The sequence below is a fragment of the Periplaneta americana genome, chromosome 13, assembly GCF_040183065.1.
Source record: "Periplaneta americana isolate PAMFEO1 chromosome 13, P.americana_PAMFEO1_priV1, whole genome shotgun sequence".
Taxonomy (NCBI): Eukaryota; Metazoa; Arthropoda; class Insecta; order Blattodea; family Blattidae; genus Periplaneta; species Periplaneta americana.
In genome coordinates, this window is record NC_091129.1 from 79,261,167 (window position 1) to 79,333,255 (window position 72,089).

The window sequence follows — 72,089 nt, forward strand, 5'->3', positions numbered from 1 at the left end:
ACTCCCCCCCTCCAACATTACCGTACCGGTACTTAAACCTATTCGAAAAAAAGCAAATCCCTGTAAAATCTAAAACAAATATGATTTTACTCAAAATAAGTGTATACCACAAAACTTCTACTGTACCGGTACCTGGAAGACATGAAATCGGAATATACAAACCTATTTTCCATTTCTCCTCGACTTCTTAGACTCGCCTTCCTTGCCGATATATTTTCCGAACATTTAAAACACTTTGGATAGTAGTTGGCATGACCAATATTAACAAAATAGGCAGAGATAAAATTGACGGATTGATAAAGACGTGATTTCTGGTCGACATCACTTGACAAAAAGAAATTTATTTAATTTCAGTTTATTAAAGAACGTATGGAAAATTTAGCTACGTAATGCATGCTACAACAAGCACTGTTTGTTTTTGAGGACATGCAGTAAAATTTGCACTATTTTAAAAAACAGATTTTTTTTTAGAATTTTCCGGAATAATTTCGAAACAATTACGACAGCAACAGAAGGATACTGTAACCGTTTTAGACAACTGCGTTCAACTGGCTGAAATTCCAAAGACTATTAAGGAAAGACTCATTGAAATATGTACAGCACCTATCTACTGTTGGAATCTTGAAATTAAAGTTTTTTTTTTCGTACATCGTACACCAGTTTTGAATCAAAAGAATGCAAAAATATCTCGAGCTTGCAAAAAAGCTTTCACATTTTTTATAGAATTTGCAGCCTCGTAATTTATGACAAATAAGCTTCTCGTCTATAACCGTCATAAAAACAAAAGCGAGAAATCTCCTTGAAATTAAAGAATCGTATCAGTGTATGTGTGTATGGGATACAGAGCTCACATTTGAGGGCCACTTTCTGAAAAACAGGCACAATATCTGAACTACTATTTTATTTTTATGTTCAACATTGTTTATGTTCACGTTTATGTTTTTAAATAGAAGATAATGTATGTTAATAAGACGTTTCTTATTTTATTTTGTAAATCATCTTGCGACCCTCTTAACACTTTACACGACTCCTACTTTGGGAATCTCTGTGTTAGACTAAGTCAAAGAGTTCTTTAAATTCGATAGCCATAATTACCTCAAGAAATGCACACTTTAAATTTTAATGCATTTGTACAGATGACTTGTTGACAATCCCTTTTATAATATTAGGGAATATCTAGATCAGCGGTCATCAGCACAGTGCACCCTCGGACTAGAGTCTCTTACCCGCAGATAAGAGATGCAATAGCATGTGCTGGTGTGTATGCTTTCTCCCTCTCCCTTCTGCACGACGCGCGACGGTGCATATTCCGATACATTCTTTACCCGTTACTCATTTTAGCGAGTGCTGACGATCACTGATCTAGATTGTAGTGTAAATATATTTAATTAAATTTATTAATGTATTTTGACTGTATTAACAATCTTACGCATATTATTTCATCTTATATTATTTTATTATTTTAATTATACACTACATTGTATTTTATTGTACTTTGACAATGTATATCGCATATGTTCATGCTCATGACAATAAAAACTGATTGATTGATTGATTGATTGATTGATTGATAAGATAAACAATCGACCATGCAAGTGGAAGCAAGATGAGTCCAATTATGCGAGGAAGATTGGATACTAAAAACTTAAAAAAGTCCATTATATGCCTATATGTGAAGATAGAAATGATAACTTTAAAAAGAGACGGTATTAATTTTGTTAGTCGCAAGCAGAATACATGTGCGCTTATCATAAGCGAAAAAGACAACAACTAATAATAATGTAAGTAAAAATGTTGAATTAGTAAAATCAAATGTGCCAGAAATAGTAGAAAAGAACGTATGAGGGAGTGTAGAGAACGCAAAAAGAAATTACAAACAATTTTACAAGTTGTAGTAGCTATATAATAATGCAACTACATCCACTGTCAATTATGATCAATGTTAAAGGAAGGCAACATATTAAAACCCTTTTACTTGCTTCGCATTTCAATTAACAATTTATTAATAATAAGTTTGGTTACTTTTGTAAAGTATGTGACAGGCTATGGTACGAATAATATCTAAAACCACAAGTGAAAGAATTTTATAAATTCCAAGTCACTTCTTTGTCATACATTCTGAATCTAATAACATGTCATTAAGAAGCGCGTAACGACACAAAAGTACATTCAAATAATGATGATGATGATAATAGTAATCATAATAGTAGTAGTAAAAATAATAATAGTAGTAGTAATAATAATAATAATAATAATAATAATAATAATAACAAACTCCCCCTAGCACCTTCAAATATTTTAATAAACATTTCATGAAGCAAAAGTGAAAATATTGTAAGTTACGTGTAAGGGATTCTGAATCGATCTAATATTATTTCTTGTTTCAACGTTGGCTGTTCTCTTCTACTTCATGGGAACACTTATTCAATATTTTTCACGCGCTACACGGATACATGCTTGACTAATGTACATGTGGTCAGCAGGGAGGTGGAGATTTACCTAAGTTAAGGCATTTCAAATTGACAGAAAGAAACGATTTCCTACACGTGATTCAACTATGACCTAGATTTAAAGCCACACAAAAGTTGTGGTCGGCCGCTTAACTTCATAGATGCATTAAAATAAGTTCCAACTTCCTTGTGAGATTTATTTTAATTCAGATTAGTAAATGGATGTGTTTGCCAATCCATGTTCATCAGGTCATCATTTGGGAAGTGACATAGATCCTATTATTCCTAATTCAATTGTGGCTCTCTCTCTGCCGCTATACACACAAAAAGTTACAAACATACACACACAAAAACACATACACAATTTGTAATGTGTTAAAAAACTGGACGTCAATTTTACGTGTCATGATTTTGAGTTCGCTTTCTAATCGCGCATTGAAATCTCCTTAATTGTCTGTCACTTTTGTGTTGTATTGGTTGCAAAATTTTCAGTCTTATAACTTTATCGTCGAGAATTACTTCATAAAATCACTCAGTTTTAGAAATTCATCATCTAAAAATACTTTCTCTTGCCGGTTTTTGTGTAAATATTACAGCTGTTTTAAGAGGGATTATGGGTGAACTTCCTATTATCTACATTTTTCAAGCTACGTTCTTGATTTTTTGTATACATAATCACAGTGTGATAGATAATGATGTGGTGAAGTTTCATTTCTATGAGTGAATTACTTTCCGAGTTATTAACAAAAATATTTCGAAAATTTGCGTATTTGAAAATGATATGTATCGCTCAATTTTTCAGTAAAATGTTTGAAATTTTTTTAAAAATACATCACGCATTAGTTTTCCTATATCTTTACTACAAAACAGGGGAGAATTCTTATACTGTAACCACTGCATATTTAAAAATAGAAATTGTTCATTACCACTACAAATATTTAATTTTTTATTTTAAAAGGTATTCATTTAATCATAAAAACCATGCGTTATTTTGTTAACCATAGTATATAGAACATGCAGTAAAAATTTCATGTTCCTGTGATCAAAATTGCAAGAGCCTTTATACTTCGAACCTGACGAAACCTGCTGAAAAATTAGTGTGAGGAAATGGCTTGTAAAATTAGCATGGAATTGAAGTTCAAGGGTGTAGTCCTTTATATATTGCGTAATTTTTATGTTTTCGAGCGTCGCAAAGCATTGAAACTTGCTCAAAATATAAATAAGACATTGCTGATTCATTTTTTACAAGAAAACGAAAATGCGATTTCTGAATGAAAATGACAAAAATTTGATCCGTCACGCCTCTTACAACTACACAAACTACTTCAGTCTTCAGAATCAGAAGTAATAAGTCGAAATATTACGTTCAATCTCAAATTTAGAACCAGCGACCGTGATGCCTTAAAATTAATACCTTGAACAGAGCGTTTTCTTCAAATTTGCTTCCCAGTTGTGACAAACTGTATGTTTAATATTTTACCAGTGACTGTACTTGCGTGTCTCTAGGTCTGCTTAGCTAAACATGTTACTTGCATTCCTTTGAATAATTTACGGGGCGTGTCAATTGTATTAACGTAATAACCACGCCTATGTATATAGAATTAAATGCCACCTTGTATAGCGCTCTAATACTCTATTGAACCTTCATTAGCCAGATATACAACGCAAAACTACTGGAGTTCGGAGTGAAAAAAATATGATATTTAAAGGAAATACAATTCTAAATTCAAAAATCATCACAACAGTTTCTCATATTTTGCATACTTAAAGCAGTTACGCACTGTGTCACGACGTTATTTTGTAGCAGCGGTTCCCAACCTTATTTCCGTATGTCGGTATCAAAAATGTTTAATGGTGAACCTAATTTTGGATTACGAGAGGGTTTTATATAACGCGTTTGGTATTATAAGCGTTTCGATCTAAATTAGGGACAAGATAATAGTATATTTTTCAGATATATGAGTTAAACTTTACCTTTGCTAATGAATAGGAACGAACTCCTAATTTCTTCAATAACTTACTTTTTCGAATCATGATCGTAGGAGTCGTATATATGAATTCTGTTCAACCTAAAAAACCTGAATCATTGTTGATAAGCATTATCCTGTATTTACTGCGTTATATATTGATTTTTTTTATTTTGAGAGAACTGTCAATACATTGAGAGGGAGGGGAGAGGGAGAGGGAGAGGGAGAGGGAGAGGGAGAGGGAGAGGGAGAGGGAAAGAGAAAGAGAGAGAGAATAGAAAAAACTTCTCAGTCGAAAATATTGAAAAGTATTTGGTCATATATTGCAACCAAGAACAGTACCAGTAAATAATGTTTTGTTTGTTTGTTTGTTTGTTACTTTTTAAAATCATTCTTGATCACGTTTGAATAAATGTAATTCAAAAGTTGTTTGTGTACTGTACCTTCTATCTATTGAAAATTTAAATACATTTAGTCATAGCAAAGCAAATTATATTAGATAAAATGTTGTTACAATAATTTATTAAAACTACAAATAATATGAAAGGGGAAGGAGCAAAAATGTCGAATCTTATAAATTTCGATAAACGGTTTGCTTCTTGAAAAAGTCAGTTTCGTGGTCCATGTTGCCTCAATAAATATATATTTATGTTTTAAGAATAACTGTAAGGATACATTTTTAACGATCGGGTAGTTTTTGCGACCCCTTTCACAGGTTGGACATAAAACCTAAAAAAACGTAATTCACCTATTCCAAAAACCTAAAATGATCTTTTTCAAAAACCTAAAAATCCGGTCCCTGCTAATGAATATGAATGCTTAGATCTATGCCGGTTGCATTAATTTCATCGTTGACAGTCTTCAAACGAAGGGCTCCAGTTAGCACTGCAGTCAAGACGTTGCGCTACAAGGCTGAAGGTCGCGGTTTCGATCCTTCATGCCGCATTATGGCCTTGGGGTTCATTCAGCTTCTAACAAATGAGTACTACTGTGTTCCTTTGAGGGCAACGGTGGCCAGTTAATAGAACTGATAAGCAATAGTGTGACGTATCTCGTCCACGTTGCTAAACAAGTGACGTCAGATTAGTTTGACATAATTCATTACGGTTGCTAAGCAATAGTGTGACATAACACCGTTTCTAAGCAAGTGATGTCGGAAGTTGAGCTTCCGTAACGTTTTATCCATTTAACCTCGACTGTAAACGTTTTAAAAAATACAAAAATTAAGACAGGTGCAATAAGCCAGTAAAGGCCGGTTCACAATAAACCGGGAACGGAAACGAGAACGAAAATATTGTTAAAATAAATGTGAGCATTCACAATTAATGAGAAGCTTCACGAAGCCCGGGAACGGGAACGTGAAATTTAATTGTGCTCACATTTAAATACCATTTAAGTACATTTATTTTAACAATATTTTCGTTCTCGTTCTCGTTGTCGTTTCCGTTTTTTTATGTTTATGTAGCCGCCGAAATAAAAGAGGGTTGTTTTTAATACAAAATAATATATATTTAATGAAATACTGTCACCATAGCTTTTGTATGAAAATATTAACGATTACCCAAAATGTTAATTACAAAAGATAGGATTTCCATTCAAATGCATGTTTTTATATAAGCTTGCTACACATCTCAAACTGTGTAAATGTCCCTCTTATGGCTTACAAGCAAAGATTCTGGGGGGAGGGGGTGGCAGATAAAAAAGTTATTTTTTTCTTCCATCATGTTAATAATGTCAAAACAAGTGTTTATACAAATTTTGACCACAAATTTTGAAAAACACATCACAGCTATAACACAATTACAAAACATTTCCACATATGCAGAACACATCACATACGAAGACATCAACACATACATGGAAATTCTACACATCCAACCAAAAAGCCAGAAACTAAATACACTAGAACAATACGAAATATGCAGATACATAAAAACACATCCAAATGAAATTCTCAAAACACGACTCAATTTCAGAACACACTCACACACTTTGACTCAACATTACACTACACAAAAACAACCCCATAGGAAACAAAACAAAAGGCGCCAAGACCAGCAACAACCAGTTCTGATGATGGCCAATAGCAGGCCGAAAAATGTTAACAATGTAATATAAAATTTAACACGTGAAAGACACATAATACGTTTTCCGAAGTGATATTTTTAGTGTTATTATCATTTATTGTGCATATTTTAAGACTTGATAGTACATGCAAATCCTGTCTACCAATTACATAAAAGGGAAAAGCAGTACACAGCTAGTCATTGAAGGTTAAAACTTGTCTTAAAACAGCGAAACGAATTACCGTCACTTTGGGTTACAAGGTTGCACACAACAAAATAAAAAGCTAGAAAATGCTCTCGGTGACAAAACCTATTTATCATTATGTATGACGTAAAAATGAGGCATAGCTGACACTGAATTTAAATACATAGTATTACTTGTAGCTTTTTATTTTATTTCAACAAGTCTTGCATGTCAGCACGCATTAACTCAGAAAGAACATCTACAACATATAAACCTTTTGCAAGACCCGAGTACCTGCTTCTGAAATCTAAAATATCATGTGTTAACCGCAAGAAACCTGATCTTTGAAGCTCGCCGCCACAAGGAGTGTATATTTTACTGTGAACAGTTATAACATGTGGCCGCAGCAGAGACATGACATCCCCAAAGTCAACATCCGCCCATCAAGTCAGGAACATGAATGCTCATTCTTCCCGGCTTAACGGTAATGTAGGGAGGTAATGTTTTGGTCTAACACGAAACCAGACTTTGCAGTATCGATTGCATCCCTCTGACTCAACATTCCTTGCGGTATATGAAACCTTCAAGGGTTCTTTCCCGAAGAATAACGTACTTTTTATATATGGAGGTTATTTAGGTTCCTATTTTTCCATGAGGTCTTATTTCCTAATGATGTACGGGAATTCTAGTTGAGTGCAAAAATATAAATATTAATGTTATCCGTCTTGAGTTATTTAGGCCTACAGCGAAATTTATTTTTCATTATCCAAAGTATAAAATGAAAGAATAATGTACTCCCGATTATCCGGATTAATGACAGGGAGAAGGGTAAGGATAATCCCAAAGCATGAATAACCAAAAAATTATGTTTTTACTATAGATATTTGCAAGGATCATGTTTCGATTTAAGACCCCCTGAAGTGCTTCCACAATACATAGGCCTACATATACAGGATGGATGGTAATCTCTGCACCAAAATGGAACTGGTAGTAGATCATGAGGAGAGATTTAAAAAATCTAAATAAGTTTTTTCTCTAACATCATCGTATTAGAGGTAATCGTTATGTTTCTATGAAGCATGTGGCAACATCGTAGCTACTGCAATAGCTCTACCATGCGCGGCCTGCGCTCCTTATCTTTCCCTCCCTCTCTGCTGTACTCGATGACGCACGACAGTGCGCTGCGTTGCAAGATTTATTTTAACGATTTTAAGAATTATTCAATTTAAATTCATGGCTAAACGGTTTATTATACAAAAAAAATATTCAAGACATTAACTGTTCAGATTATATTTACCTATCTCTTGTATATCAATCAGCCATTTCTCTCGGGCAATTACCGCAATAGAACGCTGCAAACGTTGGACAAAGACTATTTTCTTCCTGCTTAACGATACTTCATCGAAGAAAAAGTGTAAAAATTTAGTTATGTTTAACATGTAGAATTACCTCTTAAATTCTGGTGCATCGGTTCTCTTCCACCTTATATATATATATAAAATGTTCTGTCCTAGAGCAGGTTTTTCACTGTAAACCCAGCTTTCTCCAATATTTGCTATTTTATGCCTTCCTCTTTGTCTCCGCATATGATCCATACATCTTAATGTCGCCTATCATCTGATTTCTTCTGAACCGAACTCTCCTCCCGTTCATCATTCCTTCCAGTGCATCCTTCAGTAGGCAGTTTCTTCTCAGCCAGTGACCCTCTTCCTGATCAGTTTGAGCATCATTCTTTCTTCACCCACTCTTTTCAACACAGCTTAATTTCTTATTGCCTCTCCACTACACACGTTCCATTCTTCTAAAGAACATCTAAATCGAAACATATGCGAAGCTCAAAAGCTAACAAGCAAGTAAAAAGAAGAGTTCTTAAGGATGCAAATGATGGCACTTCAACAGAATTCCATCATTAGGCTATAGTTCGTCAAGACAGTTAAATTGAAGTTTCTACCAGTGTAACAGTCAAGGATATGTCTTTCGCCACCAGTTGAAAGACTCAACATTAAATATCATCTTTACAAACAATATTTTTAACCATACTTATAACAAATTTTACACAGTAGGCCTATCCCAATATACGTAGTATCGACAGCTACAGTATACTCATATTTATTAAGCATTGTTGCACATTGTTAAAGGCAGTCTTAAGTCTGCAAACTATGTAGGAAAATATTGTTTATATTCATACCATATCTCAAGTATTCTCGGGCCGCACCTGGATGATTACCTAAAGCTTCCCGGGCCGCACCTGGAATAGAAATCCGATTTTGGGTCGCACATGGGCACCCCAGGTTATTGAAAGCTACGTGTTTATGGCACTAGCTCTCGTATAAACAACTTTCGAAAGGGTTTCAGCTTCATCTGGACAGCGCTCTTGTAAGTATAATTCGCACCAACAACCTTAATTGCCACGAAACTTTTAAGCATGGTATACAGTTACTGAAAACATTAATAAAACAATTAGTAAATTAGAGACTCTACTTCTAAAGTTGTATGTGTGATTTATCGTTAACAAAAGGTACTGGTGTGTAGGATAGAGATGTAAGGTCATTAACGATCTGTTAATGGGAGAGAATAGTTCTCCTTGTTTTATGGCTTCTCGTTTTTTACACATTTCAGAATTTTATTGACGGTCTAAATCGCACGCCGCAGCGACCACCAGAACCACATTCCCACCGGCAGGGCAGGCCGCGGTAGCATCAGTTACCAAACAGCAACTTCACTGCAGATCGGAACAAGACACGACAATGTGTTCCAGATTCCGTTTCAAACAAAACAAAAGGACCTGTGATACCCGAAAAATCTATTTCTAGATTCCTACTAAACCGGCTACAGTAAACGAAGTAGTTTTTGCCTTTATGATTAAAGAATTAAGGAATTAGATTAAAGCAAATGCAGAAGTTTATTATATGCGGATTACCAAACTATTATGTGGAAGATAATCTACAAATGACAATTTATAAACTATATCAACTATAATAATTTTAAGTCTGAAACTTATTTAATATTTAGACATTTTAGAAATATTGCACTGATACTATCAGCTCTAAAATTATGATCCAATAATTTGACTTTAAACTAGTTTTTCCCCCTGTGATTGAGGATCTGACTGATATGTACATCTATTATTATGACTTATTAGGCAGTGCATCTCACTTGACGATATGTGTCAGAAGAAGAACAATAATTATTTGCATACATCTGAAATCCGATTAGTGTAATATGTTACACTAATCGGGCAGCCAACCACGTAGCGAATCCGGCAGCCAATCACGTTGCAATTCCACTACAGTTAAAATTGCGCGACTTGTCACTGGGAGCTGATGACGTTATGCATTTCCACTACTGCCATATTTAGTCGTCGTCATCATCATCATCGTCATCAACAAAATTAAATAAACTGGTCCATCCATCGCTTTAGGCCTCTCTCTCTCTCTACTCCCTTTAGTCTTGTATTGTACGACTTTTTTTTTGGGAATGTGGGAATCTGGCATCCGTGACACATGATCATAATAATTTTCTTGATATATTTTAATTTATTATTTAAATTAAATATTTGCAATTCTTTTCGTATTGCCTCATTATATTGTTCATCTGATCTTCTATATCCAGGAACTATATTAACTATGTTTAATAACCAAAAACTATATTAATTTCAACATAAATAGGAAAGTATTACACATTTAATATTTTTATAATTGACGTTTTACAATTTAATTGTGAAAAAATGCAGAGATATAGCTGTAAATATTGTGACGGCTACGTGAGATTCGATCTCACGACCGACGGAGGAAGGGCTAAGTCGGCCGTGTTTTGAGCGGGTTGCGCGCGCATCTGCTTCCTGGGGCATGTGCTATGGCGGAGAGAAGAGAGGGGAGAGAGCGACCGCGGAAGAAAGGAGAGAAATCCCGATCGTTCGAGAGTGCTATCTCTGGACACCCGTGGAACTTTCTCGCAACTATGGTGTGGTTATAAATTACGACACGCGGGTGAACTTGAGCAGTCAGTCAGTCAGTCAGTAAGCAGTAGTTTGTTATAGTCAGTGGACAGCAAGCCAGCCAGTCTTGTGTAGCAGTGAAGCCAGCTTCAAGACCGAAGTTCGACTTGAGTTGTGTCCGTAACTGTGGAGCCGGAAGTCCTGAGTTTGAGTGCAGTGGACCGCAGTTGGGGGACCTGAGTTCGAAGTTCAGCGGATTGTCTCTGAAGGTCTGTGGTTCGAGATACTGTGAACTCGAGTGACTGAGCTAAATGAACTAGCCAAGGCAAACGAACTGTGAACTGAGAACTGACAGTTCTGATTTGTAAATAGTGCTTTGTGAACATTAGTTAAAATTAACAGTTCATTGTTGTTCTCAATAATCCAAGTAAATTGTCATTGTCGTCTGTGGAGTGCAATAACGAATACTGTGTTACTGTGTGGAGTGGAAATCCCATTGCTGACGGGAGTAGAATTAAATTGTAGAAAGTGATTATTATTGTTGCTTTGAATAAAAGTTACATTGTTGAGTTGGAATAAATTTACAATATTAATTTAAAAATACAAAATCTGTCTCATCAATAAATAATACTGATCTCTCTATTCCCTGTACTCCAGAAATGCATAATTTATGTATATACTTTTTTATAAAGAACATTATTACTACTACTATTATTATTATTATTATTATTATTATTATCATTATCATCATCATCCTGTAATGCCTGACATATTAAATACTGTTCTTTTCCTCTCTTTAATGTACTCAATCGTACAACTGAACTACATAAATACAATGTATCCTGTTTTTTTAAACAAATACAATTGCACTGTATGAACATGCAGATGTTAATGCTATTTAACGAAATTTATTGTCGTATATATAAATAGAAGAATAGAACATATAATATAGAGTAATAGCCTACATCAGACTAAAGAATATAATTACAACAATAGAAATGGAAATAAAATAATACATCAATATAAACAAGATAATACAATAATATTAATATAATTTAAGGATCGAATGAGCAGCGCTCGTGTTCGGTCGCAGTTCAGGTAATTATATTATTAGTAGACTATGGGAGGAATACTGTATATAAATTAAATTAAATAGAAACTAAAAATAAAATTACAGCTACAATGAAATTACAGACTATAATATTAATATAGAAAAGAATAAGAGGGTAATTTATGAATATATATATATATATATATATATATATATATATATATATATATATATATATATATTCCGAAATTATTGAATATGGGCTAAATATACAGATAGTCTATAAATTTATTTAATCAAAATGAAGACATTAACAACGTTTCTAATTTTCTTGTTATAGGTTAGTGGGTTACAAGTTACAAGTTCTGGGTGTAATTTAGCTAAATAATTATACAACCGAGGGCCAAAATTAATGCTATGTTTCAGACCAGCAGATGTGAAACTTTCAGGTTCTACTAATGTTGAATTATTATTTCGTCTTTTGTCATGATTATGTGCTTGTAATATAAACTTATTACGATTTTTATGATAAAATTTTAACAGAGTATATTTATAAATTTGTTCAATATTAAATACATTAAATTCAGAATACATTAATTTAGTTGGATAATCAAAAGATTTCTTCAAACAAAATTTTAATTTTTCGTGTTTGTAATAAATTTAACGGACTAAGATTAATTTTTGTACTTCCACTCCAAACGATAATACCATATTGAGTAATAGACTGAAAAATGGCCAAATAAACATTTCGTAGAACTCTAATGGGTAAGAAGCATCGAAGATTAACGAATTTATAAATTGTTTTACGAAGTCTCTTACAAAGATAAGCAACTGCCCTCAAGAATCTCATTTTTGATATGTCTATTTTATGTTTTTTGTTTTTTACTTTTGTAAGAGCCCAGCATCTCGAGCAATAAAGAAGAGTTGGAACTGGTAAGACTTTGTAAAATTTTAAAATCGTATCTTTTCGTGTTTTGTTTAAAAGAGTCATTCTAATTTATTATCCTACATGTTTCATTAAAACTTTGTAATTTCTTTTGTAGGTCTAGTGCTCTTGTGTTGCCGATTTCACAACCTAAATATTTAAAATTTGTAACTTGTTCTATTATATTATTATTGATTAAAATGTTACATCGTAGTTGAGTTTTACCCAGGAAAGCTAAGATTTTTGCTTTCATTGAAGGTCAGTTGGATTATAACTTGAGGCTATGTTTTGTAGCTCTTATACTAATTCTGGAGACAGTATTCTGCTGCAGCTAATACTATTTGATGGTCGGTGAATATGACAGTTTTAAAATCAGTTTTATAAACTTTCCTAATAGAATATAGCCATACAATAATTACTTGGTCAATGTATAAATTAAACAATATGGGTGATAATGGGTACCCTTGTCGTACCTCTAAGTTAATTAAAATATTTTCCTTGCTTCTTTTTCTCACCGCTTTCTATTAGTATTTTAGTTTCTATGTAATGGCTCTAACGATATGTAGTGGAAATTCATATTTAATAAACAACTATTATAGTACATTATGCAACGAGCCTATAATGATAGTAATTAAGATGCAAGTATGTTAGTTTATGAAACGAGCGCAAGCGAGTTTCATAATTTTCATACGAGCGTCTTAATTGCCATTATAGGCAAGTTTCATACGACTTTTTATGCTCGACCATATTTCTAACTTGAAATTATTCAGAAGTATACATTTTATTTGTATCTGACTGAAGATCGGAATTGACCTTGTTCATAGCTCGTGAATTGTGAGATGTGCGCAGACGCTAAAGTATTGATTTTTTTCCGAGGAACAATAATGTCATTGACCTTGATGTAATGCAGAGAATGTATAACCTGGAAATTGATTTAGAATTGAAAAACGAGATGACAAATTGAATTTATTTGAATATTATTTACAATTAACGCTAATTATTATAGTAACAGAACATAACCTTCTGCGACAGTATTGGATTTCCAGCCTCCGTGAAGTTTCCCTCGTCTTTCGATTGCATATCCGAGAATAATCGAAAACCTGAACTTTAATGAATAGGTGTACTTTAATGACATACATTAAAGGACTGCTACCAGGTGTATAATTACTACATTTCGGCATGGTCAAGCATAAATTAATATACTGTCCAGCTCGGCGGCAAGTAGGTATATAGAATGTGCAACAACGCGGCCAGCTTAAGACGTAAACAAAGAGGAGGAGCCACGCCGGAAATAACACGGCGGCTTATAGTCAGCGATGTACGCAATGGAGGGAGAAAGGAACTGCTCACCCTTCTCATGAGTAGAGTTCTGTGTTTGGTTACCTTTGAATACGAGTTAGATGCACATGGATCATACTAGCTTCGCTTGCAATCGAGAGCTCTAACTAGTCTCTCCGCTCTGTTTTGTGTGTTTACATTTGCTTATCAAAGTGTCTGCGTGTATAGGCACTGAACAACGAGAATACTACAGACAAGCCAAGTTCCGATTACCGACGGCAGGAGTCCGAAGTACTGAGCTCGTTGCATATTTCCTGTTTCTAGCGATAGCAGCAACCTCATCTCCAATCGGTAATAAGAACTTGGTGAGCCTATACAAAATGTACTATCACGTGTATTTAATAATAAACAAAATATTTATTTAAAGTCATCTTATGACAACAGAAAATTATTTTCGCAATAAGTAAAACATATAATAATAATAATGTTTTTTTTTCGCTGGCAGAGTTAAGGCCATAAGGCCTTCTCTTCCACTCAACCAGCCTTAATCAATACAATACATAAATTTAAATTACAGATATTTTCACTACACTTAAAAGGTTCTCCAGCAATAATCTTCACTACACATTTATTTAAATTTAAATAAATCTATAAGGTAAAGTAGTAACTTAATTTATGAGCTAATTTAATTCAATGAATTATAATTAATTTAATATTTGAGATAGCTAGTAAAATGATGAAAATTAATTTAATATAAGCTTACTAGGACTATGTTACAGGGAGAATATATATATTTCTATTTCTATAATGAGAATATTAATGTAATTGCCATTAGAGGTTTTGTAAATCTATTTAGAGAAATTAAAGATAATAATAATAAGAATGGACAGATGTTAGTTTCATTATAAGTAACAAATATTAATCAGCAATTCATCTGTTAAGTAAGAATTTATGTAATATTGACCTAAATGAAGCTATTGTCCAACAACCCCTTATATCACTCGGAAGCGAGTTCCAATTTCTAGCAACTGAAACTGTATAGGATGAAGAATATAAAGATGTCTTGTGGTAGGGTATAATGAGTAAATTGTTATAATGAGATCTTGTACTTAGCTGATGATATGCGGATAAATTTTGAAAACGAGAAGCCATATATATTGGGGTAGCGGTGCGCAGAATTTGAAATAAGAGAACAAGAGAATGCAGGGCTCGTCGATCGCTTAGCCTTAGCCAAGACAGAGTTTGGAAAGACGGGGAAACATGATCATACTTACGAATATTACAAATATAACGGACGCACGCATTATGCACACGTTGTAGCCTGTTGCTCAAATTTGCATTTAGGTTACTTAATATAATATCGCAGTAGTCAAAGTGTGGCATCACGAGTGTTTGTACAAGGATTAATTTTAATTTATCAGGAAGAAAGTTCTTCAGTCGCTTTAATGAGTGAATAATGGAAAATATTTTTTTGGAAGTGTGATTCACTTGTTCATTCCATTCCAGGTGACAATCCATATAAATACCAAGGTTCTTCACAGTCGTACTGTATGGAATAGTAGTATTATTTACAATTATCGGTGGCAAATTTTGTTTGTCACACTTCGATCTTTGATGTTCTATTAAGATTGCCTGCGATTTACTTGCATTTAAATTAAGTCCGTGCGTTTTCGACCATATGGATATAGAATTCAAGTCATCATTAACTTTAGTTATGGCGTCATTTATGTAGTTAGGTCGAATATCAGATAAGCCTAAGTTTTCGTTTAACAGTATGTTTTTCATGCAAATCTGGTTTTCAGGTAGTAGCTCCCTGTAAAGCAGGTTTGAATAATTTCAAGGAAAAATTGTTCCGGGGTCGGGTATCGGTCCCGGGGCCCTTCGCTAGCGGACGAATGCTCTGCCGACTGAGCTACTCCAGGAACTGTCGATATCTTTATTGTATCGATGACCGCTACACCATCACTCAAATTATAAACGGATTTATACATTAGTTTATGTCAGTTTTCCAGCATGTAACATTGGTCATTTGAATTTTGAACAACCCATTTCGAATAAACTAACCAGTAGATGATTGTGTGAAGTGAAGAAAATCTGTGGTATCAACCGACGTATAAATAATAGTAAATATTTAAGCAGGTGAAAATAATTAGTAGGCATTCTCTTTATCAACCGTGAAATGCTAGTTTCTCGGTAAGTTGCTCGGACCCCATAGAATACACAGCTGCAAAGTGCCTTGGCTGTGCATCACAGATTTGTGTAGTAGTGCTCAGGCTCCCAGCGGGAGCGATGTCACGGGTATGGCTCCTTCACTTTAACAAGCCATTGTGACGCGGCCGGGCCTGCAGCTCCGCCTGGACGGAGTTCACGACTACGGCGCCAGTGGCGTATCGCAATAGTTAGTGGCGGATCTAAACTTTTGTCACAACTATACTTCGGATTTTTAGTTCTAAAAATTCGATTATAGGTGCCTAAAGTAGATTCAGTAAAACTCTGGAAGAGGCTATAAGAGTTAAAAATAGACTTCAAAAATCATTATATAAAATTACCTATCACCATAGTTGACTCAAAATTAATAAATGTATCTTATATCTACTATTATTGGTTAAGTATTAAATGTCTTATAAGAATTTTACCTTTTAGAAATTGAGGACCTAACATTCTAAATGTGCTAAGTGCCAAAAACAACTTTCTGATATATCGATGATAAACACAATGCCAAATGTATGTTGAGGTACCTACAACACCGTCTTTTGGCGCACGAATGAGTCACTTACAGTTGAGCTACGACAAAGACAATTTAGTACGATATTCTCATATGGATGTTGCTCCCTTTGATTGCATAAAGTGAAATTTGAAAAATTGACACTTTGCACATTTAGAATTTTAGGTCTTCAATTGTCTTCAACAATAGTGTATTTACCTAGCTCTCTCTATAAGATGACCCTAAGTAACGTCATTAATTTCAAAGGATTATGCTTTGAGATATTTCAAGCAAAAATGTTTAGCTTTCTTTCCGAGATAAAAATTGTTTTACATGAAACATTTCATAGCTTGTTTTGGGAAAGCCATTGATTTAATTTCGAATAATATGCTTAGTCAATTTAAGAGAACAGTTTATTATAATAAACGATTGAAACAATTTTAGATTTGTCCTTTAAATGTGCAGAAATTTGAGCAGAACAAATATAAATTTTCATTCTGCAAAGAAATTTTAAAATGTTATATTTGTTCGGATAAAATTTCTGCACATTTTCCTATAAAGGACAAAACTAAAATTCATTCATTAATTTATTATCATAATACACTATTCTCTTAAATTCACTTAGCATATTGTGAATTTTAAATTAATGGCTTTAAATCAATTGCTACGAAATGTTTCACATAAAACAATTTTTTCTCGAAAAGGAAGCAAAAACGAGTAAAATAATTGTATTAAACTTTTCTGTTTGAAATATCTCAAAGAATAAGCCCTTCAAATTAATGACATTACTTACGGTTCACCCTGTCTATAGAGTATTGGAATGGAAAGATGAAATGATAATAAAAACTGAAATCCTATTTTTTTTCCTAAATGTATATTAAGATTCACTCCTTTTAACCACATGTACTTTCCATAATAAAATTGCACTCGCAATACACAAGCAGCAGCTTTTGCAAATCTTCAATGATATGATAGTATTGAGCGACTTATAACATCGGAAAAAATCACCTATGACAAGTTATGTCATATATATCATCACCATCTTTCTTGCAAATATTAGGCCTATTCTCAACGGAGAATTTTCCTTCCTTCTTTTTCTTGGTCGACCAATTGATATATTACCAGCTGGTTGGTGATCATAGGTATACTATTCGAGGATATTTGATATAAGTGGTTGAACCATTTGATCTGATAGCCTATTCCTTAGTATGTTGCATTACAAGGTCTGCTTTTAATGCTTGTAATAATCCTCATTCCTCTTATGGTCCATTTTTCTATATCCTGCTGTTCTCGGGAACTTCATCTCACACCCCTTCCTTCAATCCCACGCGTCATTCATATGAGAGGGCAGAGGAGATTTGTATTCACCTTCTAGTAGTGGAATTCAGGGCAATGTCGTTCGGAAAATATCAATTTAAAGAGCAATGGGAAATGAATAATTTTGTATTAAAAAAAAAATCATTAAGGGCGTATGAGTTCTACGTTTGATTTTACATAATTACGTATATGAGCAAACATTCCCGCAAATTAATTTCTTTAGAGCGATCATCGCTCTAAATTGACAGATCACAGATGCACATCTGATTTCCTTTCTCAGGCTATAGGTCTGTACATCTTCAGTATAGCCTAATATAAAGAAACTGGTGAACAAAACAAGAATGCAGGCAGAGGATGTGAAGCACGTTGTAGTTTGAACTAAGTTAATTACAACAATGATTTTCCTTTATATTAATATGAGAAATTATAGGGTAAACATTGGTAATTTCGTGGCAGTGGTTATTTCGTGATACTTTTTCTTTGCTCTTTTCTGAACTAACCAATGGTGTTACGAAATCCAAATTTTCGCCAAGAGATTGCATATGTTGTCCAGTTTCCAGAAACATACAGCTAAGCTTTGTGTGACTATTGTAATTGCTTCAGTGAGCTTTCATGTTTGGAGAGAGCAAGTTTCGTCGACTTCTCAGGCATACAAATTTTGTGGATGTTTGTAATTACATTACAGGCTTATTACTAAAGGTAAGCATATGATATTTGGTACAAAGATTTATTGTATCTTCATGAAATTTTAGGAAATGTTTTTGGAATTTTAGATACGTCTGTAGTCGCCATATAGGCTTAGCTTTACTGATAGAAATCTTAGCTGTTTGAGCCGAAATTTTGTTGAGCATTAAGTGTTACAATTTTTAAAATAGTATTAAATGTATTACAATAGGAATTTTATAAATCTGAAGACAGGATGTGATAACAAAAAAGAAAACGGAGACGCAATGGGTTCAGTGTAGCTTCTGTTTGATTTGTTATCATGATAAGTGTCAATAATAAGTGCTAGATGACTTGCAAGAATTGTGACAGAAGATGGAACATGGTTCCACCATTTTGGACCGGAGACAGAGGCAGACAATGGAGTGGCATCATGCAAATTCACCAAAGAAATAGAAATTCAAAAGTACACCTTCGGCAGGAAACGTTATGGCTACTGTGTTTTTCGATTCAGAAGGACTCTTGCTTGTGGACATCATGCCACATGGAACCACCATTAATTCTGACGGGTATGTTGCAACTCTCAAGAAACTTCAAGTTCGACTGAGTCGTGTTCGACGACATCGGGAGAAGCAGAATGTTCTGCTATTGCACGACAACGCACATCCATATATCAGTCACAAGACCACAGAACAGATCAGAAAATTCGGATAGACAACACTGAAACATCCGCCTTACAGTCCTGAACTGGTACCGCGCGATTACCATCTCTTTGGTAAACTGAAGGATCCCTTCGCGGAACGAGGTTAGAAGGTGACTCCCTTGTGCACGCTGCTAAAGAGTGGCTCAGACGTGTTGGTCCAGACTTTTACCGTGCTGGTCTACAGGCCCTCGTTCCTAGGTTACATAAGGCAGTTGAAAGGGACAGGGATTATGTTGAAAAGTGACATTTTGTTCCTTAAGGATGCATCTACATTATGTGAAAATAGCAAAGCTGTAGGATAAAAACAAACAAACATTATGCATTGCTTTTGGAGTTACTCTAGTAATATAGGCTATAGTAAAGTCCGTAATAAAAGTGTTCACCCTTTCAGGGCAAAGAAGATCCCTTTTCAATTTCAATTTTTACTTTGATTTCATTCTTATTATATGCTGATATGTATTTCTATGTTTTCTTGCTATGAATATTAGACGGAATTACTATGTTTGAAGTCTTGTAACAATAAATGAGGAATTTCATTTGACTTTAATGAATTTTTCCACAATTCTTGTACCTCTCACGAAATTATAAATGCAATATCACGAAATTACCAAGGTTATCACGAAATAACCAACCTTTCAGCTTAAGTTGTAAAAGTGGTTTTTGGCAAATATTCAAGAACGTATCCAATCTTTTATGTCTCCAGGTTTGTACAGCAAGTTATCGTCTTTTAGATGAAAAAATCGGAATAAGGATATATTTACACATTTGCATTTTAAATTAGTTTTCATGAAATTATCACGAAGTTACCAATGTTTACCCTATTTGTTTTAGTTTTTATTATGACATCAATGTGTACTTTTATACTTTTCAAAATGTTATGAATGATTTAATTTTTACATGCAATCTTATATACGAACCTCTATGTCGTAGTCTCATTCCTCTTGCATTGCGACTTGTACCACAGGTATTTTTGCCTCATTTAAGAGTTTACGAACATGTGACCTAAATAACTACAGTGAGCGATGGTATGCTCATAATTATTTGTTCTTCTGAAACGAGCAGGGTGGAATCACCTTGGAATTAGAACACGATGTAAATCTCAAATTTCCGCATTTGAAAAGTTGCCAGCGAGTGCACTTCTACTGAAGACAATACGCTGTATTCCGGGACAACAAAATACTTGTTCACAAAAAGTTGCCAGTATGTTTATTTCTACTGAAACAATACAGTCTTCTGGCAACAGTATAACTGCTCACACATTTTACCAGTGTGTACACTTATATTACATAGAGGAAGATTTATTCCGGCAACAAAATAACTGTTTACAAGAAGATTCCAGTACGTGTACTTCTATTAACGGCAACATGCTCTCTTTCAGAGAAAATAAAATTTCTTACTAAAGAAGTGTCAGTATCTAGAGTCGTGATCTAAGGCATCTTGCCTAGGATTTGCGTTACGGAATGTACGCTGGTTCGAGTCCTCATGGGGAAGAAATTTTATCATGATATTTCGGCCGGTGTATGGGACCGGTGCGCATCCAGCATCGTGATGCACTTGGGGAACTGAGATAGGTAACGAAATCCGGTTACGAAAGCCATATATGACGTCTCTGTACTTAAAAATCTTCAGAAAGTGTCCAGTATAATTTTTGAGCTCCTAACTCCTGAGTAAAAGAATCTCAGCTTCCGTTGTTTAAAAGTCAAGCAGTTTTAGGGGCATACGAATTGAGCACAATATAACTGAACAACCCTTATTTCTTATTCGAGTAGAGCACAAACAATCTGAAATCGTTCATTCGCTCTGAGCACAAACAATTTGACACATTTTCCTTCCCATTTTCTACAGACTTCAGGCTAAAAGCATTGATTTTGCTGGCATGGTTAAAAATGTTGGTCAAAATTATGTAACTGTTTTAATTAAAAGATTTGCAGCGATAGGCTACTCGTTTTGCATAATCTAATCGAGAAATTGCACCTGCCTTATATTTTAATAACGCATTCGTCAAAATATCTCTTTTTTATGTTTCGTCGAGCGGTTTTATTTTGGCGATTGCAGCTTCTTATGTTAATATGTGCCTCCCTGTCCTTTTAAAAAATGCTTATATGTTTGAATGTGAGTTGGTAAAATTCTCAGGCATTTGTAGTCCTTTGAGATTCTGTTGACTCGGATGCCCACATTTACGAACGAATAGTGCAGAATCAACTATGTACAGTGGATAACAGTTATATTTGTACAGGCTAAAATTTTGTAAAGAAATAACTTGGTTTGTCTTATAAATTGATTTAAACTTTAAAATATTTTAATATACTATTAAAATCCTTATACTAAACAGGTACAATGTAACAAAATGATGACATTGTTATTTATAAACAGTGGGAAGTAAATGCATCACAATAAGGCAACATATCATGCAACACTCTTATTTATACACTTTACAGAGATACGTTACATTTACTGTGTGCATAGATGGTTAACTGGGTTTCCGTACCTATTGAGGTGGGGGAGTTCCGATGTTGTCTGTTATGTATTATATCAGTCGTGTCCAACATGAAGAAAGGGAAGGAGCTAAGCACAGAACTTAAACATACGATAATCAGTCTTGCTTTGAGGGGCTATTCACTCAGGAAAATTGGTAATATTGTGAGAAAACCTCACTCAACAGTAAGTTATATAGTAAATAAGTTCAAATATAATGGTTCCATTAAGAATATTCCGAGAAGTAGTAGAGAATCGTTCCTGAATGAGAGAGAAAAAGTTTCATTGTTAACAAAGTTAAAGTGAACCCACGTGTAACTGCACCAGAAATTGTGCAGATGTTGCAACAGGCATCGGGTAAGAAGGTATCCAGTCAGACCGTTCGACGAATACTGTGGCAGCATGGGTATCGCTGCAGAATCCCAAGAAAAAGGCCATATGTAAGTAACAAGAATCGTGCAGCAAGACTGGCATTTGCTAAAGAGCACCAGGACAAACCTCAAACCTTCTGGAATACTGTGATTTGGTCTGATGAGACTAAAATAAATCTATCTGGATCTGATGGAATACAGACGGTGTGGAGGAAAGCCAATACGGCCGATAATGTGGAGAATACTTTACCAACAGTCAAGCACGGAGGTGGATCAATTAAATTATGGGGGTGTATGTCATCAAAAGGAGTGGGTACGATTCATTTCATTGATGACAACTTAAACAAATGGGGTTATTTGAACATTTTAAAAAATAATGTCAAACAAAGTGTGGAAAAAATGGGACTATCAGCATCTTACATGTTTCAGCGAGATAACGACCCCAAACATACAGAGAAATTAACAAACTGTGGCTCATCTGGAATGTTCCTAAACAGCTTAGAACACCTGCCCAATCCACGGACCTTAATCCTATTGAGCATCTATGGCCAATTCTCAAGAGAAGAGTTCGTAAATGTAAAGTAACATCTAAAGAAGATCTAAAGGAAGTTATTTTGAAGACGTGGGAAGAAATTAAACCTGCCACTTGTCTTAGGCTTGTACAGTCAATGGAAAGAAGGTGCAGAGCTGTATTGAAGGCTAGAGGCTATTCAACAAAGTATTAGAACTTCCCGTCTGTGCCATAAATGTAAAAACAAAGAAACATTTATAATTTATTTTTTAACTGTACAAATAAGAATGTTGCAGGGAAAAGGCTGTCTTTTTGTTTAAATAGAGGAAGTTGTTATGTTAAAGTATTTGAAAAATTATTTTATATGTTATTATTGATAAGTATGTAAATAATTTATAATGCGACATAAAACAGAAGAATACAATATTTATTTCTGCAGAAAAAACGTTGTTTTAAATATTAAATACAGCTGTACAAATATAACTGTTATCCACTGTACGTGTCTACTAAATAATCGCTGAATCTACAAACTAAGCGTCCACTTCCGCTGGATCAAAGTAGGTTAAGTCTAAAAATTGAACGCCGCCAAATACTACACTCGGATTGTTTGTCCTTATAGAATGTCGTTAGTCCTACTTAATCTCTAACTGTACATAGTCATCTTATTTTAGTAGTTGAAATAATTATACCCCTTTCTATATTTATGCTTTTCATACACTTTCACTCTGCACCCTTTCTACTCACAACAATAACAAATATAAATGACACTCGGGAGGAAATTAAACGCAGAATAAATATGGGGAATGCATGTTATTATTCGGTTGAGAAGCTTTTGTCATCTAGTCTGCTGTCAAAAAATCTGAAAGTTAGAATTTATAAAACAGTTATATTACCGGTTGTTCTGTATGGTTGTGAAACTTGGACTCTCACTTTGAGAGAGAAACAGAGATTAAGGGTGTTTGAGAATAAGGTTCTCAGGAAAATATTTGGGGCTAAGAAGGATGAAGTTACAGGAGAATGGAGAAAGTTACACAACGCAGAACTGCATGCATTGTATTCTTCACCTGACATAATTATATTAGGAACATTAAATCCAGACATTTGAGATGGGCAGGGCATGTAGCACGTATGGGCGAGTCCAGAAATGCATATAGTGTTAGTTGGGAGACCAGAGGGAAAAATACCTTTGGGGAGGCCGAGACGTAGATGGGAGGATAATATTAAAACGGATTTGAGGGAGGTGGGATATGATGATAGAGACTGCATTAATCTTGCACAGGATAGGGACCGATGGCGGGCTTATGTGAGAGCGGAAATGAACCTGCTGGTTCCTTAAAAGTCATTTGTAAGTAAGTAAGTAAACCCTTTCCAATCCACAATGAAAACATGACCTTATTGGACTGAAGACACAATTGAATTGAAACAGTGTCCTCCTTCATCCTTTATAACATTCGAGAGTTGCGTACAACGATAGTATTACTCGACCAAGGCCAGTGGAATCCTGCAGCAGGAGCCGTGGCGCTACTGCTTCTGCGTCCGTAATACCGCATCGCGATAGTTCACATTACGCCCGCTGCTCCACTCGCCTTTGTCGAGTAATACTAACGTAAGTTCAACAAACTACTGCCACAACGTGCCAACAGTTCACCACTCTAGGCCTGTGGAATGAGGGAATGTAGGCACTATGCATTTGTGCTCTTCTTGTAGAATCGTTTCTACTGTTGTTTGTACTCAACTAGAATGACATGGATGTAAGTGCAGATAGTGATTTCTGACCATTGTGCTCAACACGTATCTACCCCTTTTTTAAATTAAATTCAGTCCAATTTCCGGATATTCACGTTGATTTTGAAAATTCATTCCGGATGGTAATTGAATCATCACAATGACGACATTTTTGGGGAAATGAAGATATATTGTAATCTTAGTTAGTAAGTAAATGCACTTAATGTCTTTTTAAAGAAAGCAACACAATTCCAGGAATATTGACAGAAAAGGGAGGTTCCTTGGAGTTTTTATCTCGCCGGGGCCACTTATCAGAGGCGAGCGGATCGGATCGCGTGCTGGGAAGCGCGTGGCGGCTGACGGGCGTGCGGATTGGAATTACAGAGCCGCCCGCCCGCCCGGGTTATTGAAACCGTTCATTTCCGTGATCCGCTCATTCAATCACTGCGCTCGCACGCCGACCAGTCGTGAGCACAGAAGTAAAGCTACGATTTCATTTCCGTGCACGAAAAAGTCCTCGGGATAGACATCATCACCATCATAATTACAAGGCCTTATATACTCTAAATTGCCCAAAAAAAAAAACTACTGGTGGTAGAGCATAAAAATAACTAAAGAAAAAATCAAATAAAGCATTTCTTCTCAAGAAGGTAAAAACAAGATATGTGACGAAGAAATTGAACACGAAAAAACTGAAGAACGAAGAGGACAGAAAAAATTTGAAATAAGTTTTCAAGAGAAAGCCGCTAAATTAGAATTCACACCTGAGAATAGTAATGGGTATTATAATCATTTAAAAAGTTGTATACAGGCAACAGCAGAAGAAACAATAGGATACACAGGCGGTATGAGAAATAAGAAACCTTGGGTAACAGGGAAAATTTTGCAGAAGATTCAGGAGAGGAAAAAATGGAAACACATCAACACAGAAGAAGCTAGAAGAAACAACAGGAAAGTTAACAACAAACTAAGAGAAACTGATAAAGCAAAATAAGATTGGGTGAAAGAGAAATGTGAAGAAATAGAGGATCTAGAGAGAAAAGGAAGATATGATTTAATGTACCGACTTTACAAATAAAAACAGGAAATCTATGGTTGATAGAGGACGACAACGGAAATGAAATAACAGACAAACAGGAATACTGAATGGATGGTGTAGAAGAGTTATCTGAGACAAGGAATAGTTTTTTTTAATTGGGTTATTTTACGATGCTGTATCAACATCCAGGTTATTTAGCTACTGAATGATATGAAGGTGATAATGCCGGTGAAATGAGTCCGGGGTCCAGCACCGAAAGTTACCCAGCATTTGCTCGTATTGGGTTGAGGAAAAACCCTGGAAAAAACCTCAACCAGGTAACTTGCCCCGACCGGGATTCGAACCCGAGCCACCTGGTTTCGCAGCCAGACGCGCTGACCGTTACTCCATAGGTGTGCACACAATAGTCCAGATGACTTAGCTATAGAAGACGAAAAAAGCCGTATCAAAAGACTAATTTTATATTTTAAGGGAAGAAGTTGAACTAGCGCTTAGGGAAATAAAGAATGGGAAAGCAACAGGAGATGCTGGAACCCCCATTGAATTAGTGAAATGCTTGGGTGAAAACAAGGAGCAAATTCTATCATTATACAACGAAATATATGAGAAAGGCGAATAGCTTGAAGATTTTACGGAGAAAGTGTTGATTCTAATACCGAAGAAAAATAATGCCAAGAAATGTAAAGAGTTCAGGACTATCAGCCTAATATCGCACTCTGCGAAGATTCTCTTGCGAATACTGAATCGACGTTTATATTCTAAGGTGGAAGAAGAGTTGGAAGAAGAACAGACTGGCTTCAGGAAGGGAAAAGGTAGTGGTAGTGGTAGTGGTAGTGGTAGTGGTAGTGGTAGTGGTAGTGGTAGTGGTAGTGGTAGTAGTAGCAGTAGTAGTAGTAGTAGTAGCAGTAGTAGTAGTAGTAGTAATTATAATAAAAAGTAATAATAATGAAAATAATAATAGTAATAATAAATTTAATAATAGGAGTAATAATAATAATAATAACAATTGTAATAGTAATAATAAGTAATATGTATCCGTGTAGCCCCTATATAAGAATACGATTCGTAATCTAGAATAGTCAGGTACAGTTCCGATTCGTTTCGCTCATTACTTTGTTGGATTTTTCTCAGGTTTTCCAAAACTGTAGAGCGAATGTCAGGTAATTCCATGTCGAATCCTCTGACTCATCTCGCCAAATAGGCCTACCATTTCGCCGTCACCAATCCAATATACGATACTTACCTCTTAGTTAACATCATAAAATAAGCGCTTGAGAAAGTAATAAAAATCATAACCATCTTTGTGTTATTAAGCCTGTTTTAATTGTCTCTTTCAACCATGCGTCTTGCTCTCGTTTGTTTATTTGAGTCTATTTAGAATAACTCGTGGGACGACAACCCATGAAGGACCAAGCTCAAACAGCCAATAAACTCCTGGAACTGGAGACCCAATCTTTTAGAATCTACAGAAGCGTTGGAGACTCAAATTACTCCCAAGGCTTTACTCCAGCCTATTTATGAATACTGCAGATTATGGATGAAATGAGAGGAAGTGGCGCAGAATGTTCGTGGAATGAAGGAGGAAAGCGGAATTACCGCGAGGAGAGCTCTCTGCAGCATCTGCATCGTTCGTCACACATTCCATCATGGCCAGGCCGGAATCAAACCCATTCAGCCTAGGTGGAAGACAAGAGCGCCAGCAGCGAGCCATAACCGCGGCGTGATTACGTAAGTCCCAAATCTTCTCTAATGCTTGTATTTCCTGTAAAATCTGTAAAGTTGAATGCACTGTTAGGCCTATGAGTTTAAAGAAAGCAGTTTGCCTTTAATGTTTTTCAGTCTGTCTTATTCCCCTTTCGACACCTCACCAACATCTACAGAGGAAAGTATAAAATTCTCTGCCTGATTTCTGCTTCCTGTAAATGCAAGCCACTTTCAGTGTAAATTTGTTTTCAGAATGATACAATTTAAAAGAACTTGCTATATCTTATTTCTGTACTCCTATTTTCACAGACCGTCTCAGTTATAAACAGAACATGATTTAACCCTTACTATGCACTGCCTTTGTTTGACGAATAAAAATTAGGCAAAAGGTTAAACTTTTTAAAGGAATGTATGCATGTATGTATGAATGCATATAAGTAGGCCTATGTATGTTTGTATGTTATATATGTTTGTATCTTATGTAAAAAATATATGATTTATTTAACGCCGCTCGCAACTGCAGAGGTTATATCAGCGTCGCCGGTGTGCCGGAATTTTGTCCCGCAGGAGTTCTCTTACATGCTAGTAAATCTACTGACTGAGCCTCCTGGGCTCGAGAATAGGAGACCAGCGTTATACCAAGGACCAACAGCTATTTCAACAACAGCTGGGAACTTAAAAAGAAGACATTGAAAAGTCTTCCGAAGAAATTAATTCGGATCAGATAGACTGCTGTGCGGAAAAGTCGTCTACAACGATGTACCAATGCAGATGAAAGACAAAGTCACCGATATAGTTCAGGCGACAGAGGCGCTTGCTTTCTGATCCGGAGCAGCGTGGATTCAATTCCTAACTTCGGCTGACTACCTGGATGTTTTTTTTTCGACTTCAACGATAAGGCGAATGTCAGGCAATCTATGGCGAATTCTCGACCTAATAATAATAATAATAATAATAATAATAATAATAATAATAATAATAATAATAATAATACTTTATTGCCAGAACAAAGATTTTTTTATTTTAGTAAGTTATTTTACGACGCTTTATCAACACCTTAGGTTATTTAGCGTCTGAATGAGATGAAGGTGATAATGCCGGTGAAATGAGTCCGGGGTTACCCAGCATTTGCTCATATTGGATTGAGGGAAAACCTCGGTAAAAACCTCAGCCAGGTAACTTGCCCCGATCGGGAATCGAACCCGGGCCACCTGGTTTCGCAGCCAGCCGCGCTAACCATTACTCCACAGGTGTGGACTCCAAGTAGATGTTGGACAGAGTAGATGATAAAGGGCATCCTTGTCTTACCCCTTTCCCTATTTCACTTCCTTCAGACATTTCTTCTTCTATCCTGACATAGACTCGTTGTTTCATATATAGGCTACCAAACAGTCTCCTGTCTTTCCAATCCATACTTAGGCCTATTTTTTTCAGGGTATCCATCAGTTTGTTCCAATCAACTCTGTCAAACGCCTTTTCTGGATCCACAAATACAATATACACTTCTTCATTATTCTCTAGGTATCTTTCGCAGATTGTTCGTAATAGTCCAATTGCATCCCTTGTACCCTTCCCTTTTCTGAAGCCAAAATGCTCTCCTTCCAACTGTCCTTCCATCTTAGAATACAGTATAAACATCGATTCAGTAAAAGATGCAAATTGCTTTTTTTTTATAATAACACTCTAGCTCCCCCAGTAAGACCAACTACAAAGAAAGAAAGACAATATTTTAAAATATCTTTGTAAGTAATGCAAGTGGGCAGTGATATTTGGTACAATCTGTATAGACTGTATATATTTAATACAGTAAATTAAATTAAACACGTTGTTTGAATTTACCATCACGTCTCAACATCATTATCGTAATTCTAAATTACTTCTGATACAGCAATTCAAATAATTAAGTTAATATTCTGCCTTATTTATACCCTTGAAAACCGTAAGTCTACATATCTGTATTATAACAGAACACATTCTACAAAAAAGTTAACACACAACACACACGCTATACAAAGGGACGAAGAACACTAGACTACAATAAAGGAAAGAATGAAAAATGGTAGAAAAAAATATAACACAGCGTGTCTTCAGCATTCTGTTGAAGTCAGCTCGTAACGGAAAGAATGCTATAGCCATTAACTTTTAATTATACTGTATAATATAAAGTAAAATTATTCCCATTTTCACATAACTGACGAGATTTGTGACTTGAAGGCTTCGTTACAGTCTCCAGCAATAGGAGAAGGGTTTTATGAACCGTATTTAAACATTCTCCCATGTTGAAAACTGGAATCTTGAAAGCTGAGAAGTGGCCAGAGGATGAAATGTAGACAAGAGGTTATTTCAGAGATGACGAGTTGACTGTCAGGAGCATAACTAAAATCAATTGTTACAGATTTCCAAGGACTGATATAGTTTCACTCGTATAATCTTTACATATCCACCGCCTATGCATGACAAAAGATAATTAATAAACAATGGAACTTCTTTGCACAACAGGTTGAAGGTGAATACGAAGTCAAAATTAAGAGGAGACGTGAATGAAAACGGTGAAAAATTAGCTGTTTTTATTATTTCTGTTTATTCTCTGGTGTTCGGGCTAAAGATTAGATTGCCAAAATTGTATTTCGAAATTTCATCAGGAATTGCCCCAAAGTAATTGTGAAATGTCATGGCGCCAAGCCGCCCTTCTTTTTAATCCTAAACTTTACGCTCCATTTTTCGAAAGTTACATTTTTCTAAAAGATTGTACTCAAAACTAAAAAAAAAAAATAAATAAATGCATTTTCCTAACATTTTGCAAACTTGCTTAACTTTCTATACGCTTTATTTCAGTATCAGGCAAATCTTCAAAGCTGCTATATGTTTCAATTAGCAGAAAATTTATTCTTGCAGATAGATACAGATTTTGGAAAATTGTTTTTAAAAAAATCATATAAGCTAACTCAAAGAGTCATAGAAAAAAATCCTGACAGGCAGTTACTTGACTATATAGGTCTACGAAATGTGTGTTCATCCGATGTTTATCCATTTCATTTAGGCGATTCGGGTTCCATATATTTCGGATAATAGAAGGTAGGACTGTGACCCATTTTCTAGTTGGACACCACTTCGGTGAGCTACGCTGTGAGTGATGTGTATCTGTGGAGAGTTATGTCGTGTACTAGTGTGAGTGTATGTGTAAGTGTTAGTGTAAGTGTAGTGTAGGAAATGGGTGAGAATGACGATGAAAATGAGAGAGGAGAAGGGTAGCTTACTCTAGTCAAATAGCAGCACCATGGAGCCGTCAGGCATATTTGTGCACAATTTAGTGATTAGAAGCTATACATCACCACCTCTCCTACTTCAGAGGTAGAAATTTTACATGAAAATCTCTGACCCCGCCGGGAATCTAGGCTAGTCCAGAGGCAGACGTGCTATGACAGACCTAACTCGGCGAATCTATGTACGAAATAAGAGCGTACAAAATTTCATGTAGTTATCTTCATTGGCTTTTGTAATCATGGTACATGAGAAAAATCAAAATTATACAAATCTGGCCTTCAGGTAGAAACTCCCTGTGAAGCAGGCTTGAATAATTTCAAAGGAAAGATAGATCCGGGGCCGGGTATCGATACCGGGACCCTTCGCTTAACGCACGAATGCTTTACCGACTGAGCTACCCTAGGAACTATACACGACACCGTCTTCCCTTGTAGAAGAATTATGACGATGTCGTGTATAATTCCTGGGGTAGCTCAATCGGTAGAGCAATCGTGCGCTAAACGAAGGGTCCCGGTATCGATACCGATACAATTTTTCCCTTTAAATTATTCAAAATTAAAATTACTAAAATCCTTAAAGTCACTCTTTTTCAAAACACATATTCAATTTTCATAAAATCTGTCAAACCTGTATGCTTAACATGTTATATGCATGAGCATGAATTATTGGCACAAACTAATGTAGTTATGAAATGTTTAGCAATGTATTGCTCTTTCATTGGCATTCTCCCTTAACATGTGATATTTGTTCACAAATTTTAAAACCCATTTTCTACAGTTCACAAATTTCTACAATTAAAGAACATTTTCTCAGAAACTATTTGAGATAAAGTAAGGATATTTTGGATTCTTCTTTATTATTGAATAACACAATTTTTTCTGTTGACAGATGGTTTTTATGAGACAATTTAAAGTGCTTTACTTAAAGTAGTGATATTTTTCTATAGATATTTTTAAAAATATATTTACAAATTTATATAACAAATAATATTTAAAAATTCGTCTACAGTGATTTGTTAGTTGTAACATAGGTCAAATGTGTACAAAATGTTTATCCAAATCTCAAATAGGTCAAGATCATGAGAAGATGTTTCTTATCTTCTTTAATATCAGGGCAGATTAGGTCTGTTTGTAACTGGGCTTCCTTTAATGCTACATGGTAATATTAAGACCCAAGGTACATAACTTCTCTTCAAATAAACATACCAAGTTTCAAATCGTTAGCTCAAAAACTAAGGGTCTGTGTTCAATTGTGTGTGCATTTGCACAGACCTCTCCCCTTTAAATGTTACGATACTTAAAACCATTTATTCCAATGTGAAATTCGTGTAGCTCTTGTACTCTAGAGTAAACTCTATCGAAAAAATAGACACCTATTCGTAGGTTTTCTAAAAAAAATAATAATAATTCTGAAAAAAGGGCCAAAAAATATTCGAAGCTCTTATATAAAAGCAACAATACACATTTTCACTTAGTATTAAAAGATATTGACTTCTGTCATGAACACCTACCTAGCTCAGTTGGCTAAGGCTCTTGCCTATCGATCCAGGGTTGCGCTAGGGCTGATTACCTCGTTGGGCTTTTTCCTAGGTTTTTCCAATCGTATTGGGAATGTCAGGTAATCTATAGCGAATCTTCGTCCTCATCTCTCCAAATACCATCTCACCATACGCTATCACGCTAAATAACCTAGTATTTGATACAGCGTCGTTAAATAACCAACTAAAAAACTTCTGCCGTACCTGTATGATAATCAGCGTGTGACTCTGGCGATTTAGCTTCGAAATCCTTTCAGGCCTGCAGTATTTCATTGGAAATTCCACAGTGACTTTTGGGGCGAATAGTTCAAACCTGTCTCTGGATAGTTGACTGAACAAAACATGGTCGAAATGATAGCCGTCCATATCTTGGATTTAAAATACCGGCATCCTAATCAATTCATACGAACAAAAAAGAAAATGTAAATTAATCATAAGAAAATACATAATGAAATTTTAAAAAAGAATATTCTGCGACAAGATGTGGTAGCTATCAAAACGATAAAAATTTATTGAAAATAAATAATATACATTGAATATTATAAAGATGAATAGAGATGGTGATTGATGATGTTCAATGAAGATTTTAAAATGGTTGATGTAATTGTCTGAAGAGTCTTTTCAGGAATCTTTAATTTTCTGAGGATCTCCAATGTAAATTTGGGAATTGTTCCTCGCGCACCAAACATAAGTCCAATGACATTCCAATCTTGAATATTATATTTATGACTGAAATCATCACAGCATGGAAGGTAAATAGCGCGTTTCCCTTCATGTACCTGCTTTGGTTGATCTTCATTAATTTCGAACCTTACAGTGGGGTCAAGAATGATACCAGTTTTTTTTTTATCTCGGTCAATTATTATGATGTCAGCACGCCGTGTAGATCCTTCCTTAGAAAGATATTGAACTTCCTCATACAGGCTACTTCGTATTCACCATGTTCCCTTAATCTGTTAGCAATTATTGAGCGGACTGTGTTATGTCTGTCTATTCGCAGTAATTCGCCCTGAGGGCAGAAACCTAGTACGTGGGGTAACGTTTCATGCTCATTGCATCTCCTGCAATGGGTATTGCTAAGGCTTCTACCGGGGAGAGCTCTAACTGCGATGACATTGGTGCTCATTTTAATGGCCTCGGTCCATTGGCCACAAGATAGACCTTTCTAATTGCTAATCCAGGTGTTACCTTTTTTCCAGTGAGATTAGAATGTAATTCCTTTACCTTTCCCAGGTAATGCGCTCTACTGATTATAAGAAGTTATTTATGTGTTAATATAAGCCTATTCTCGAATTTTCATGTTTTATCCTTTGGGGACTTCTTTCTGTTTTCTTAAGTGTAATTCCAGAAACTTATACCGGGTGTAAGAACAACGATTAAGGATGACAAAGGAATTTTCACTTCAAATATTTTTGCCCTGAAGTACTCAAAGTTTGAGAAATATAATTTCTTGAACGTAAGGACTTGAAACAATAACATACGGGTAGTAGCCTATAAGAGACCGCCCTATTGGGATTTTATGAGTTAGTATACTCAGTATGCTAGAGTGTTATTTCCGTTGTGTAAAAGGACAGTTGAAAAAAGTGAATGCTTAACTCTAGAATACAGATAAGCAAACTTTTTCACCATTTTGTTTACAGTGCGGTGTCGTGTCTCGGAATCAAGGGAGAGTATAAACAGGTGAAACTGAGTAAAAATGTCTATGCAGTATATTACGAATAATTATCCCTGGACCAAAGACTATGGCTAGCTTAGTAGGTGTTGTTACAAAATATCAAGTTAAAATGAGTAATGTGTTTAATCAACAAATAAAGACGGATATATTTCCCCTGGACTATAAAATTGTACTTTCTCTTGCACTAGATCGAAAAAAATGAAAGGGAAATATTTTCCCTAGAATGATTACTTTACAAACTTCTCTGTACAGTTTCTCGCTACACTGCGGCATGTTTTCAGCTACTTATCTCTACATTCTAAAGTTGTTCCAAGGTGAAAGCTGTAAATGACTATGCCTGGATGATGTACGGCCACAATGTCAGGTTAAATAGTTGTCCCTCCTGTTCAGATGTGCAATACACAATATGTAATGCAATACGAAGACCTGTAACTTACATGATGTAACTCTATTTACAAAATAAATTTTATTTTCCTTTTGAGGTGTAAGTAATGCGAGAATTCGCTTATATTTTATTTACATCAAATAATTCTAACGCTGAATGTCATATTTCTAAAGCGATGCTTTAGCAATAACAGTGGGTAAAATTATAGTAAATAAAGTAACAAATTTAATAACGTAAGCATTTTTACTAAAGCAACGTATGAACAATAAGGATGAATAAAATTTAATTCAATAACTAGGGAACAGAATGGCAATATAAAAAATGGAATGTCATTACTAACAATAAGGTTGGATAAATTTTACTTTAATCACTAGTGAACAAAATAGCAATTTTATAACTGAAATCTCGTTTACTTTTAACAATAAGGAGTGATAAAATTGGATGGATGGATTGATGGATGGATGCGTGTAGTCCTCCCGCCGCTTTGGATTCTGCAGTGGTATTAGCACATATGAATGGTTTGTTTCGGTTTTTGTATCTCGAAGATAGTTCTGATATTTTCCTTTGATTTAGTTTTAGTTTGTTTGGGATTTGGGGGGGGGGTTAGGTGTGGTTTTCTCAGAAGAGTTTTAGTTTGAATGAGTGATTCTCTGTTTAGGTTAGGTTTGGTTTTCTCGGACTAGTTTTAGTTTGAAGGAGTGATTCTCTGTTTAGGTTAGGTTTGGTTTTCTCAGAATAGTTTTAGTTTGAATAAGTGATTCTCTGCATAGGTTAGGTTTGGTTTTCTCAGACTAGTTTTAGTTTGAATAAGTGATTCTCTGTTTAGGTAAGGCTTGGTTTTCTCAGACTAGTTTTAGTTTCAATAAGTGATTCTCTGTTTGGTTTTCTCAGACTAGTTTTAGTATGAATAAGTGATTCTCTGTTTAGGTTAGGTTTGGTTTTCTCAGACTAGTTTTAGTTTGAATAAGTAAATCCCTGTTTAGGTTAGGTTTAGTTTTCCCATACTAGTTTTAGTTTGGATAAGTGATTCTCTGTTTAGTTTTCTCAGACTAGTTTTAGTCTGAATAAGTGATTCTCTGTTTAGGTTAGGTTTGGTTTTCTCAGACTAGTTTTAGTTTGAATAAGTGATTCTCTGTTTGGGTTAGGTTTGGTTTTCTCAGACTAGCTTTAGTTTGAATAAGTGATTCTCTGTTTAGGTTATGTTTGGTTTTCTCAGGATACTTTTAGCTTATGTAAATTTTAAGTCAAGTTTGTATTTTTCGAGGAAAATTTTTAGGTGAATTTAGTTTAGATCAGGTTTAATTTTCTCAAGTTAATTTTAGTTTCTTTTTGTTTTTGGGTTTAGATTAGGTTTAATTTTCTATAGCTAGTTTCATTTTGTTTTTGTAATTTACTGTTTAACTTTACAGTGTAATTATAGTGGAAGTAATTTTTGTTTAGGTTAGGGTTGCTTTTCTCAAGATAATTTAATTTAAATACCATCTACTTTACACACTGATTAACGTAGTGCGATATTTCGACATGAATAAATCTTTAAAATCAGACTGACACATAGGGTACCAGGACTGAACGGCGATATAACCTTTACAATGTGATCCATTCTGACACTATAATTTCGTGGTTATTAACACGATTGAAATAAAATAATGTGGTCTCGTTAAATCGGGTGTAAGACTACGATGCGAGCATGGCTTTGAGTTGGGACCGTCCATGCGTGAGGCACGGGTGGATGCCCGCGGCGACTAGCAACCATTTTAGTTGTGGGCGAAAATTTCCGGGCAGTGTATCTCGTAACTTCGATGTACCAGCGCGCTGATTTTGGTGCCAAATGAAAGATCTCGTCTAGATCTGTCGATTTAAGCGAGACACATGCACCGTAAAATCCACGGCCATATCCCCGACACAGTAACACCCCGATTTTTTTTTCTTTTGGTTACTTGCACTATGTCCTATATGTAGTGTTATCTGAATGTTTAAGTGCTATATAGCAGCTCATTAATTACGGGAAGTGCAAAAGGAGGACCAATGTTTTGAATCCGTTAGTAAGCCCTATTATCCAGGACTGTAGAATAACTGCTGATTACGTATTCAATAGATAGAATAATTTTTGTTTGTTTAAACGTGATTTTTGGTTTAGATTAGAGTTGATTTTCTCATGCTAGTTTTAGTTTGAGTAACTTTTCGTCTGGCTTTCTTGAGTTGCTTTCACTTTTATAATTACATATTGATATTTCCTTTCGCCTTCCTACATCGGCTGTAATATCGTATAAGACACTTCATTGAATTCTCATTTTTCTATTCCCTCCGTGGCTATTCGGTTCTAGTATTGAGCTAATGTTTTGCATTATGGACAGAGTCGCTAGTTATAATCCTAGGAGTTCCAGTGAAAAATACCTTTACAATTTCATAATAAATGTGTTTGTAATATGACAGTTGTTAAAAACAATAGAGGAGAAAGGAAAGAAGCTATTAAATGTACATTATTTCTCGTGAAAGCATGCACGCTATTGCATTCGGTTAACAGTGACTTAAGTCCTTATCTGGATTCTATATTTCTATCACTGAATCTAGTGACATCACTTAACTCAGCGGTCATCAGCACACCGCACTCTTGGGCTAGCGTCTCTTACGCGCGGATAAGACATTGCACTGGCGTGCATTCGTGGCTGCTGACGGATATGCTTTCTACTTCTCCCTTCTGCACGACGGAGCTTATTACTTTTCACTCGTTAGTCTTTACCCATTTCAGCGAGTGCTGACGACCACTGGCTTAACTGAAGGAGAACCAAACCTTACAAATATAAATTTCACAATGAGTGAGAAATACACTTTTGGGTATTCCACCATGTCCTGGAATTTAACATATGTTTCAGAATTACATACAGATTCCATTATCAGGGATAATAGAAGACCAGAAGGGTCTCTTATTCCGTTGAGTTCGTTATGTCTGGCTTCTCCATGCAACTGAACATCTACAATTCTTCGCTGGTTATACTGGATGATTCAGTATAAGAATGAAAAAATTAAACTGAAAATAAGTGGTATTCTACTGACATAATTATGAAATAGGTAACTTAGGGTCTGTGACGCCAGATTAAGGTGTTTTTGTTGGTTATTTAACGACGCTGTATCAACTACTCGGTTATTTATCGTAGATGGAATTGGTGACAACGGGATTGTATTTAACGAGATGAAGACGATTCGCCACAGATTACCTGACATTCGCCTTACGATTGGAAAAAAATCCAACCTGGGAATTAGCCCAAGCGGGAATCGAACCCACACCTGAGCGCAACTCTGGATCAGAAAACAAACGCCTCTGCCGACTGAGCTATCCCGGTGATTATTAAGATGGTATTGTAATGTTTTATCGCAGTGTATGTACTTTGATTTACTCTTCGAATGGTATGAAAGGATCTGTAGTTGACTCAAAGCATATTTCGTCATGTGACAGGGTAAGTACATTAGAACCACCTTGTGAATGATAGGTTAAGAAAAATGATGGATTGTCTACATGTAAATAATATATGAGGCGTTTAGTTGCAAAATCAGATATATTACTAAAGCCCTAGATCATATATACCCAGATAGCTCGGCCTTATAGGCTTTGACGGTGACAACAGCGAATAGGGATTATAAAGAATGGACACTTCGCGTCGGTACCTTTGATGCAGCCGGACTGATTTCAATGACCTTCAAGCCAGCTAAAGCGTGAGATTCTGCTTTCTCCCTAGAGTTTGCGCTGACATCACACCAGATAGAAGTCGACACAGCGGAAATATAACACATATAATTAATACATCTAGGTACATTATGTACTCAAATAAAATAAATTGGATCCATAAAATAATTAATCCGTCATTAACTCTAATGTCTAGACTCTAGAGTTCCTTTATAATGCGAGTTGAGACGTTGACCCCAACAACAATTAAAATATGTAATGATTTGATAGCGCTGAAAATGGAAAAACAAAACTCTTACGAGAAGTAAAACCATATACCTATATTATATTATATACAAATATTAAACGAATTCGATACTTAATATTATAATGTATTATATTATTTTATAATATAATTTATGATATCTGAAATATAAAATATTATTATTACAACTAGTTTGTTACTGAGAAATAAGGAAAAGCTGTTAACTTGAATTTATTTGAAGCAAAGCGTTACTGGATTATGCAATAAGGTAGGCGATATTTGGATCCTGTGTCTCAACTCTATTCTCAATTATTATGTTGGCGTATGCTCGATTACACTAACCTCTAGCGCTTGAAAGTGGAACTATACGCTGGCGCACAGAGAAATAAAACACAGGAAAATTCGCTCAGTGTCCATTCTTTATAATCCCTATTCGCTGGTGACAACTTTTGTCAGGTTTACTATGCTGCCATCAAGTTGTTACATAAGAAGTCACGTCATAATTTCCATTTGAATTGCATTAGCGACTGTACTGCCACCTCGTGTTCGTTTACGGCGGATGGGTGACGATCTTGGCGGTTGTTCACTTCAAAGTGCAGCCGATTTTAACATAGGGATGAGCTATTTGTTACATATATGATCTAGGCAAAACGTAATTTTTCAATATGAAGGAAAAACGTTTGCAAGGAACCAAGGATTTGCAACCAATACTATCTTTCATCATACAAATCCATGTGACGTATCTGGCTTTGGAGCATAACAGTGCTATAGCAGTTGTAGAATCATATGAAGATATAAAATATAACATTAACTCATTTCGAAAAAAAAGTGATGTCTCTGATTTTTCAACTACACGCTTCAAATATAAATATTCAAAGTAAATAGATGATTCATATTCATATTCCCCCTTTCTTAACTGTAAATGAGCACAAACGCTACTTAGGTGTAAATTTTTCTGACATTTTGTATATTCGTTTCCCTAACCTTTCAAATGTATATCATTTTACCTTTTAGGTGTGTTTCCAAATTATATGTAATACGCTTTGTCAGGTCTGGCAACCTTTTCATAAGGGAACCTAAATTAATTTATATTTATAAGTTAAATGTAAATAATTGTAAATAAGAAATTAATGTAAAAAATATTAAAAACAATAAGCGACAGCGACAGGTATGTTTAGAGAGAGGTAAACCATTGGTCTGCAAAAATTTAGTGAAATTCATTTTTTATAGGATCTCAGCTACTATAACAGATAGATGAACAAAACGTTTCATACTTAATATAAGTTTCACATATTACACTTTAGAAAACACTATTCAGAATATTAAAATAGCTAATAATTACCTGTAAAAATAACATCAAATTTGCATATATTTTTTACAACAGTAAAGTATTTACAAAATAACAATACAATTAATTAAATATCTGTATGATTCTTTTACATAAATATTCTAAAGACGTACCTACATCAACAACAGAGTCTAGGATCTTTCACCTATTCCGTCAGGAAATATTTTTTTTTTATGGAATGAAGATAAATGCCAACAAAACGAAGACCATGGTCATAGGAAGAAAAGCAAAGAAGGTAAACTTGCGAATTCTAAATGAGGCAGTAGAGCAAGTGGACAGCTTCAAATAATTGGGGTGTACTATAAGCAGTAACATGAGCTGCTGCCAAGAAGTCAAAAGGAGACTAGCAATGGCAAAGAAAACTTTTAATAGAAAAAGGAGCATCTTCTGCGAACCTCTGGAGAAAGAACTGAGGAAGACACTAGTGAAGTGCTTTGTGTGAAGTGCAGCATTGTATGGAGCAGAAACGAGGATATTAGGACGAAGTGAAGAGAAACGAATAGAAGCATTTGAAATGTGGATATGGAGAAGGATGGAGTCTGTGAAATGGACAGACAGAATAAGAAACGAAGCTATGTTAGAAAGAGTGGATGAAGAAAGAATGATGCTGAAACTGATCAGAAAGAGGAAAAGGAATTGGCTGTGTCACTGGTTAAGAAGAAACTGCCTTCTGAAGGATGCAATGGAAGTAATGGTGAACGGAAGAAGAGTTCAGGGTAAAAGAAGATATCAGATGATAGACGACATAAAGATATATGGATCATATGAGGAAACGAAAAGGAAGGCAGAAAATAGGAAAGATTGGAGAAAGCTGGGTTTGCAGTGAAATACCTGCCCTTGGGCAGAACACTTTGAATGAATGAATCAAACACTTTAGAACATTTAATATTGAAGGTAACGATTAAGAAAAAAATACGAGGATGAGTCAAAAGGCAACCTTAAGAATTGTTTTATTAATTACAATAAGACTACAGACACTTTATCATTTTTCAACATAGTCCCAACTACGTTCAATGCAAGTGTTCCTGTTATAGCCTACTATGTTAAAAGTGATGACATGTTTGTAGTCTTATTGTACATATTCAAATAATAAAACAATTATTAATGTTACTTTTTGACTCTCCCTCGTATTTCTTGGAGGAATAGGTAAAATATCCTAGACTATATTATTGATATAGGTCCTTAAAACATTCCAGTAAAAGAATCATGCATTAACTGTATATTTTTTTATGTACACTCTTTACGGTTGTAAAAAAATAATGACATTATTTTGCAGGTAATTATTAGTTATTTCAAAATTTGAATAGTGTTTTACAAAGTGTAATGTACATATTATGCATATTAAGCACGAAAAGTTTTGTTCATTTTGCTTTTATAGTAGGTGAGATATAAAATTATAATATTCACTGAATTTTTGCAGGCCAATGGTGTACCTCCCCCCTTAAGACCATATCGCCTTAATCTGGATCCGCAGATCCAAAGTTTCCTACTTCACATATTCAGTAGATTACCACCCCATAATAATTTTTTACAAAAAAAAAAAGCCGCCCTAAATAAGGGTTCGAATAGATCGGCCTACTAATCAATTCATAAAGAATAATCATTAAAACCAATTGTGTGACAATTTGAAAGGAAAAAGAAAACATTAAGATAAATCATACGAAAACATAACATAACATGCTTTTACTGAACCACCTCGGTACATGATAAACTAATGGTTGAAAACAAATGGATACCTTGATAACATGCGTATATGTTATAATACATATGCATAATAAATAAAACTGTAATATAGTCTAATTTATTAAAGATAAAAAACTAATTAATGCAGTATAATGAGCACAGAGAAGAACAATCCAAACATTGAGTATCTAACATTAGTTATATGAGCAGCGCAGTGTTACCCATGAAGGAATCCGTAACCTAAACCGCCGTGGAAACCAATATGGCGTATAATACTATGACGTTATAGCAACGGTGATTACGATAAGTTACAGTTGAAGAAATCCAAAAGAGTAGGCAACCCCTCTGGTAATACCCATCTGCCCTGATGATGGAACGTGTATGTAATTCCATCATCACATCTTGATAGATAAACGGAGACATACTAGTATAGTAGATATTCGAACTTTCAGGGGTGCAGACTGTAATTCTGACCATTATTTGGTGATTGGAGAATTAAGAGAAAGATTATCAGTAGCCAAGCGAGTAGAGCAACAAGTTAATATTACTAAATTCAATATTTTGAAATTAAAGGACGAGGAAGCTAAGCAACATTATCAGGTCGAAATTTCGAATAGGTTTGCCACTTTAGAAAGTTCCGACAAAGTTGAGAAAGAATTAGATGTTAACAGCGTGTGGGAAAATATCAGAGATAGTATCAAAATTGCAGCTGAGCAGAGCATAGGTTATTATGAAACTAAGAAAAAGAAACCGTGGTTTGATGAAGATTGTTGCATGGTAGTAGAAAGAAGGAAACAGGCAAAATTGGAATTCTTACAGGATCCAGTCGAGGAGAAGAGAGATAATTATTTCAATGAAAGACGGGAAGCAAGTCGTACACTTAGGAATAAAAAGAGAGGTTACTTGAAGGAAAAACTGAATGAGGTAGAAACAAATAGTAAGAATAAAAACATTCGAGATTTATATAAGGGTATAAAGGAATTTAAGAACGGATATCAGCCAAGGGTAAACGTGATCAAGGATGAGAATGGTGACTTGCTTGCAGACTCTCCATCAATCCTAAACAGATGGAAAAACTATTTTGCGCTACTACTAAATGTACATAGGCCAAATAGAAATGATCCGGACGAAATTGAAATACAAACTGCTGAGCCATTTATACCCGAACCCACGCTTTCAGAAGTCTAAATTGCGATAGAAAATCTGAAAAAGTACAAGTCTCCAGGTATCGATCAAATTCCAGCAGAATTAATACAAGAGGGCGGAAGCGCATTATATAGCGAAATTTATAAACTTGTACTTGGTATTTGGGAAAAGGAAATTGTACCAGAACAATGGAAGGAGTCCATAATTGTACCTATTTTTAAAAAGGGGGACAAAACCAACTGTGGTAACTTTCGAGGAATATCACTTTTGTTGACGTCGTACAAAATTTTGTCCAATATTCTTTTGAGAAGATTAACTCCGTACGTAGATGAAATTATTGGGGATCATCAGTGGGGTTTTCGGCGTAATAGATCGACTATTGATCAGATTTTTTGTATTCGACAGATAATGGAGAAAAAATGGGAGTATACGGGTACAGTACATCAGTTATTCATAGATTTCAAAACGGCATATGACTCGGTTAAGAGGGAAGTATTATATGATATTCCTATTGAATTTGGTATTCCCAAGAAACTAGTTCGATTAATTAAAATGTGTCTCAGTGAAATATACAGCAGAGTCCGTATAGGTCAGTTTCTATCTGATGCTTTTCCAATTCACTGCGGGCTAAAGCAGGGAGATGCACTATCACCTTTACTTTTTAACTTCGCGCTAGAATATGCCATTAGGAAAGTTAGGATAACAGGCAGGGTTTGGAATTGAACGGGTTACATCAGCTTCTTGTCTATGCGGATGACGTGAATATATTAGGAGAAAATACACAAACGATTAGGGAAAACACGGAAATTTTATTTGAAGCAAGTAGAGCGATCGGTTTGGAAGTAAATCCCGAAAAGACAAAGTATATGATTATGTCTCGTGACCAGAATATTGTACGAAATGGAAATATAAAAATTGGAGATTTATTCTTCCGAAGAGGTGGAAAAATTCAAATATCTTGGAGCAACAGTAACAAATATAAATGACACTCGGGAGGAAATTAAACGCAGAATAAATATGGGAAATGCGTGTTATTATTCGGTTGAGAAGCTCTTATCATCCAGTCTGCTGTCCAAAAATCTGAAAGTTAGAATTTATAAAACAGTTATATTACCGGTTCTTCTGTATGGTTGTGAAACTTGGACTCTCACTCTGAGAGAGGAACATAGGTTCAGGGTGTTTGAGAATAAGGTGCTTAGGAAAATATTTGGGGCTAAGTGGGATGAAGTTACAGGAGAATGGAGAAAGTTACACAACACAGAACTGCACGCATTGTATTCTTCACCTGACATAATTAGGAACATTAAATCCAGACGTTTGAGATGGGCAGGGCATGTAGCACGTATGGGCGAATCCAGAAATGCATATAGAGTGTTAGTTGGGAGACCGGAGGGAAAAATACCTTTAGGGAGGCCGAGACGTAGATGGGAGGATAATATTAAAATGGATTTGAGGGAGGTGGGGTATGATGATAGAGACTGGATTAATCTTGCTCAGGATAGGGACCGCTGGCGGGCTTATGTGAGGGCGGCAATGAACCTTCGGGTTCCTTAAAAGCCATTTGTAAGTAAGTATGCAATTCCAAAGCATTGGAAAAGTTATGTTCCAGGACACGGTGGAGTACTCAAAAGTCTATTTCTGACCACATTCACCGTGAAAATCTAAAACGCATATAACTTACAAGTCACTGTTAAAGATTAACAATAGTTGAACCAAATCTTATTAACATTTCACGTAACTCTTACAAATTAACAATATCACAAGGACAAATTAGAAACAGCGCTCTCTATTGTTTCGTATTGAAAGAAACCTGAACGACAATATTTGCAATTGAGGCGGTGGTTAGAAAAGGGCACATTCGCTTGTGCGCCTTTTTGCCGCCTGTCTAAATTATCCTTCATACTTTTCTCATAATTTCTGCAATTACAGTTTCAGTAGAGGTCAGAGTACTAGTTTGAATGAATCATTTCACAGTTGATTTCTGCTTCAGAATGATGGTAGGATATTTTACGAACTTACACTAAAATGATAAAATCAGTACGAAGAAGATACAGATTCAGCCGCAATGAAGATGACGTGTAAATTTTATAAGTATTATTATTTATTTATTACAGTGTAAATTATATTCGCAAATGTTTCTAAAATTAATATTCGTTTTAAAATACAGTAATTATATTATCTGAATATTCTTGTCTTTAATCGGTGTTTAATTCATATTAGTCCCCATTGGGAGGGAAAATTGAATATTACATACCTTTTTAAAAGTCTTGTTCTTTTAAAACAAGTGTAGACATAATCAAGAAATTAAACTTAACGTAAAGAGGACGCTTGAAAGTATATAATTCAAACTGTGAGAATTATATTCGTAAGGAAACAAATTAATGTTCTCAAATATAAAACATTCAAAGCTATTAATCTCAAAACATGGTTCCTGTTATGTCCTCTTTTCCGGTAAAACTAGCGCTGAGTTACTTCTCGTGATTTCGGAAATGAAAATCCTCCATTGCACTTTCTTATTATTGACAACATCACAAAACAAAAAAATCACCAGCCTTGGCCTAGCGTATATGCAAGACATAATAAAAGCCTAAACTAACATAACCTGTCATAGATTCGTATTTATAATGCATAATAAAAGCCTAAACTAACCTAACGTAACCTGTCACAGATTCGTATATGCAAGGTACAACGTGAGTGTACACTAGAGCCAAACTTTCGTAATGTGACCAAAGTTATTTTGGTATGACTGAGGAGAGTTCTGAACACAAAGTACGAGAAAGTAACTCAGCGCTAGTTTAGCCCTTAAAAGAATCACATTACCAGGAGCGCAATAAAACCTTAATCGTATTAGATATGAAGATTGATCTGTCAAATATTCAAAAGCAGGAAGTGAATGATGTTAAGACCGCAGTTTGTTCAGTTTATAGTCATTTGGGACACCCCTGTTTCCATTAAAGACTATAAATCTTTATGGGTATTTCCTTCTTTATATTTTATGCCTGAAAATAAAAGTAAGGATACGAAGGTGAAATATGTGAGCAAATACAATATCGTGTTTCGCTTCTTCTTAATTAATTATATCTCGAGGCCACGATTGTGCACATATTTATGTAAATCACTATCGTGAAGACTCGGGCTACCTCTAAGCCGAGGAAATATTTAATTACTTGCGAAACAATGGGATATTTGAATCAATTAAAACAATGGATGTCCGTTGAGGAAAATAAAATAAAAGACAAATGAGAAGCGTCAATATTTACAAATGCACTCACCTCCACTTCGGAGAAAGTCTTGAGTGTAGCTTCAGGCATATCGAATCAAGTTGGCAGTGGATTTGCAGTTTTCATCCAAGCAGCCGTTCTCAGAGATGCCGACCGATGGTTAATGATTTTGCAATACAATTTGTGCAGAAGAAGAAGCACATTCACAAAACATTAAGTTCACACGATCTATGTATGATGACTTGCAGCTGTTGGCAATAACTTACTAGGAAATATCACTTTTCCACAAAGGAGCACAAACACTATAAACTTTCTTCATCGCTACATTCCATTATAGGTAAAATACAAGCTAGAAAACTTTTTTTTTGTTTACACACTTTGGTAGTGATTACACAATTAACTAGTAGGCCGACTTAAACAAGAAGTCGCAATCACCTCATAAATATCTATAGACAAGATACCATTGGATCTAGAATGAAGATATTCAACATAACTTCATGCTAATTTACGTATAGACGCCTTGAAGGTATTTTCTTGTTGAACACACACGTATACATAAACACACACTATCGAATGTTACAACTTAAATGAGGTGATTTTGAATGTATGTGCTTTAAAGGATGGTATGGGGGAACACCTGTTGAATGCTGTATGAAGAGAGGTCTGGGGCTGTGTCCTTAAGGTTTATCGACCGCAACGTAGAACACCGATTTAAAATTGATACACGCACTGTCTCTTGGATACTGGGTAAAACCACGAAAACTAAAGTACGACAGATGGCTATGGCAACGTCACACGAAAAAAAGAAGTAGAATATTTCTTCAGCAGATTGAAGCCACATTTCATCACCATTGACATATCTATTAGACCAGAAACACGAACAATTTAAGCTTCGAACAGGACTTCTATAAAAGTCAGGTGACACTGAAGTCGAATCCCAATTTTTGTAACATAATATCACATGTGTTCATTTAGCGTAAAGAATTTGTGGTAAAAGTTAGCAATTTAATATCGAAATGCTTTGAGCAAAATATAAAAAAGAGAAGGTCAGGAAAGTTCAAGTAACTCGATGGTACCCTTAATCCAACATTAAGTTGGAGGGAGGCGAGGGAGGGGAAAACGAAAGAGAGCTGGTGAGAGACGAAAGAACTAGCAGGAGATATGCAACAGGTTGTGCCTTCTCTTTTTCTCTCTCTTTCTCAACTCCTTTTTTTGGGTATCACTCACGTTTCTTTCACCAACTAGGAGGGCCAACCTACCAACCTCGTCTACATAACAATAAGGAAGACTACAATTACCAGAACACTGTTGACACGAGCCTTGAAAGGGCGGGAAAAACAGATTAAATTGTGTATTTTAAATTTTACTCGTCTCAAATAATTCTTAAAACACTTATTTCTGTTTTGATTTATGCGAAACTGAACTTAAATAACGAATTTCATACCAGAATATCGCGCACAGCAACCAAGAACTTTTTTAGGTTAGAATTCTCACTGATATGCCGAACTATGTTTTGTTTTCGGCAAAGCGACCTTCTTGTGTTACTTAGATTTCCACGGTAAATGACAACTGCCGATCGTGAGACTGAAACGTGACAAAGACATCACTACTTCCTTATTGCAAGTTCTGAAGTTTCTATGGTAACTCACAATTGCCGGTTGCGAAACTTTAAATATTTTTAACGCGCACACAACACGATTGTATGGGATTATCGTTGGTGTTTTAAAACAAAACACTAGGCACAGAACAGATGAAACACGTTTGCAGCACTGAGATGCCTTGATGTCCACAGACACTGGAGACTTCAATAAGCGAGACTGTAGACGAATTTTTTTACAGTATCACAGCACACGCACAGTTGTCGGGGTGTTGCTGGGAGGGTGGGGGGTCCGTGCACACGGTGCAGCAGTCCCAGACTCACTAACGTCGTCTCCGCAAGCAAAAAGCCAGCTATCCTTGCCACTGCTAGCCAGCATCATGGCTTCGCCAAGGAGTGCCTATTGCACACTGCTGCTATCTCCACCTCACTCACTCGCTCTGTCATGCCATAAACCGGTTGCTTACATAGTTCAAGTCCTGGTTACATGATGATCTACAAATAAATTGACAAAGCTACAATATTTCGATACCTTTTTGTTTACGAAGTGGCCAACCAATTCTTGTCCCCGCTTTGTTGTCCTTGGTCCGTTTTAACATTGCTGTATCATGAGATTATAGAAATGTTCATTTACCTACTGTATGTACATCTGCATGGTTATCATATCAATATTCGGCTTGTCTTTATTACTTGTTATGAAGTTTATATTTTAACGAAAATATGGTTTAAGACTTTCACTGTGTTGACTTAGTGCTACTTTTTATTCTTAATTTTGCACCATGCCATTGATACCTTAACATTTAACAACTACAGATCAGCTCCCAACTTCAGAAAATATAAAGAAAGAGAACTTTTCTGTTGGATCCGTTACCGAAAGCTAAATTGTCAAGCTCCTGATGTCAGATCAAATATGAGGTGAGTATATACAGTGAATACGAAATACACAGTAACGTTTTAGATACACTACTCGCGGTGCGTTTGATTGAAAGTGAGTGGTACCTACTGCGCATGCGTTACACTGATACTGTATCTATATTCTAGCTACAATACATCAGTTGTAGTAGACGAGGTAGCCTATGTTTATAGCTTTCCGTATAGCAGGGTAGGGCAAATGTCATGAAGTCACGTGTCTTCTTTCTCTCTCCACCACGACCTATTAGTGGATAATCAAGACAATGAATTAAAGGTAATAGCGGGATTTCAGTAACCTCATGCACTACTACAGTATGATGGAAGCAAAAGAAGCAAGTTCATATAAAGAATAGGCAGTAAAATATGTTGTTGCATACTAAGACAATAATATGTATTGCGTAATATGCAATATAATACTGTCCTCCATAGAGGTGTATAAACTTGGAAGATTTTTTTTACTAGATTATTTTACGACGGTTCATCAACAGCTTAGGTTATTTAGCGTATGAATGAGATGAAGTTGATAATGACGGTGAAATGAGTCCGGGGTCCAGCACCGAAAGTTACCCAGCATTTGCTCATATTGGGTTGAGGGAAAACCCCAGAAAAAACCTCAACCAGCTAACTTGTCCCGACCGGGAATCGAACCCGGGCCACCTGGTTTCGCGGCCAGACGTGCTAGCCGTTACTCCACAGATGTGGACAACTTGGAAGACATTCTTATAAAAAATAATAAACACGAAAAGTTTGTATCATTGAAAAATAAAATCAAATTTGATAGTTTATGATTAATATTACTATTGTTGCGATCAGGGCTAGGGGATTCTCAACCGAAACCTACAAATGCACCAGTGCTTGACTACAGAAATAATGTCAAACACAAATACATAGGACAACAAGAATGTCAGGGGAAAACAAGCAGTCTATGTATTTGTAATAGGCTCGAACTTCTTCTGCCACTCTATGAAGACCGTGAGCAAAGCAAGTCAAATGGCTAATATGCGGGTGCAGATTCTTGATCTTTCTTTCGGCTTTTAACATACAAGAGGTAGAGTCAGTAAAGAAAAGAAATATATTCTCCCATTTAACAGTAGCATGTGGCCACAGAAGACTCTCAAACAAATTAATAATTGTTTCATAATTTACTTCTTGTAACACTTCTGGTGTCAGAAGAAATTTTATACCGGTTCATCACGCGACAATACGCCTTCAGTAACATTTGTTACACAGTATTGTCCAGATGTATTGCTAGTTTCGCCTATCGAAAATCATATTTTGCTGTCAGCGACACTATCTCGCATAAATATTATAGTAGGATACTTTCATAACACTTCTGTAAGTAGCTACAGAAGTTCGCGTGTTTTTCACACTGGATATTTTTCTACTAGTATCCTTTTCCATAAAATTTGAAAAATGTTAGTTTACACTTCATAGAGAAGAATATTAACACAAATAATCATTCATGATAAGACACAAAAAAGTATTCATCTCCAAAATCTGATCCAAGTACATGCAATGTTGAACTTTTAATTAGTGTCTTCGGCCTGGTTGGCGCAGTTGGTATAGCGCTGGCCTTCTATGCCCGAGGTTGCGGGTTTGATCCCGGGTCAGGTCGATGGAATTTAAGTGTGCTTAAATGCGACAGGCTCATGTTAGTAGATTTACTGGAATGTAAAAGAACTCCTGCGGGAAAAAAATTCAGGCACAACGGCCGACGCTGATATAACCTCGGCAGTTACGAGCGTCGTTAAGTAAAACGTAACATTTGATTAGTAACATTTTAATTCAACCTGTAAAATAAATAAACAAACAAGAATAAAACTCTCTCAAAATTATAAAAAAAACCGTATAAATTAATAAAAAACTAATGTAAAATAAATTTGCGTAAACAGAAACAAGAAAAACTAACTTACCAATTCAACAGTACGGTACTGCGCACGACACCCTACGAGTACTACCACCCTCCTCATTCTATACTCCGCTTAGCACGTAACTTGTAGTTTTATTTTGCCTGTTTTGACGGAGAACTCCTCAGTCTTAACTGTGATGGTTATTACTAAACATTAGGGCTTACTATTGCTTTAATATTAATTATAATATAGAAGTACTAAGATTTTAAACAAATTATTATAATGTATATTATATTATCCATACGGCTAAGATACAACTACTTTTTATTTTGCCACTTCACTATGTTTACAACTAATTAAAAAATTGATATGATTTCAGATATTTTTAATTTGTTTATTTTACGATGTTTTATCAACTGTGATGGCTATCTAGCGTCTGAGGAAATGAGTTCAGGGACCAGCGCCAAAAGTTACCTAGCAATTGCTCTTGATGGGTTGAGGGAAAGTCCGGGGAAAAAACCGCAAATAGGTAACTCGGCCCATCCAGGATATGAACCCGGGTCCACTGGTTTCAAGGCCAGACATGCTAACCGCTACCCCATAGCGGCGGATTGATTTAAGGTATTAATGAATCGATTACATTTATTAAATATCTCGCTCCTTAAACAAATATTATCTTTAAGTGCTTCCCTTCCTGAAAAATAAAATATGCCAACTATGCTATTCAGCCGGAAAGAAAAAGTAAACACTATTAAAGGTTCTAATTCGCCAGTCCGCTACTTGCTCAGGTACTGAATAGCATAGAATAGAATACAATACAATACAATTGAATTTCGGGAGGTGTTACTACGACCCAGCACTGCGAAATTTCAAGATCTATTACGCTAACACTCAAGCTAGGCGCATTCCCAAACCCACACAGGCTGCGTACTCAGGTTTCGAGGAGGCAACCCCACTAGGCCAGCCCCCTCCGTGCGTCGCCAGGCAGCGTTCGTGGAATGCTATGGAATTATGACGAAATAGAGAATTATTGACGGAATGAAGTAGATGCTTAATATGGAGAAACGGGAGAACCACGAGAAAGCTCTCAATTGCATCTTGTTTCCTACAAGTGTGACTATGGAGTTTTCAGTGACAAATCCCAGGCCAGACCGGAAGTCGAACCCAGACCGCTCGGCCACCGCAGGGGCTTAGATTCTTAAGGAATAAAATTCATTATAGTTTAGGCTGTAAGTAGGCTACTGTGAATATGAACGGTAGTAGAATACATTTATTGCAATTTAAGTGTTGCATTATTGATTATTTCCTTTTATTTATTTATTGAATATATACCATATATACATATATAGACGATGGACAAAATAAAACTGGCTCGGAAAATCTGTAATAATTACATTTATGATTTATATATATTTATAGTTATAAGACTGTTTAAGACTGACCTTTGTTAATGAACATCACAGAAGATGCTGGAAATGGCCACCGTTGACATCGATCCAGCGCTGTGCTCACTTCATCAAATTGTGAGATACGCTTAGCAGCTCTGCCTGAGGGACAGCAGCAATAGCGTTTTCAATGTTCTGCTGTAGCTCTTCCAGTGTGTGAGGATTATTTGAGTACATCTGACTCTTCAATTTTCCCCACGGTCCAATATCAGTCTTGTACATATAATTTCAAATATTTCATATATATTTTCCGCGGGCTAGTTTTATTTTGCTCTACAATTGCTCTACCTACGGACAGATCTTTCACTGCAAACCCAGCATTTTTCAATCTTTCCTATTTTCTGCCTTCCTTTTAGTCTCCGCATATGATCCACATATCTTAATGTCGTCTATCATCTGTTATCGTCTTCAATCCCGAACTCTTCTCCCATTCATCCTTCCATTGCATCCTTCAGTAGGCAGTCTCTTCTCAGCCAGTGATCCAACCTATTCATTTTTCTGTTTCTGATCAGTTTCAGCATCATTCTTTCTTCACACACTTTTTCCAACACAGCTTCATTTCTTATTCTGTCTGTTCACTTCATACAGTGTATCAAATGTAGCTATATGTATTTATAATAGAATTACTATGTTTCATGTGAATTTGTTGGTTGGAGAGTTGTTAATATAAGTATATGGTAAGAAAAATAAAGAATATGCAGTAATTCATTCAAGAAAGTCTATCCTTCTAGCAAACAGCATAACAATGTAAGAGTCTGATCCGTTGCTAAGCAAGTGACGCCAGAATCATTGTCGTTGCTAAGCAAGTGATGTCGGAAGTTGAAACTTTCATAACGTTATATTCATTTGAGCATCGAGCATAAATATTTTACGTTAAAATGTAACAGTATAATTTCACTTTAATATAAGCTCACTTGTTTCTGAGGGGTATGCAGAATGAATCTAAGTAATGTCATTAATTTGAGGGGGTTATTCTTTGAGATATTTCAAACAAAAAAGTTTACTGCAATTTTTCTCATTTTTGCTTCCTTTAGAAATAAAAATTGTTTTATATAAAACATTTCATAGCTTGTTTTGAGAAAACCATTGATTTAATTCTCAATATGTTCAGTTAGTTTAAGAGAGCAGTGTATTATCTTAATAAACAATTGAAAGAATTTTAGTTTTGTCCTTTAAATGTGCAGAAATTTGATCCGATAAAATGTAACGTTTTAAAATAAAATTCCTTTTCACAACGAAAAGTTACATTTGTTTGAGTGAAATTTCTGCACACTTAAAGATAAAAACTATTATTCTTTCAATCATTTATTATCATAATACACTGCTGTCTTAAATTAACTGAGCATGTTCCCAAAACACACTATTAATTCAAAAGGAAGCAAAAACGAACAAAATTGTATTCAACTTTTTTGTTTGCAATATGAAATATCTCAAAGAATAATCCCCTGAAATTGACATTATTTACGGTACACTCTGTATAAATGATGCAACAGATCAATAATAGCATGTAGATAGGACCTTCAACATGTCTTGTCTTGTTGGGTGCAGCGGCAGCACGCTGTTCTTCTGTCCAAGCGGCCCGTGTTCGACCCTGCAGATAGTCCTATTTTTATCTTTCATTACAGCCTGTGGTAGGCAACGATAGCATCATATATAATACAGCCCGCAAAACACAGCAAAGAGGAAGGTAGAAATAGGGTGACCAGACGTCCTCTTTTATCCGGACATGTCCTCGTTTTTAGGCCTTTTTCCGGAGTCCGGGCGGATTTAAAAAAAATCAAGAAATGTTCTTTTCGTAACTTGTATGCTTGATATTTTGAAATCATCTGATTTGAAGCTTTTTTAAAGTAATTTGCTTGTAGGTGGCAGCAGCATCGACGGAATAGGCCTACACTCTTTGCCAGGATCATAACTCTATTTGCTTACAGAGTAATATTAAATTCACATTTTGTGCGGTGTTTTTATGTATTTTGATAATAATTAATAGTTCCTTTGGCTTTCATGTAGTTAATCATTTTATATTATTAAATCATCATTTTATATTATTAAGTTTTATCGTAAGTATGCTGTCATAAAATTGATATTGACATAATTTTAAATATAATATAGGCCTAAGACTAAATCTAAATATATATTTTCTGTCCTCTTTAATAAATTATAGTTGCCTTGACTTTCATATGTACCTAACTATAAAATCATTAAGTTGTATGCTTAAAGGCGACAGGCTCATGTCAGTAGATTTACTGGCATATAAAAGAACTCCTGCAGGACAAATTCCGGCACACCGGTGACGCTTATATAACCTCTGCAGTTGCGAGCGTCGTTAAATAAACCATAATTTAAATTTAAATTCTGCAGTGCTTGGGAAAAGTGGCATAAGTCAGTTTCCACAAACATTTTTTATTAATTTATTGACAACTTACGGAATATCTGCTCGCTTGGGAAAAGAAACATAAGTATTTCTTCCATTACAATAATTCATACAGAAGAAAATCAAATTGACATAAACCAGTGTGAAGACAGTTTTTTTTCTTCTCCTGTAAAATTAACATTTTTTACTTATGCCATTTTTTCCGAGCACTACAGAATTTATTATCTAGTTTTGTTATAATTATTTTGTAATATTAACATACTTTTAAGTATGATATAAACCTAAATCTGTACTGTAAATATTTTGTAAGAAAATAGATATTGACGTAATTTATAGTATAATATAGGCCTGGACCTACATCTAAGTAGTACATAGTTTCTGTTCTCTTTTTTCGAACAATGTCCTCCTTTTTGAAGCTTTGCGTCCTCTTTTCTATCGATGTGAATCTGGTCACCCTACGTAGAAATACGTAGTTACAAAAATATAGCCTGTGGAGGAAGAGTAGCCAGAAAAATACCATGCATTATTCTACTCAGTAGGCATACTCAAATTTTAGCATAAATCATTCAAACTGGTCAAAGAATATGGTTAGAGCACGTGGAAGGTGTCTGATAGTAGAAAATATAACAATGAATGTTATTTTGAAGTCTTGGAGAATTGTCAGAGAGTCTGGAGTGCGCAGTGGTTCCGAACTGGATTTATCTGGCTCTGAGTTGAATGGCGATGAACCCTGTGCTCCCAGGAGCGCCAACTCCTCAAACTGATCACAGAGTCTATCAGCAAATATTAGCTGCATCTCTCATTCAGGCCAATCAGGTACACCTCATCAGCATAGTTAGGAAACTATTATCATTATTCCCATTCTTATTCTCAATCTTACCTTCACCTTAATAACCTTCAATTATTACAATAATCATAATTACATATATCTCAAAACGTCCGAACCCAAGTGATCCGAAATATCGTGTAATTCGAACATATAGGCGTAAAAAATACGAAAACTCAGCCGAAATCGCCAGAGTGCGTTCATTGACACGTTAAGGAAAACATAAACGGTTCTGAAGAAATGAATACATTACCCACAATATTGTTTAAGAAGCATTGCAGGTTGTTAAATTATAACAAAAAGAAACAAATTTAGGAATTACCCATATGTACATGGAAATAGAATTTCGGCCAACTTGAATATTTGCTAATTCGAACAAGTAGGTTCGGGCTCCAATTATAGTGAGGGTCACATAAGAACAGTTCCTAAACAGCAAATATTGCCGTCTTATCAGTGTTGCCAACTGTTACCAGATATCACACAATCCTTCGTACTAAATGACTTATTTACTTACAGTACTTTATGTTGCAAGGTTATTCTAAATAATTCAATAATTTGTAACATATTTTCGTAGGCAACTATACGAGAATGGGATCAACTGTCAAGTATCCATTGGTTTGGCTCCACGAGACCTAACCTAAAAATGTATTTTGTGTGACCAGATGGAATTATTAGTTTTTATTTTATTGGGTTATTTTACGACGCTGTGTCAACATCTAGGTTATTTAGCGTCTGAATGAAATGAAGGTGATAATGCCGATGAAATGAGTCCGGGGTCCAGCACCGAAAGTTACCCAGCATTTGCTCGTATTGGGTTGAAGGAAAACCGCGGAAAAACCTCAACCAAGTAGCTTGCCCCGACAGGGATTTGAACCCGGGCCACCTGGTTTCGCGGCCAGACGCGCTGACCGTTACTCTACAGGTGTGGACTGAAATTATTAGTACTAACTCCGAAAACTTACCTGACTATAGTCTTGAATTATAACCACAACACAACACATCAAATAACTATTATGTATTAATATTAATACTGATATTAATTAATTATTAGTATGTTCAAATTTCACTAGTTTCTAGTAACAGGCTCAGAAATCTAGTACAATTTCAATTTCATGTAACTTCACTACCGACAAATATTGTCGATATTTGTCTCAGCTGCCAACATACTAGTTACAAAATCACTACCATTTGTAGTAAGTTATTTCGAAATTCGAAACGAAGATGGCAAAAGAAAATTCAACCTGCAAACTAGAAAATCACCACAATCCACTAGCATATATAGTAATGGGGGAAAATGGTTATATTTCACCCTTAGGGTATGAAGTAAGCTGACCCGAACTATACTTCGGAATAGCGAGATTCTACTCAATTTTCTTCTTTTTCGATGCCTCACTCTTCACTTCATCCTTGCTCCCACGTTCAAATTCGTTTCCCTTCTTCTCTCTTAGACTTCTAATTTCGCGTTTCTTTCTCATTTCCGCTAACTTTCTCTTTTTTTTTCTGTTTTTACTCCTTCCACTACTCTCTTCTCTCCTTCTCCGTTTCGTCATCGTCTTTTCTCTCTTCTTCCCTCCATCCAATTCTATCTCTTGGTTTGCTTCTTTCTTCTCCTCTCTTTGTTGCAATACCTAATCATTCCTTTCTCTTTTCCTTCTCTATCTTCTCTTCTTCATTTTCCTTCTCTCTCATCTTCTCAATTCTTCTCCCTTCCTCGGTCTTTATCACTTCTCACTCTCCTGTGTTTTATTTTTTCTTAATTTTAGTGGTCTCACTCTCCTTCCATCTCCGTTATATTTTTTCGTTTCTGCTTTCCTTTGCATTTTTTCTCTCCATCTCCTCTTTTGTTCCTCCACATCCTTTCTGCTTTTAACTATTACTGCTTTTCTTCTTGTAGGTTCTTCGATAATTTTCTACTTCCTCTCACTTTAATCTCTCTTCTTCTCCTACTTCCTCTTTTTTACTTCATTATTTAACGACGCTGCATCAACTACTTGGTTCGTTTTTTCGAAGTTTTGTCAAACCACAAGGGAAATGTCAGGTAATGTAAGGCGAATCCCCGGCATCATTTCGCTAAATATTATCTCGCTATCACCAATATAATTATCATTCTATCATACTCCACAATGTCTACCTGGTTGGCGAGTTGGTATAGTGCTGGCCTTCTATGCCCAGGGTTGCGGGTTCGATCCCGGGCCAGGTCGATGGCCAGGCTCATGTCAGTAGATTTACTGGCATGTAAAAGAACTCCTGCGGGACAAAATTCCGGCACATCCGACGACGCTGATATAACCTCTGCAGTTGCGAGCATCGTTAAATAAAACATAACATATTACTCCACAATCACCGTCACTCAAGCTAGGTCCCGAATCAGACCTTCAGAAGAAATAAAAAAAAGTCTGAAAATTTGTTCACACTATATTTAAAAAAGGCTATGAAAGTGGAATTTTCAATCTTTTCATATTATTTCAAAATCGCTTCGAGTAAAAAAGGTGGCCGAAAGATCACGATAAAGAATATTTCTTTGGCTCTGATATTTCATCACATTAGTAATTTTTTACGAATATGTATATTTTTCCTATTGAGTATTTACTCAATGTGTCAACAGCATGATGTATAAACTAGTTTAATCTACTCATGGTCGTTATTTTACGGCAAAAATATCGTATAGCCTACTTGTTTTTGAAAACACATTTATTTATTCCAGCCTGTTATTGCTTTCTTTTTAATTTTAATTTACTCTTCTTCATGGTACTGTGATGGAGTTTACAAATTTGGCACTTAAGTAACTACATTAAATTAAAAGTTTATTATTGGAATATTTCGATTAATAGATACGGCGGGAGCCAGAATTGTTAACGCAGACAGCCTTTACTTCTATTGGGATATACCAAGCACCGTAAATTGTTAATTCCTCATTCCGGTGAGTCCGTAATAGTACACAGCAGAGTTCGAAATAACTTATAACTGATTGAAGTTCCACATAGATTAACGAACTTCCAGACTTCACGAAGTCTACTGTACACTTAACACAGACATTTATAGAGACTCCCTAAAAGAGCGGAGTTATGTACTTACCAACGCGGCAAACAGCTTTGTGTCGAGATATGCTGTTATCTGCTTTATTTATTTAAGAATTCACTCGAGGGCTTTTGCAGGAAATCCGGAGTGTGCCAAGTCTGTCTAAATTAAAGCGTTTCTTGGAAATGTCTTCCGCTTCTTGAAATCTCTCATCTGACGTTCAAGGCAGCAGCAAATGTCTTTCCAATTCTCGATTGATGCTATTCAAAGATCGGGAAGCTTAAGTGGATCGCAACGTGTTTATTTTTAAAAGCAACAGTAACAACAAATTCCAATTCCCATAAAGAAAAGATGAGTTAAAATGTGTTCCACACAGCCCGCAGCATCAACGCGTATGTAGCAGACCTACTTTAGTCTTTTTATATGACCCCGGGTTCGTTTTACAATATCAGATAATTTAAGAAGCTAAGTTATAAATACTGGGTAGGCTAAAAAAAATATTCTTACCTTAGGTCTATATATTTTATATAGCAGATGTTTCTTCTATCCTTTTTTATGAGACTCCACAAGAAGATGATGACCACTCATTTTCACCTTCAAAAACACTACAGGTATAACAATATAACTTAATTTTCTCAGAGTACTCTGTTAGCCAAAGATATTTCTTATATCATGAAAATTGACATTTTTTATTTTGTCTTCCTCTGTCTACTATTTTAATATGTAAATGTAGTGTCGATTTCCTGTCTTTGTAAGCTCATTTTGTTTCATAATGCCCAACTTGAAAACGGTTTCCTCTTTTAATTCTATAAAAAATGACCTCAATGTTCTCTCAGTATGAGCTATGTTGCATAAAATTAGTATGCAACACACAGGCAGCCACTTTTTATTAAACTAACACACAACAATGCAGCGCATTCACAGAACACCAACATAGCGCGTCGTATTATGTCGCGGTTGAGGCTAGCCCCGCTTTCTGCTACTGAATCGTAGGAAATAGATACCCCCTCCTCTCCGGGCGTCCCACAAGTTTGCGAGTGCCGCTGTCTGTGAGTGAGGCCATCGCGCGTCACTATGAGACGTTTGTCACAAGCCTCTCGGAGTGGAATGACTGTCAACAGTGAATTTAATATATGGAGGGATCAGAGTGAAACCAAGTTTTGTGTTACGATATATCGTTATTACTAACTTAGCCTCTACTGTTACTAGATGTAATAATTTAATTTTGTTTTGGGGGGGGGGGAAGGTTAGGCTAAACCTCAGAAGCCTCTTAAGAACCTCGCTATTGGAATTTTATCTGCTATGAAACAAATAAAGAGAATTTTCTTCTTTTTTTCGCAGACCAGTAATTGCTTCCTATCACTACAGTAGCTTTCCATCACCTTATTATCAGCAAGTTAAAGAAGATAGCTAACGGCACATTCCAAAATATTCATAGCGACTTATAACAACTGAGTATTGACTCAGAATGGAATAAAACATTTTTCAAGAAACTAAAATACAGAACACATAACACACAACAAAAACACCTTAAATAAATACAACTTAATAGGTGTACATAAACTATCATGCAGTAGTTGCAATGACTTCTGCATTCGACAGACTGGAAGATCGTTTCAAACACGTTACAAGGAACATATCACGCCATAACCAAACCACACAATAATTCAACCTTCGCAGAACACATCACAAACTCAAATCACAACTACAGCAACATAGACACTGACATGAAAATACTACACAACCAGCCAAAAACTAGAAACTTGACTCTCTAGAACAATATGAAATTTACAAACATACAGAAACACACCGCCAGCACATCCTCAACACGCAACTCGATTTCAAAACACACAACCTTTTCGACACAATCATGAACACACCTCACCATAACAGGAAACCAGATGATAACATGGGACCTTCAGGCTTTGGACAATGAAGAATATCACTTCGAAACTAGTCATCCAGGTAATTTCCTCATATTAACATAGTAAAGAAGTAAAATTAAATGTTAATAATGCTTTTTGATAACATGCTATAGCCTAATTAATATTTCGTAATACCAAAATAGTAAAATCATAAACAAAACCTTTAATTTAATGTTTATTAAACTATTGTTAAGCATACATCTGAATATGGCTCAGTAATATATCTAACACTCACACACTTCCTGCCAAGAGAAAGAGATTTCTTGTTTTTGTGACACATTGTTATACTACTTGCATTTCTTATGGTGTGTGTATCTAATGCTCTGGATTTAACAATGAAGTCATCATCCTTCTTGCTTTCCAGTATTTTGATGGAAGGTCCACAAATGTCTTAAGAGTTTCACAATTACCCAGGTGCTCCATCTCCATGTCCTCTCTTCTTATGGAGGAGTGTGAACTCAACTAATATTAAACGTTTTGAGCGTTAATGTATATAAAAAGATAGTGATATTTAGTGATATTGTTTATTTCCATTATTATTCCAATCTTGATACCGTCAACTTTACATCATTAATATAAATTTCCACTTCTTCGCCCTTATGTTCACGAGTGCTAATAACGCCGGCAACAAGGTTTAACTTTACTCACAGTAATCAGCTTCCTCTCCTTTTTCTTCCTTCTTAATAGGTCCCTCATTTTATGATTGGCTTTGTATTGAAAGAGCTAGTCCATTTGCATTACTGACGTTTCATAGTCAAATAAAATTCTTGTCTATTAGACCTGACGGTTAAAGTTTGCTAATGAAAGATATTTTATTATACTTGAGGATAATGAAATACAGACTTTATTAGTATTAAGAACAGAACTCTTACAACACAACTATTCATGTACCTAAGAAAACCGCTATTTATATATGGGCGTATATTTTTTATGACTATGCACTTCAAGAAATGCGCACGCGTATTAGAGGGACTACTTTGAAAATATCAAAAAACAATGTATGGATCTCATCTTTCCAGTTTGGATTTCACTTCTCCCTGATCTAGAGTATAAATTTCTCTACGCATAGCAAACAAATTATTATTATTTTCTCCTTATATCTAGTGGCCTATTCCACCAATAACGTTTAAACTTTTCACTTTGTACTTTGAAATTTTGATTGCAGTGTCTGTTCCGTTATCACTTTCATAACTGGTTTGTAAAGCGGAAAGTGAAAAGGAAAAGTGGAGGAAACTTTTTAAATATATATTTTACTTTTGTTCAACCATTACAATAATTTTGAAAAGTGGAAAGTCATATACTGGAATGTGTATGGATTTCTACACAGAACCAAGTCTCTTTTCTATTGAGATTAAATTCAAAATATTTAGTCAAAGGAAAGCTAAATCCAACATCACTAACCACAGAAAATTAATGTAAGATAACCACCCTTACAGAAGGAAAACAAATCCGTTACTTGGGTATCACATATCAAGATTTCTCAATATTTGAGTCAACTATGGTTATGAAAAACTTCATAAACAACTAGATACATTGATATATTTTTCTCAACTAAAATCAGATAAAAATTACAGTTCTAAATATTTCCATCTGTCCTTCTTTAATATATCCTTTAATATATGTGAATTTAACAAAATACTGTTAAATTCTTACATGATGCTGACAAAATGATAATAAGTTCCCTTAAGGAAATATTACAGCTACAGTACGGGGTAATATGATATATTCCGAGAAAAATGTAAAGTATGTGTTTTATTTAAATATTTTTGGGGGGCCTTCTTCCAATATATCAACGCTTGTAACATCATTTTAAAATCTTGTAATGTTTATGCACTGGTCACTCGAATTTCTCAAAATGAAAGTTCACTATGCTTGAAGCATCTCCACATACGAGAAATATCTAGAATCATTAATCCACGCAGTAATCTATATTACTTCCGAAAAATTCTTCACGAACTTCGATAACGTGAATTGGAGTAAAACTTTACGTGGAACACACACCTAACAACTCTTGCGTTAGAAATCATGACGGTGTCTTCTACAATGAATGGCGCGAGGCCCTTAAAATGTTATTTTTATCTCTAATTTCATATTAATTTAGTATTTTTTCAACATCTATTGTATGTATATTTAAAGTCTAAGTAATTATTGCCGTTATTATTGTATTTTTGTTTACCTTGAATTTTTTTGGCAACCTGTATATTCAGGTAAATTTTATTTTATGATAAACTACTGTATATATTTGCTTTGGATTTATAGTAATTTAGAGCAGAAATATTATAAGAAGAGAACATTTGTATTAAGTGGTTCAAGTGATGAATAACCCAAGAAAAGAGTACATAGAAACAGGATAAATTTCCATAAACTTATCTCAATTCTATGCATGTTTTCAAATTATGCAGATTCAAAGAGATTATGTTCTTAAAAGAACTGAGCCCATTCCAGAATAAAAAACAAGAAGTTTAACTGAATAATTTCAAGGGAAAAACTGTTCCGGGGCCGGGTATCAAACTCGGGAAACTCGGGACCTTTGGCGAAACGTACCAAGGCTCTACAAATTGAACTACCTAGGAATTCTAACAAACCCCGACTCAATTTCTCCCTTTATATCCACAGACCTCAAAGTGGGCTGACAACAATCAAGAAGCAAGCAACATTGAGTGCACACAAATTGTGTGTGACTTGAATTGTGGTTTTCTGTTAACGAACAGTGACGTGTATTACGCAAATCTAGCTTTCAGAGAGCTATACCTGAAGAAGTTTATCTCTTTCATCTATCACCCATATGTATTTATTGGCTAGGAAACTGAGCTCAACTTAGGCAACACGGAATTGAAATTAATCAAATGAAAAGGAGTCTTTAATTTATGGAGGAACAGAAAGTGAAATGTTCAAGTTCCAAAGTTTAATGCTGGATTAGGCCCCAGCTTTGCACATTCCTGTAGTTTTTGCCATGAATGCGTATATACTCAATTTCTTACTTTAAGGTTATTAATAGGGGAACTAGAGAAGTTCTGGTCAATGACAACACACAGGGCATAGGTTCATGCAACTCTTTCTCCCTTGCAATCAGACAGGCGTAGAACTATGTTCTCCAGATGTCTTCATAATGCGTTCGTTATGACAAGGTACATAATAAATGTGCCTGGTGGACGCAGGAAAAATAATTACATCCTGTAGTTAATGCGGTAACACATCGTCGAATGCGAAGACGCACATCCGCAACCGGACGAGGTGATGGAGTAGACAAAGTGCTGCTCTGTTGTGCACCCAGATACAGTAATTAAACGTGAAGACAGTTTTCTTCGTCCATATAAGAAACAATTGTCGTTCGGTTAACCCTCGGCTCCTACCAAAGACTGGGATTCTATACTGTGATATTAACGCAGACAGCCTGATGTGAGGCAGCTGCTTTTATGTAGCTTTTGCCACTTTAATTCAACCATAGCACTACTATCGCCTTATAATCATGTAATTGTTATATAAAATTATTGTTAAATAGGCTAAGTAACTATGCACCATCGAATTACATGCTTACACAGAGAGTCATCTTCGATCGTCGACCAGTTTTAGACCTATGGCAACCAGCTATAGTCACGACGCTGTTATTCCCGGCGTGACTCCTCCTCTTTGCTTACGTCTTAGGAAGTGAAGGCTCTATAAAGTCTAGGTAGATAGTATCGTTCGCCATTTTTGTTCTTTCGTTGCTGAGCTACCAGACGAGGAATCTATTTCCAACTCCGTTAAACATTATCATGTAGTAGCTTCTATGATAATAAATCAAACGCAATGTAATTCACTAAATAATTGAGCGGCAAATAACGTCCTCATGTACTTTCTGCGGACGCCAACGGAAGAACCAAAATGGCGGGCGATTATATTAAGTATTTATCGAACCTTAGGAAATGCATAACGTCATCATCAGCGAATCACAAGACGCACACGTTTAAATGTAGCCGCCTTGGAACGTGATTGGCTGCCGGAAATAAGAGCGACGGGATTATAGTGCATTTTATTATATTTTAATAGGTTATTTAACGACTATTTATCAATTGCAAGGTTAGCTAGCGTTGATGGAATTAATTATATGGAGAAGAGTTCCAGAATATGTCATGGGTTTAACTAAAATTCGCTTTATTGTGGAGAAAAAGCTCGGAAAAACCAACAGGTGCTTAACTTTATTATGCTACATATATTTACGTAAAACTACACTTCTTGTTCTCTTCCCCTTGATCTCCTTGAATTATCCTCGTCTTTCCCTTCCTTGATCTCCTCCTTCTTATTTTCCCCTTGATCTCATTTTCTTCCCTTTGAACTCCTTGTACACCCATTGTTCTCATTGTATTCCTCTTGTTCATATTGTATCCCTCTTTTTCTCATTGTATACCATTGTTCTCTACACCACGATTTCACAACTTCCAACTTCACGTTTTGCGATCCTAACTCTACTTACAACTTAACGATTTTACTATTAACTCCAGCTCCAAATCCAAGATTTTGCAACACTTGCTGCACAGTTTTGCGACACACACTACCATTTCGCGACTATAACTAGAGTCCATACGCCACGATTTCATGATTCCAGCGTCATCATTTCATGATTCCAACGCCACCATTTTACGATTCCAACGTCATCATTTCACGATTTCAACTCCACGATCTCACGATTCCAACATCAGGATCTCACGATTCCAACACCATGATTCATAATTCCAAGTCCACGATCTCACGATTACATGATTCCACGATTTCAACTCCACGATTCCAACTCCACGATTTCACAATTCCAACTCCACCATTTCACGATTCCAACACAACGATGAAACTTAAGTTCCAATTCCAAATTTTCATTGTGTGTCCAACTCAACGACTCCGATATCATAAATCTTTCGTGATCTCATGATACTAAGATTAAGTTTCATAACTTAACAATTTTAGATTTTCAAGACACTAAGTTCATGAATTTATGATTTCACGACTCCAATTCCACGAATTATGGATTTCATAACTTCAATCTTAAAATTTCGATTCCACGATTTCGATTTATATCCTCTAACTCTAGAACTACGTCGGCGACTCCAACTTTACGATTCGAAGATTTCTCGATATCACGACTCTATTATGATTTCACTATTTGACATTCAAAACTCAACGATTTCACAGTTCCCACAATTTTGTCTTAGATTTCAATTCCAAGGCAACAGTTTCACGATGTAGATTTAACAACATAACGATTTCACGACACCGCACGGTTCTGAATTCACGACAGCAACTCCATGACTTACACTTCACATATTTTATTTTCAGAACAATACTTTCTTAGTGACGTCCTTGGAGTGTTATTCAACCTCACATTACAGAGTATATCTTAAAGCTGTATATTCCGTTTAATTCGAATTCCCTAGCATGTCGCGAGAGCTGTAATTGCAGACCCAAAACGCAGTCTATTAGCTGTGTTCCAGACATAGGCTTACGGTAATAGCTGCACAGGTGCTCAGTAATTCTAGAATTAGTAATTTGCCTGACGCAATTAACCCAGTAACCTATCACCGCGATATGTAGGCTACACGTAGACGCAAGGACGGACATGTTCGTGCTACTGCGACAATGCAGGCATTGTGGTGTCGAATACATAATTTCAGATTTACCGGTCTAGTATGACGCCGCTTGTAGGATGCTGTATAATTTATACAACTACTTGCTCTCGGTCTCTGAGGTCGTTAAGGCTGTTGGGAGCTATCTATATTGGTTTATAGTTTACGAGATCACATCCGGTTCAGCGCAAGTACAATATTTCATTCAGAGAAAACAGGTTGAAACACAAACAGTTCTATTAACGAGGGAAATTCCAGTCAGAAATCAAACTTTTCTCTATTAATTGAGCCAGTGCGTGGCAGGTTTATATTTTCTCGATAGACTGGAATGATGCGACTAGTTTCCATATAAATAGAGCCGGAGTACTTGTAGTTAAACGTGTTTTTAAATACCTGCATTCATATTACATGAGGGAATCTCGTAATGTTGGAAGAAATTAAAAAGAAACGCGAAGGAAATAGAGGGGAAGAAGAACGGAAGGGATCAGAAATAATGAAGAAGAAAACAAATTAAACATAGAAAATAAGGAAAGGGAAATTAAGCAGAAAGAAAGGAAAGACGAAAGGAGGGGATAAGTACAGACAGGTGAAAGAAGAAGAGAGAAAATACAAATCAAATAAAGATAGAGAGAGAAAATTAAGTACTGCAAAAAGAAAATTTGATACTGAAGTAGAGACCAGAAATAAAGGAAAAAAGGAATAACGTTTAGAAAAAAGTTAAAAGCACACAGGAATGAAGAATTTTAAAGAAAGAGAAATATAAAAAGAAAGGAATGAGAGTTTAGAATAGAAATTCATTCATAAGCTATTGCTGATTATGGCATACTCATTAGTGATTACATGCATAAGTGGCGAAAAGCAAGTAATACTTTTATTTTAGGAATATTCCAAAAGAATCTATATTTTCTTCTGTTAAATTATTGCGAGAATTTTGTTCGGAATCTATAATACTGGGTGAACAGTATTGAGCAGAACAGGTTTCACAGCTCGCGCGGTCTTCAGTCTTCAGTAGCAATTAATATTCAATTTATTTAAACTATTAGTAGTCAGTGGATAGCAAGAAGGACATATTAATTGCTACTTTGCGCTGTATTTTACAGAATTGTTACTTTAAACCTCATTACCCAATTGTGACTTACAGTACCCCACTTTTTCTCTGAACGGCTCAATTAGTTTGGCAACTATCCTTCTTTATTCATAAGTAATGATTCTCAAAGACAACTTAAACCTTCACTTCTTATAGTTCCGTTTCTGTTTAGTTCTAAATACGGAAGGATGTTCCATTGTCCACTAATGTAAAAAAATTCCCCAGGTGAATACGCTTTTCATTACATTTATCGTACTTTAAGCGTTATTCTAAGCTCCTCTTTTAAGATATTTGTCACACATTTTTCTGCTTCACCATATGATAGTCACATCAAAACGTCTATGGAATCCGTTAGGTACGTACTTTTTTTAATGAGCCTACTCCTCCATTTGATCCTACAGGTAATATTAATAAATTCAGGCAATTTCAAAAACGATTTTAAAATGTGGAAAATCAATATTAAACAAAATATATCCTTATAATTACATATATGGCCCTATTTATGACATTTTCCATATTAAAAGACGGACATTAAAGGAAATATCATAGTATATAACATCTGAAGAACTGGAGCAAAATAAATAAGATTCAACTGAATTAATAAATGGAAACAAAATATACCTGCGAAGCTTCAAAGGATGGCAGATGGAGAGCACAACGAAATTTACTCTTAGACGATATGAAGTTGACTTCCTGTCGTTGCTGAGCGTGAAGGTTCTCTTGGAAGTTAGGCAACGCATGTGGTTTCAATATGAAATATTGTCTTCCAACATATTTCAGTGCTTCGTGAATTGCTACACAACTAAATACTCATATATCCACACAGGTGGGTTGGCCGTGGATGGCCTGTTGTTTGGCCATCACGATCACCTCACCTCAACAGCCTAAGTTCTTTCTGTGGGTTCACTTGGATATGTACGTTAGTTTACGCCACGCCGTTGAATGAGGAAGAGTAATAACTGAGGTGCAGAAATACGACCCGCAGCGGATACGGTTCTTACTACATCTGGAAACTTTCGAGAGTCTCGCAATCGATGGTTCGCCATCCTAAGGTGCGTTTAGAGTTCAATAGTGGTCACTTTGAGGATCTGTAACTATTTCGATGTCCAGCCCATCTGCCATATCTTACATTTTTTTCAGGACTTTTGAATTACTCTGTATACTCTATTTACAGTTCCATATAAATTAAAAAATGTTTGCAATCGACTAAAAATATAAAGGCAGTCTGGTTTATAGAAAATATCTGAGTAATCATACCAGTTGAAATTAATTTTGTTTGTGAACAATTACTAGGAATAACCTATAAATACATTTTTGGACTAGTAACGTACTCTTTTTTAGAAGAGATATGTTACGAAACAGAGAAAATGGAGTAAGAAAGAAAGATAGGGAGGTGGAAAGAAGAGAGAGAAAGGAAAGAAAAACACAGAGGAGAAATAGAAGAATAAAGAGAAAATTAATATTCAAAACGACAAAAGAAAAAGAGAAAAAAGAAGAGAAAGACAGAAAAAGACAAATAAGAACACTGAAGAGAGAGGAGAAAAAAAAGAATAGGAAGGAGATGAAGAGAAACTCAACCGAAAAACAAGAAAAGAAAGAAAGAAAGAAGAGAAAAGCGATTAAAAATAAGTGTGATAAAATAATGGAGAAGGACAGAAAAAATATAAAATGATAAAGAAAAGAAGAGAGACAAATGGAGGAATAAGAAACAGAAAATAAAATAAATAAATTGGCAAAATAAACATATGATAAAGGAAAGGAAAACGAAATGAAAAAGAAATAAATGGAAACAATGAAGAAAACTAGGACGGGAAAAAGAAGACAGGAAGGAACTGATAAAGAAACAAGTAGGGAAACAAGCGAAGATGAAAATAAATTAGATGAAGGAAAATGTAGAAATGAAATAAATAAGAAACAAACAAATGGGGTAAGATTACTAAAGATTATTATTTTTTTGGTCCTACAGAATATATCTGTTATGGTAACAATTAATATTAGAGGAGAAAAATTCATTCAGGCACCGGGATCGAACCTGGGTCCTTGGTTCTACGTACCAAGCGCTCTCACCATTGAGCTACGCCGAAGTCCAATATACAGCACTAGATCCATCCCCGGCGCCGGAGAGAATTTTTCTCCCCTTATATCAGACGTGGGTATCAGTAGTACATGTCGAACGGAGTCGAACGGAATGACGTGATCTCCCTCCCTCCACACCCCTAGCTGTTTACGCGGGGAACCTGTCCGACCGGTTGAGGTACAGCGGTGGATTTCACTAAAAAAAAGTCGCTCTCTGAGGAAGCTCCTGAAGTAAAAAAGTCGAAAAATATTATTTCCACAAAAAATGGGAAAATGAATTCTTTTGTTGTGAAGAAGGGGTAAGCGTTAGGTGCTTATTATGCTACAAAATTTTACTAGCACGTTCAGGGACATTATGAAAAGACTCCTTTTAATAGAATAATGATTTTATTTTTTTATAATAATACTGGTGGTGGTGGTGGTGGTGGTGGTGGTGGTGGTGGTGCTGGTGGTGGTGGTGGGTAGTAAGTAGTAGTAACGTAATAATATTGTCAGTTTACAAACAAAACACATTAAGTAAAAATATTACGTCTGAGAAAAAGGCGTTTTCATTCCGACAAAACTGAATCCTCAAAATATTATTAATTTGAATTAGTTATTTCTTTTTAATTGTATTTTATTTTCCAATTCTAACTTTATACATATGCAATATGTAAAATACATATTCCTTTTTCTCAGAAGTAATATTTCTGACTTAATGTATTTTGCTTGTAAAGCGACGTTATAATCATAATGCGTTTCCTTTTCGGGGTGAAACGATAAATGAATTGACAGACGAGAGATGGGTCATTGATTTGGCTTTCCTGTGCGACATAACCTGCACTCTTACCGATTTCAACATTTCTCTTCAAGGAAAAGATAAAAATATCGTACACATGTACGATGAAATTACAGCTGTTTGTGTCACAACTGCGTCTATTTCTGATGCAGTTAAATCAGAGAGAATTTTATCATTTTCCTTCTTTAAAATCGCTTAATCTATCAACCGATGTTAACATTAGCCACTTCTATCAAATATTGGAAAATGTAATAAATGAATTCACAGACAAAAGATTCAGTGATTTTAATAAATTAGAGAATGAATTTCTATTATTTTTAATGCATTCTCCGTTAATGATTAATGTGTAAGATTAGACCTTCAGTTAGAAGTTCTTCGACTGAAAAATAACACGTTTACCAAGTGCAAGTGCACAAATATGGCTGGTTTATATATAAACAACTTTTCAAAGTAAAATATTCACATCTTCGGAGTTTTGTTATGAAAACTGCTTCTATGTTTGGCTCAACCTTTATTTGTGAACAGTTTTTTTCTCAGTTGGCCATTATAAAATCCAAATCAAGATAACGTATTTCAGACGAAAATTTATCCCATCAGCTCACAATTGCAATGTCTGACATAACTCCAAATTTTGAAACATTTGCTGATTTATGTGATGAAGAAGAATAAATGAAACTTTTCTTTTAAGAGCATGAGTCAATTGACGTAAATTGACAAAAACAACAAAGAACTTCAGTAAGAAGTTTAGAAAATAGCATAATTGTTGTTTTTCTGTTTCTTAGTAATGTGCTTGATATTTTGTTAAGAATCTATTTTTTCTTAGTTCCTTAATTTTATTTTCAAATGATGCAAATCAGTGACTGATGCCCTTTAAAAATAAATAGATTCAGATTATGGCATTACATTTTAACTGCTGCAGAATTGTACTTTTTATGTCATTTTATAAGGTTTTTACTGTAATTGTTTAAATATTAGAAATACAGTTATGTTTCAGCTTTTTGTAAAATAGTTTGTACTTGTTTTGGAAAATTTGTTTTCTTTCATTGTCATTATTCATAAAAATAACATTTGCAGAAAACTGTATCTTCTTGTCCTACTTAATTACTTAACGTTTCGTGTTTCAATAATTCACGCGAGCCACAGCTGTGGAGTAACGGTCAGCGCTTCTGGCCGCGAAACCAGGTGGCCCGGGTTCGAATCCCGGTCGGGGCAAGTTATCTGGTTAAGGTTTTTTCCGGGGTTTTCCCTCAACCCAATACGAGCAAATGCTGGGTAACTTTCGGTGTTGGACCCCGACTCATTTCACCGGCATTATCACCTTCATATCATTCAGACGCTAAATAACCTAGATGTTGATACAGCGTCGTAAAATAACCCAATAAAATAAAAAAAATACTTCACGCGATCCACCACTGAGTATTACGTTAACAGGTGATGCGTGTTGCAGCAATCAGAGTATTACGGCGCATCTCTTTAAATGCCCAAGTCTGCCTTATATTAATTGTTACCATAACAGATATATTCTGTAGGACCAAAAAAATAATGATCTTTTGTAAATTCTTCTAGCAACAGTACATATTTCTGTACAGATTACTTTGCACATTACTGTGGAATCCCGGCCATCATGACACTCAACTGAGTGCGCTGCTTGTATAATGGCAGTTGTTTTAATAAAATGTCAACATACATGCCCAACTTGGAATCAGGTCACAAAGGGAAAAACAGTGGAGGAGGGGAGTTCGATTCGGTGCTGTGGATTGGACTTCGGTGTAGCTCAATGGTGAGAGCGTTTGGTATGTAAAACCAAGGACCCGGGTTCGATCCCCGGCGCCGTAGCGAATTTTTCTCCTCTAATATTAATAAATAGGGTATGGAGGAAATGAAGACAGAAAGGAAAGGAGAACTAAAGAATAATACATTTTGCATGAAAGAAAGACAATAAATATAGTTTGAAAAAATAATAGGAAGAAGACAAAGGAATAGGAATTAATGAAACAAATTCAAGAAATTCAATATAAGAGTGAAGAAAAATGTAAATAGTTGAAAAATAGGAAAATTATAGAAAACAATGAAAGGAACAGAGGACATGTGGAAGACAGACAAATAAAGAAAAAAATGAAAAGGAAGATCACATGTAAAAGAATAAGAATGTGAAGAAAACGAAGCAAAGGGAAATAAGGAAAAAAGAAAGAGAAATAAAATAAAAGAATTAAAATAAAACAGAAGAAAATAAAATAATTTGTCGGCCTGGGTAGCGTAGTTGGTATAGCGCTGGTCTTCTGTGTTCGAGATTGTAGGTTCGATCCCAGCCCAGGTCGATGGAATTAAAGTGTGTTTAAATGCGACAGGCTCATGTCAGTAGATTTACTGGCATGTACAGAACTCCTGCGGGACACAATTCCGGCACACCGGCGACGCTTATATAACCTCTGCAGTTGCAAGCGTCGTCAAATAAAAAATAGAAAAATATATTAAATAAAATAATTTAAGGAAAATTATATGAGATAAAGGCCTATGTAAAGAAAGAAACAGGCAAAGGAAAGGTGGCGGAGAGAAAAAAAGGAAAGACAGAAGGAAGGAAAAAAAGAAGAAAAGTGTACACTTGAAGCGTATTAAGTTATGAGGGAATACTGATACTTTGCTCTTGATCACTTTCGTATGATGAATTAATATTCAACGTGATCAAAATGGAGAAATGATAGTTTGAAATCAAACGTGCAGATTATTTCCCTATAATCGATGCCAGAGACTACATAATTGCTATGCTCAAATTACTAGTGCTTGTTCTTGCTAGAGAAAAATACAGTACATCATGCATATCCTGTAACTACAATGAAACAATGAATACGGATTTAACATCACATGTATCCTTGACCCACAGATCTACTTACATACAGCGGCCTTCACCCCAAACCAATTGATTTCAGTACCTGCAACAAACATAAACCAGGAATTAATATAGCAAATGGCTCGATTTGATTACATTCTGCATTACACACAGTATATCAAATGAGGAAAACTTTGTTGAATTTTAATCTGCACAAAAAGTTAGTTTTCACAGTGAATTCTCACACTCAACAACCGCATAAAATTGCTCCAATTTTGCACGGAACAGAGAGTTCAAATTATGGAATGATGTTACGTGGCTGGCTTGGTTTCTCTGAATTCGTGTATTGATATCTCTTTTCTTGCAAGATTACCATCAAATTAAGGCTCATTATTAAGATTTCGCACTACTATTAATAAGACAAGATTATCCTCGATCACCTTTGTGGTGTAGGGGTAAGCATGCTGGTCTCTTACGCAGAGGGTCCGGCTTCGATTCCCGGTCGGGTTGAATTTCCTGGTTGAGGCT